We start from the raw sequence: 54,604 nt of genomic DNA, 5'->3' as shown, positions 1-54,604 counted from the left end.
AGCCGCGGATGTCTGTCACGCGCGCACGCACACATGCTTTCGGTTGGCAAGCCGTTTTCTACCAAAGCTGAGCTTGACGTCGGGAATCCATGACCGGCTTAGAGCATCTTCATCCCTCCCTGATCGATTTTATAGGGCGTGTTTCGTATACTGGCCTCCCTGGCTCGCATCGGGCCGCATTTTTTAGGCTATTTGGTTTTATGGGTTACCTCGCGTTGTTGCATAACACGGTTCTTAAAGTATCTCGGGCCAGGTCCGGGAGGAACGTCCGAATCGGCCGTTTCCAGCGAGCCACCCTCGTCTTCGCAAAAAAAAAAAAAAAAAAAAAAAACAATGCCGCGTTCCCGTAGAGCCACCGAGGGGATATGGCAGAGTTTTAGGGGAAGGACGAAAAATCAGCGGGATGAATTCGGTCACCGCCCTTAAAATTTTGCCACCATATATCCATATATAGGGGCGGCTCTCTCACCGCCAATTCCAAATCCCCCATTCCCCCCATTGCGAGTTCATCCACCCTTTAAGATCTAGCGACATGGCCAGCTCGTCCTCACCCGCAAGGTCGGCGAGGCTGGCGGCGGTGACTGGCCACAGCTTGTCATCTTATTCCTCTGTGTCGATCACTGTAGTTGTTGTAAGCTCCTGGAAACTCTGACCTTCTGTTAGAAATTGTAGGTACACAGGGAGATCTGAGAGCCTCCATTGTAGGTCATTCCTTCATCGCCAGTCGTGGTTGGATCTGACTCTAGCACGAGAACGGTTGTCGTGGTTTGATATGACTCTAGCATGGGGACGGTTGTGCTGCATGCTTCTGCGACATGGTCTCCTTCTTCCCCGACCTCGGTGCTGCGTGTGGATCCTCTGACTGTAAGTAGACTCTTTCTTTTCTGGTTGTAGCTTATGGTGGTTTATTGATGTGCAAATGCTTACAGATGTGAATGTGGTAGTTCATTGATGTGCAAATGCTTACGAATGTGAATGTGGTAGTTCATTGGTGTGCCAATGCTTACGAATGTGAATGTGATAGTTCATTGGTGTGCAAATGCTTACGGATGTGAATGTGGCAGTTCATTGATGTGTTAATGCTTAGCTATGTTCGTCTAGTACTTGTCATGTAGGCGATCATACCACTAGGCTTCCCTGATCTTTCTACACCATCTGTCAATACTTATGATCCCCTGTTTGCACACAAACGTGCCATGGTTTGGCAACCAAAGATGTCCTAGTTTGTGCTGAATCGCTTGGTTGAGCTCGTTCATACATGCGTCTACTTTAACCTGGGATTCAAAGAGACACAAATGAAAAAAATAGTTGATGATGTTATTGCATTCAGTGGCACACATCTGAGCACTCTTCAGGTCTACAACCACATCAGAAAGTGGAGGACCAAGTGGAGCGTCATAAGTAAGATCAAATCCGATCACACTCTCTAGTGGAGCGAACATGGTTGTTGCCTCTATCTTGGTGACGAAGAGAGGTTGCAAGAGTACCTAAAGGTAATAAGCTTCATGAAGTTCCTTTCTTGATCTTACACTAGGTCATCGCCATCCGCCCTTACACTTGTTCCTTGTGAACTGCAGCGGTGCCCGAGGCATCATGAGTACATCAACAACCCGATCACGAACTATGGATGAAGACAATCGTCATGCCCCGATTTGTCTGCAAGGACCAGCTGTACCAACCTCACTTGCTGGTCAGGGCACTCAACTTCATTGCAGACAACAAATAAGAGTATGCCGAGTACCTTTAACTGCAGGCATCGGAGAGGACACATAGCTTAGGACCTAGCTACACAAGCAGTTTCTGCTTAGTGCTTCTGCTTCTGCTTCCTTCGTCATCATCCTCTCGATGATGGTCCTGATGTGCTGATTTTTTAGAGGTGCTCTCGTATCCCTTCATTAGCTAGGACTTGCTTCAACCTGATCCCTGGTCTATAATGATGAACTTGTTCGAGATGGTATATACTAACCCCTTATGTGATGAACTTGTGATGCATCACAAAGTATAGTTGCTTTACTCGTGATGCATCGCCCAATAGGGTAACTAGTTGTTGTGTATTACATGCACCTTTTGATGAATTGAATGTTGTCAAATATGTTTTTATTCAGTTAGCACTACTTGATAACCTCACCACTCAAATGGAAGGGATTACCACATCACGCCCATGTCTGGATCCAAACAAGGTATGCGTTGCACCATCAGGGCAGAAAGGCGTCTGTGCAGACACCCAAACAATGGGGGAGTCTTCCCTCTCAGATGCAGAAAATGCCTTCGCGGGCAACCAAACGACACAAATTGTATGGCCCATGGCCCGTTTGCAACACGCAGGGACTCCAATCTCCCTGCGCCAGGCATACCCAAATCGAGCCCAGGTAACCAAACATGCCCACGCTATTGGACTGAAACATGGCCTGTACAGACACGACATCGTAGCCCACATCGTGACTTTCGTTGCGGGGTTCCAATCCAACAAGCGAAGCTCCTATTTAAGGCGGATGCGAGGGTTAGGATTTCTCTCACATCGTGATGAAGCACTGCATGTCGCCTATTTTCATTGATCTTGGGAGGACTATCGAGCTCCGGAAGACTACGCAAGCGTATTCCAAATGGACGCCATGCATGCAGTTTGCCGGAGTGGATGGTGTTTCGGTCGTGCAACCATGTTTTATTCTAACTGTTTGGTTTCAGACGAGGCGTTGTGAAGCTCTGCGTTCTGTTGCCATCATGGTACATGTCTTTGTTCCACGGTAAAGTTGGACACGCACAGTTTCATGATAGCCGAGAACCGAGGATTGGCAATGGAGGTTTGATCATGGTGGTGCGGAGATTTTGGCTTGCTGATTCATAACTTGGAGCAACAGAATTGGCAAGTGGGGGCGACAATACAAGAGGAATTCAATGTCTAAACTTGCATGGTGAAAACCCAAGGTCTTGCCTTAATTGGCTGGGCCTCACAATGACCTTGTTGAAGGCATTGTTTTGTGATGCGGACTTCCTCCGGGGTGAAAACCTATGGTCATTGATCAGGGCGATGATGACACTTGTGCACTGTTTCCTTCTTGAAGGCGTCGCTTTTGTAGTTGATGGATTTCTGGTGCTATTTTGATGGTGTTTGGTCCGCTGTTACAAGGAACTGGTCACTGCAGCGGACTTTCCTTTTATATAATTCTTTTTTGGGATGTAGGCATATGTATTGTTACTAGGGCACTAGTTGTTTCATATGCTGGTTGTAATTGGTATCTTCACGATATTAATATATTTCCTTTATAATAAAAATACCTGATGCGGTCCAACCAAAGGGCCACGAATTCCAAGAATGGATGACGATTACCAAAGGAGATGAAGCCCAAGAACCTGGCGTGTGACACAAAAACTAGCCCATACAAGGGAACCCTAACAAGTAACTGATCCGGAGTCATGCGATCTGGCCTCCTTTATAAGGACCGGGAGGAATCGACGGGAAGGGGGTTACACAATCGAGTGATAGCACCATAGCCATCACGATGACCTTGTAACCCTAATCATCATCAATCAAGAACATACAAGCATCACGTAGGGTTTTTTTCCACCCGGGGCTTGAATCTAGGTAAATCGTGTCCCTTATGTTGTTTGTACATTGAGGAATCCACCAACGCGTCTTCTTCCTAAAACACAAGTCCATAATCCATGGGCATTGCTGTGGTACGCTCACATCACCACCTGTTCCACCTGCGGTATCGATCATGCCGCCCAATTTTGCTCATGGCGGTCGGATTAATTCGGCGAGCAGACGTACCAGCGTGGCGTGCTCCCCGTGTGGAATGGCATTCTTCTGTTTGTGCATGACGGTATGATGAAGCCGTTAGCGGTGGCGTACGTGATCCTACCGGCAGCGCGCATGCCTCCTCCATGCCCGCCGATCGAGCTCAACACAAGCAACGATAAGGAGGAGGACGTCGCCGCGCGGGAGGCGTGCCAGCTCGGCATGGCTTGCCGCAACTCCCTCACGACGATCATCATCGATGTGTGGGAGAAGGTCAAGCGCCGATGTGACGCCGCTGAGGAGGAGGGGCGCAACGTGCGCTTGGCGAAGTGGACGTTGAAAGAACATCTCTCATAATATGTTTTGTGTGTTTGATGTCAATGTATGTGATACACTAATGTTTGATGAAGTGGTACAGGGATTATATAGATACATGTATATGTGTGACGGATGTGCTAAGATGTGTCAAAAAGAAGCTGTAACAGGATCACTAGGCCGGATAATCCGGGCCGGATATTTGCAAAATATTCGGCCCCCATTTTGTGGCTAAGGACTCGAGTCATTGAGGCTCAGTACTTCCCTGGACAGGGGCCAGATTATTGGCCGGACATTTGCCCGGATTTTCCCCAAGGCCGGATAATCCGGGCCGATTATTTCGAAAATATCCCCCCCCCCAAATCGGCTAAGGACCAGTGGCGACGCGGCTCAGTAAGGCTCTAGACATGGGCCGGACATTTGGCCGGATTTTCCCAGGGCCGGATTTTTGGTGGGGGCGGATTATCCGGCCGCAACTTAGGCCGGATTATCCGGCCCCCGAAGACTCCAACGGCTGGATTTTTGGGGGAGGGTATTTATACCCTCCTTCTTCTACCTTGCTCCTTGCTCAATCATTGACTAAAATTCTGCCAAGCCTCACCTCCATTAGAGCCACCTCAAGATCACAAGATTTGCAAGATCTCCTTCCTCCCCCAACCAAAGCTCTTGATCTTTCGAGATTTGAAGGAGAAGACACCGATCTACATCCTCACCGAAGCGATTTACATTTCCCCCTCATTTGTTTGAGGGCCCTTTTGCTAGTGTTCCTCTTTGGTTCCCTAGTTGATTGTTGTTGATGTACTGTTGTTGATTGTTGTATTGTTACAGATTTGGGAGCCTCCAATTCGGTTGTGGATGTGTGCCCCAAGAACCTTGTAAAGGCCCGGTTTCCGCCTCGAGGAAATCCCTTAGTGGAAGTGGGCTAGGCCTTCGTGGCGTTGCTCATAGGAGATCTGAGTGAAGCCTTTGTGGCTGTTGGTTTGGCTTTCGTAGCAACCACACTCCTCCAAAAGTAGATGTACCTTCTTGCAAAGGAAGGGAACTACGGGAATCATCTCCGTGTCATCGCTTGCTCCACTCTCGGTTACCTCTATCCTATTCTATCTCCCATATATTGCGTAGCTTTATCGTGCTTAGTTGTTAGTCTTGTCATATAGGTAAATTCACTTAGTTGCCTATCTAGAGAATTTACCTTTGTGTCAAACCTAAATTGTAAAAGAACTAAAAATTGGTTAGCACCTATTCACCCCCCCCCCTCTAGGTGCGGCATACGATCCTTTCAATTGGTATTAGAGCCTCGGCTCTTATTTCGGGCTTAACCGCCTAAGAGTATGCCGGACGAAGAACCTACGGAAGGGGCCGCTAAGATGGTCTCCATGGATGATTTCAATTCGTTGAGGTCCTCCATGGAAGCTCAAATGGAAAGCATGAGAAAAATGATTTCCGAGCTTTTGACTCCGGCCCCTCCCATGGCTCCCACCATAGAGGTAAAGGACAAGGGTGGGTTAGAAGAGGGAGATGCTTCGGTATTACCCTCCTCTACCAAACCCGTGGATGGTGATAACTTAAACACTATCGAATCTCCCATTGCATCTCCTAGGGGAACTAGTGGAGGTGAGAGCTACAATCGAGTGCCTCCGCCTTTTCTATCTCCCGATATACCGGTTCCCCATCCTCATATAAACATTCGGGGCGACCCACCTAAGTTTTCCGTTAAAGATTTCGATACTTGCCAATTTGAGTTCCGCTCTCATGTTCGCAGTGCCTCCAATGAACTTTGGAGAATCATCGTGGAAGGCTTCAAGCCCTTCAACCCCGACAAGTTGACTAGAAGAGAAGCGGTTGATAGTCAACTCAATAACACTGCCTTGCACATGATTCAAACTAACGTGGGGACAAAGGAATTGTCTCGTGTTCGGAATTTCACCACCGCCAAGGAAGCTTGGGATGGTTTGGCCGCTAGTTGCATTGGAAGTGATAGCATGAGAAGGAACAAGTATAATGCTCTTCGGAATCAAGCCGAAGGGTTCTTGAGGCTTCCGGATGAAGATCATGAAGCCATGTATGGAAGACTCCTCACCGTTGCCGATGCCTTCCGGAATGTGGGTGCCACCCACATCAATGACTCTCGGATCAAGGATAAGTACATCGATTGCATGATGCCGTTTGAACCCATTGATGTCAAGACTCTTGTTGGGAGAGAATGCTTTTCCTCTCTCACTTCTCAACAAGCCGTGCACGAGATGCAAGCTCTAAAGGTGCTTGAGCAAAACTCTCATGATTTTCGCAATCGAGCTCTTGGGATGTCAAAAGGGTCCAACCTTGCCTTGGCGGTCAACTCCGTGGAAGAAGTGATTCCTCAAGAATCTTATAGGGCATCTTGGAGTATGTCCTATCCGGAAGACTTGGAACACCACTACAATGATCACATGGCATTCCATGCAAAAACCTTTTGGGTTGACCCATCCAAGGCCAAGGAAGACAACATCAAGAGAAACAACTCAAGTGGTTTCACAAGCTCGGGGCCAAGAACAAGATCTTGCTACAATTGTGATGACAAGCGCCATTTCATCGCTCAATGCCCTTATGAAAATAGAGAAACTAATGGTGGAAGGCTCATTCCCAAGGACAAGAGCAAATATTCAAAGGGCAAAGTTTCAAAGGCCCCCAACAAGAAATTCTATAACAAGAGCAAGAAGGGCAAGAGGCCCTCAAGGATTGTGCTAGTGACTAAGGAAGAATATTCTTCCGATGAAGTTGAAAGTTCAAGTGATGATGAAGAAGAAGAAAGCTCCAAGGAATTGGCCGCCATTGTCACTACCAACATTCCCTCTTCATCTCTCTTTGAATCCCCCAATGAGAGTCCTCATATCAAGAAATGCACTTTTCACATCCATTTGTTGTAACTAAAAGTTATGATGCGATGCATAAGCAAGAAGGATACAGATGGACTCAAGGCGAGCCACGGGAGCATAGGTTTCTCCAAAGTCAATTCCCTCAACTTGAGAGAACCCTTGAGCCACCAATCTTGCCTTGTTCCTCACAACATTTCCAAACTCATCTTGCTTGACGACGGGCCTCGATCTCCTCCTTGGTTCTTCTTGGCCTTGGAGGTATCACTTGATCAACTTGATCATTTGGGTCCCCATCTTGACCTTCAACTTGAGCTTCCTCAATTTCTTGAGAGTGCTCAACATCATTTACTTGATCTTGGACATTATGAGGTGAATGACACAAATTGAATGGATCCTCATTGGAGCCATCATGAATGCTTGGTTGATCTTGTCCTTGATCTTGCACACAAGAGGGAGGGTCTTGTTCTTGTTCTTGGGTTGGTGCATCATTTGCTTCACTAGATGGGGTTTGTTGATGTTGAGAAGATGAGAGCTCCACCGTGGTAGAGCATAGTCCTTCCCGAGACGGCACACCGTGTCCCTCAATGGGGCGGAAAAATCCCACACCCATTCTTACTATGGCATCTTGAGGTATTTCATCACCTGCACATACATCAATTTGCCCCACTTGGGAGCCATCATTTTCTTCGAACCTCACACTACAAGATTCGATGATAATCCCGGAGGATACATCAAAGACTCTATAAGTGTGAGATTCGGCACCGTAACCAACAAATATACCATCCAAAGCTTTAGGAGCAAATTTAGATAAACGAACTCCTTTGATTTTGTAGAAACACTTACACCCGAACACCTTGAAGTATGGGATATTAGGCTTGTTCCCGGTGAGTGTTTCATATGGAGTCTTGTTCAAGCCCTTGCGGAGATAGAGCCGGTTAGAAGAGTGACAAGCGGTGGAGATGGTTTCGGCCCAAAAGTTATAGCGGGATTTATACTCCGCCATCATAGATCTTGCCATAACCATAAGAGTCCGGTTCTTCCTCTCCGCAACACCATTTTGTTGAGGGGTGTAAGCAGCGGAATATTGATGTCGAATCCCCTCATCACTAAGAAAATCATTGAGTGTATAGTTCTTGAACTCGGAGCCGTTGTCACTTCTTATTTCCATAATGAGGAGGTTGTGTTGGCGTTGTACCTCGGTAGCAAAGTCAATGAATATTTGTTGAGTCTCATCTTTCGTCTTGAGAAAGTAGACCCAAGTGTATCTTGAGTAGTCATCAACAACCACCAAGCAATGTTTCTTCGCACCAAGACTTGCATGAGAGACGGGACCAAAGAGATCCACATGAAGGAGCTCCAAGATCCTCTTAGAAGAGATGATAGTCTTGCTTGGATGCGGAGAGTCATGCATTTTGCCTTCAACACAAGCCCTACAAACACGATCTTTGGCAAAAGACACATTTTCCATTAGTCCCACAATATGTTTCCCCTTGTGAAGACTTTGCAAAGTTCTCATGTTGACATGGGCCAAGCGGCGATGCCACAACCAACCCACATCTGCCTTTCCGAATAGGCACATCGCACTTGTCGTGGTGGTCCCCGAAAAGTCCACCACATACAAGTTGTGTTCGCGATACCCAACGAAAGCGACTTTTAGAGTCTTGCTCCACAAGAGGACCACAATATATTTATCAATAAAGACGGCGAAACCCATCTTGCCAAGGGCGGAAACGGCAAGTAAATTGTAACCAAGGGTTTTGACAAGCATGACATCCACAAGAGTAATGTTGTGTGCAACCACAGCCTTGCCAAAACCCAATACCTCGGATGTAGAATTATCGCCAAAGGAGACGGTGATATTATTTACATTGGGCCTCAACTCCTTGACGAGGTTCTTGTCGCCGGTCATATGACTTGTACATCCACTATCAAGTACCCATTTTGAACCTCCGGCGGCATAGTCCTACATGAGATCAACTCTTGGATTTAGGTACCCATTTCTCAATGGGTCCTCTTTTGTTAGCAACAAGGGTCTTTGGGACCCAAATATACCAAGCAACATAACCATCATATGGACCAACATACTTTGCATAAACATCACCATAATAATCTTTAAATAAAACATAGTGAGGATTATCAATTCCCGCATCATCATTATTAATGACATTGGCCTTAGGGGCTTCATCATTAGTGATAACCTTCTTTTGTGCGGGCTTGGCTTTTGGCTTGTTTGCCTTTTTAGCCTTGGTATTAAAACCAAGTCCCTCCTTCCCATTGTTTGACCTTTGCTTACTCAAAAGATCATCCAAGGAAAGTTTACTTTGGGGAGAGGAGGCCTTAGCAAGTTCATCCTTCAACCTAGCATTTTCCTCAATAATATTTGCATGATCACATGAAGGAGTAGAGGTACTAGGTATGTCATATGAAGCAAGCCTAATTTGAAGTTGCTCATTCGACTTGGAGAGGAGAGAGTATTCACTCTTCAAGGCTTTGTGATCCTTGTCTAGTTCATCTAGATCCTTCACAAGTTTCTCATGATCAACACCAAATTTGGCCTTTTCTTTTAAAAGAACTTTAGACTTAGCTCTAGCAAGATCTCTAGCTTTAGTGAGCTTGTTAATTTTATCTTGAGGTCCTTCAAGAGTTTCTAACCATAGCTTCAAGTGTTCTATTAGGTTCTCTCTACGAGATTTGCATGGTGGTTAGGGCACAAGCATATGCGTTTATCTTTCTTCTATTGCTTGTGTCCTCCTTTATGTCGTTTATTTGAACTTTGTGGCTTGTTGGTTTGTCCGTTCAAAACTACGTGTTATATGTGATTGTGAGACATTGTTAAGGTTTTCGGATTTCTATATGTTGAGATCAAGGTTATTATATTGTGTGTGATGCTATATCTCCGTATTATATATCTCCAGATGGGTATGATTTCTATCACCTTATCTCAACTTCATATATGTCTATGTCTCTTGTTAGAGCTCATGTTGGATACCTCTTGTGTTGAGGCACCTCGCACCTATGTGTTGTGTATTTGTATTCAAATGCAAATTACTTGTATGCACACATGTAGGGGGAGTGCCTCTATGTTTTGCCAACATGCTTGATCTCTATAGTGATTCTCTTGCAAATCCGTATATTGTCATCAAACACCAAAAAGGGGGAGATTAAAAGAACATCTCTCATAATATGTTTTGTGTGTTTGATGTCAATGTATGTGATACACTAATGTTTGATGAAGTGGTACAAGGATTATATAGATACATGTATATGTGTGACGGATGTGGTAAGACGTGTCAAAAAGAAGCTGTAACAGGATCGCCAGGCCGGATAATCCGGGCCGGATATTTGCAAAATATCCGGCCCCCATTTTTTGGCTAAGGACTTGAGGCATTGAGGCTCAGTACTTCCCTGGACAGGGGCCGGATTATTGGTCGGACATTTGCCCAGATTTTCCCCAAGGCTGGATAATCCGGGCCGTATATTTCCAAAATACCCCCCCCCCCCCAAAATCGGCTAAGGACCAGTGGCGACGCGGCTCAGATTGGTCAAGTGATACCTCCAAGGCCAAGAAGAACCAAGGAGGAGATCGAGGCCCGTCGTCAAGCAAGATGAGTTTGGAAATGTTGTGAGGAACAAGGCAAGATTGGTGGCTCAAGGGTTCTCTCAAGTTGAGGGAATTGACTTTGGAGAAACCTATGCTCCCGTGGCTCGCCTTGAGTCCATCCGTATCCTTCTTGCTTATGCATCGCATCATAACTTATAAGGCCGATCTGGTCGTAGACAAGTTTTTGATTGCGATTTCTGCAGATCCGCAGGGCCGGATTATCCGGCCCCCGCGCTAGCCGGATTATCCGGCCGGGCCGGATTATCCGCCCCTCGGGGACACCGGATTATCCGGCCTGGAGCTTCATCGCTGCTGCAGTGTTGATTCAATCTATCATGTCTAGACTTCTACCGACTTATAATATGTTTCTAGATTACATTACTGTATCATACATGACTTATGAGCATTATCTTCTCTTTGCTATCCGTCTTTGCTTCTCACAGGTAGTGTTTCTCGGGGTTCTTGGAGACGCCCAAGGCATGACCGGTCAAGTGATGAATTTGCACCGGATGCTCCTCGCAAGTCCACCGCTACAAGGCAGAAGAACAAGGAAACTAGGCGGAACTACAAGACAATGGACATTGTCTCTTATGCAGCAATGCGGATGAAGAACTGGTATGAAGATCTTGAGAGGGATGATGAGATAGAGGGCAAGTGCTTCTGGTGCTTGGAGCAGGAGTTCATCTACAAGGATATATATGAACCCATGAGGAAAGTGCGACCCATGCAAGCAATCAATGTGGATGATCTGGCTGTCAATAATCATTTTGAGGATGCCATCTGGGTGACTGGTAGGATGGGTTTGCAGGATCTGATGAAGATTCAGTGTGACTACAGTCCGGAGTTGATTAAGCAATTCTTTGCTACTTTGGCCTTCAAGAAAGATGAGGCGCGCACTATGGAATGGATGTCTGGCTTGAACGGACAAACCAACAAGCCACAAAGTTCAAATAAGCGACATAAAGGAGGACACAAGCAATAGAAGAAAGATAAACGCATATGCTTGTGCCCTAACCACCATGCAAATCCCGTAGAGAGAACCTAATAGAACACTTCTCCCCCTTTGGCATCGAGACGCCAAAAAGGAAGAAGCGCGATGCTACTCGCCCCCATGGAGATTACTCGGAGCCCTCTTCGCCCTCGGACTGGAACTCCTCTTCTTCATCTTCAGTGTCAGGGGCAGGAGGAGAGCTGCGAGTGTAGTTGGCCCTCTGAATGCAGTCCTCAAGATCATTCCACGGAACCTGTGAAGAGTGCCACCCACTGTAACCTGGGTGAACTGGAGGCTGAGGTGGAGGACCTTGCTCACCACTGAGCTTATGAAGAATGACCGCCTGAGTATGCTGAATCTCAGAACGCTCCCGGCTGGCCGCAAAGTTCTCCTTATGAATCTCAATATTCATGCACAGAATGTGGCGCTGAAACCAACTAAGCTTCCTCACTTGCTTCTTCATGGCAGGAAGATCAGCATGTCGAGCAGGGGCAAAACCACTAGTGCGAGCATCTCCCATAAAGGAGTCAGGAGCAGGTGCATCATGGGGATCAGGCTTCTTCTTGTACGCCTTCTTGACAGTGTGCTTCTCCTTTGGGAACCGGCTCAAGTCTTCATCCATAGCCACAGAGTTGTTGATGAGGAGCTGGATATATGGTGCATATGGCATGGTGGTCCGGGAGACCACGGCATCATGAATCTCATTAAAGATGAAGTCCATGACATCAAGAGAGAAGTCATGATCCTCATTACCATCACGAGCACACCTAAGGCTGAGGTGCATAAGATCCACAAGAGCTCCACGGAGTGCATCATTGTTTCCACCACTTGGAGCAATGGTGGCTCGAAAGAAATGGAGCAACTGACCGTAGATGGGAAGCAGCCCCTTGGTAGTACCAACCACTCCAGAAGAGTTATAGAGATCATAAAGCACATTTTTATCCGTCTTCTGAGGACCATGGAGGCGAAGGCCTCCTCCTGCAGGAAGACCAAGAATAGAAGCAAACCGGCGCAAGGTTGCCTCACAAAACTACGTGTTATATGTGGTTGTGAGACATTGTTAAGGTTTTCGGATTTCTATATGTTGAGATCAAGGTTATTATATTATGTGTGATGCTATATCTCCGTATTATATATCTCCATATGGGTATGATTTCTATCACCTTATCTCAACTTCATATATGTCTATGTCTCTTGTTAGAGCTCATGTTGGATACCTCTTGTGTTGAGGCACCTCGCACCTATGTGTTGTGTATTTGTATTCAAATGCAAATTACTTGTATGCACACATGTAGGGGGAGTGCCTCTATGTTTTGCCAACATGCTTGATCTCTATAGTGATTCTCTTGCAAATCCGTATATTGTCATCAAACACCAAAAAGGGGGAGATTGAAAGAACATCTCTCATAATATGTTTTGTGTGTTTGATGTCAATGTATGTGATACACTAATGTTTGATGAAGTGGTACAGAGATTATATAGATACATGTATATGTGTGACGGATGTGGTAAGACGTGTCAAAAAGAAGCTGCAACAGGATCACCAGGCCGGATAATCCGGGCCGGATATTTGCAAAATATTCGGCCCCCATTTTTTGGCTAAGGACTCGAGTCATTGAGGCTCAGTACTTCCCTGGACAGGGGCCGGATTATTGGCCGGACATTTGCCCAGATTTTCCCCAAGGCCGGATAATCCGGGCCGGATATTTCCAAAATATCCGCCCCCCCCCCCCCCCCCAAAATCGGGTAAGGACCAGTGGCGACGCGGCTCAGTAAGGCTCTGGACATGGGCCGGACTTTTGGCCGGATTTTCCCTGGGCCGGATTTTTGGTGGGGGGCGGATTATCAGGCCCCAACTTAGGCCGGATTATCCGGCCCCCGAAGACTTCAACGGCTGGATTTTTGGGGGAGGGTATTTATACCCTCCTTCTTCTACCTTGCTCCTTGCTCAATCATTGACTAAAATTCTGCCAAGCCTCACCTCCATTAGAGCCACCTCAAGATCACAAGATTTGCAAGATCTCCTTCCTCCCCCAACCAAAGCTCTTGATCTTTGGAGATTCGAAGGAGAAGACACCGATCTACATCCTCACCGAAGCGATTTACATTTCTCCCTATTTGTTTGAGGGCCCTCTTGCTAGTGTTCCTCTTTGGTTCCCTAGTTGATTGTTGTTGATGTACTGTTGTTGATTGTTGTATTGTTACAGATTTGGGAGCCTCCAATTCGGTTGTGGATGTGTGCCCCAAGAACCTTGTAAAGGCCCGGTTTCCGCCTCGAGGAAATCCCTTAGTGGAAGTGGGCTAGGCCTTCGTGGCGTTGCTCATAGGAGATCTGAGTGAAGCCTTCGTGGCTGTTGGTTTGGCTTTCGTAGCAACCACACTCCTCCAAATGTAGACGTACCTTCTTGCAAAGGAAGGGAACTACGGGAATCATCTCCGTGTCATCGCGTGCTCCACTCTCGGTTACCTCTATCCTATTCTATTCCCATATATTGCGTAGCTTTATCGTGCTTAGTTGTTAATCTTGTCATATAGGTAAATTCACTTAGTTGCATATCTAGAGAATTTACCTTTGTGTCAAACCTAAATTAAAAAAGAACTAAAAATTGGTTAGCACCTATTCACCCCCCCCCCCTCTAGGTGCGGCATACGATCCTTTCAGACGTCCATCCGGTCGGAGATGGTGCGGCGCCTCTTTGTCGTCATCGACTACTCCGACGACGAGACCGACCTCTCTAACGAGGACATCGACGACGAGGACCATAGGTAGAATGTTGGGTTAGGTATGAATAGATGCTAGTAACATTTGATGTTAGAGCATCTCCAGCCGCGTCCCCCAAACCATCCCAAAAACGCGCCGGATTGAGCGTTTGGAGGACGTGTTTCGTTCGTGCCGCGTTTGGGGGACGTCGCTCCCCAGTTGCGTCCCCCAAAATAAAATTTCGGAAATTTTAAACTTAACGAGATTCGATTAGATTCGTCCAAACTTACATAGATTCGAACGAAATTTAACTAAATTTAAACTAAACCTAATCTATAAGTACTTGCGGCGGCCGGAGGCGTCGTAGTACTGGCGAAAGTTGTACATCTCGTCGGTGACGACCTCCTTCTTGACGCGCTCGTCGACGGGCTCGTCCTTCACCAAGCCGCTTGGTCCTGCCTCACCGTTGTCGGTGAGGTCCACGAGCGGCTTGCCAGAGTCACGGATGGACATGGCGATCTCCATGTCGACGTAGCCCCTTCAAGCGTCCTTATCGTTCATGGACGCCAAGAACGCCGCCCACAGCCCTGGGCAGTCCTCGGGGTCGTCGTTGCTGCCGCTCGTACCCCGCCAGCAGCGCCGCCTGCGACGCTTCCTCCGGCTCCTCCTTCACCTCCGGCTTCGGGATGAGGAGGGCGCCGCCGCGCCTCCCTTGCTACCGCCGGCTGCCGCTGCCGCCACGCCTCGTGTTGACGGGCGTTGCCGGCTCCTCCTTCACCTCCCGTTTGGGGACGGTGTAGGGCGCCGAGCGGTACGACGAGGACGGCGTCGATCGCGCCGGTCCTGAGGAAGAAGAGTGCGAGGAGGACGAGTACGCCGTCCTCCTCGGCTGCCATTGCGGTGGTCCTCCTCGAGGAGACGGTGGTGGTGACGACGGCGTCTCCAACCTTGGACGCCATTAACGTCGCTTGACCAAAGGTAGGCGACGGGGTTTTAGCCTTCCGAGCCGCTGACGCGTCAGGCCCGTGTCGGTTCGTCTCGCTTTTCGTTGTGTCCGGCGTGCCCAGCGTGCCCGGAGCGTCCCCTGTGGGACGGGGACGGGCTCGGGGCGCCGGACACCGTATCGGGCCGCGCCGGACAAAAATGGGCTTTGGGGGACGCGGCTAGAACAGATTTTTTGTCCGGCGTACCCCAAATTGCTTTGAGAGACGCTTTGAGGGACGCGACTGGAGATGCTCTTAGGGCTGCTACACGATCCGTGGAGGCTGCTCGGTTTAGTCTTGTGTCCGGGCTAAGTGGACTCTAGCAATCCATCCATTCCCCCGGGCAGAGGAAACGCAGGACGAATCTGCCGCCTGCCGGCAACCAAAAGGAGCTTTGGTGACTTTGGCTTGGATTTCAGCAGGTTCTATCATTTGTCTATGCCGGGATGTGAAAGGAAAAGGGTGCGGTTTTTCTCTCTTTTCTGGGGATGGCGACGTTGTTTAGGTGCGCGCACGTACGTGCTCCCGCTAGGTCAGCCAAGTCGTGATGTTCAGCATAGGATAATAAAGAGCACGTATATGCGCATATCTGTGTCTGCCCGTGTGTGTGTGTGTGTTGTTTCGACGATGCTCTCCCCTTCTTTCCAATGGTTCAGGGCCGTCTTCAGCTTTGCTTTGATGTTGGTTTTGTCAATAATTGTCGATGCTGCTTTCCAGTTTCCACCATCTTTACCCATTATAAAAGGAAAACATCTTTACCGACCTCACCTAGAACTGGAAGCCCATGTCGATGGAACCTGACGGGTTGTTGGTTTGAAGAGATCAGCTGTTACGTCCCACTGACTATATGTTCTCTCTCGGGAGACTCCGTACATTACCAGCTATTCAAGAACGAACGAAAAAGTAACCAGGAGCAATATACGACCGTACAGCCAGCGGTCTTTGGGAATCTTATTCTACGGCATCTTTGGTGTTTAGAGTGTCAAAAGAGCATAACTAGCCGTGGAGCATCGAACAAATACCGGAGAATACATTCAGTTTCCATCTCGACTCGTTCGTGCCCGCCTTTTTTCACCCTTGACAACCTTTTAACCCGCCGTGGAAGGATTCCCAGAGCTATTCGTTGAAGAGATCAACTGGGTATGCTACTAAGTACTCTTTACTTAGCGTGGAACTAGGGACCAGGTGTGTTGCTAGTAACTGATCAGGAAGCAGTGGAAGAAACCAAGAAATAACGCAGCCAGAATTAGTCTCTGGGAATTTGGTTTGTTCTGCAACAGCTTTGGTTAGAGTATGCCTAGTTGGTATCGAACAAATACCAACTTGACCGGCAAAAACACAGACTTCGAAGGTGGATTCATATGCATATTTGACCTGGATTGGTTGGTGGTACACACGGACAAGCTGATGAGCAAAAGCCCGCAAGAATGCAGCAAGAAACCACGAAAAGCAATAGCTTATCAGAACAGACACCAGTGCAAAACAAATCTATCATCAACTAAGAAACTATCTCACGTGTATTCAGCCCAGTAAACGTTCAAAGTCAACACCCAGTGTGTATTACGGAACTGAACTGTCTTGTCTATAAACTGAACTGTCTTGTTATTTATTCACTGCTGAATATAGAGTACACAAGGAAAGATGTTACCGCTTCACTCGAACGGAACAGGTGAGCCCTGCTTCTTGTTGACAATGGCCATGGCCAAGTACCTGGTGCCCATTCCAATGGGCGTCTGGTCATCAGGACCTTCCCAGAATGGGGCTTCTCCGTCTCCAACCAGACGCCAGTAGCCTGTCCTCAGAGACTCGGCCTGCTTCTCGTCGCAGTTTTGCATAAGGGCTTCCACTCGGAAGTTTATACCAAGCGAACCCAACAGCTGGGACTGAGTCATTGGGCCATGGACAGAGATATCATCTGCAGAAATAGAAACAAAAGCCCACTAAGAAATGTGTGCCTTACCATGAAAAGTAGTGCGAGCAAGACAACAAGCAATAAGAGCTCATAATATCTTCGCAAACCTGAAACTTCCTCGGCAGAGTGCTTGATCGCAGTAAAATCAACATAGGCACTCAGATCAGCAGAGCCAGGCTCATCTAATATGTGGACAAACTTGTGTTTGCGGATTGCCTGCACATATTATTGTTTTCTTAGTGCCCAGGCCCTTATTTCAAGAGTATTGCTTACATAAGGGATATCAGTAGAAGAAACGTGAATGAGAAAATTCTTCTATAAGCACATTATGCAGATATTGTACAAAACCAGGAACATAATTAAGATATTATGTGGCCATCAAATACTAGCTAGTTTACTTTTAGATTTGTTTATGTTACAAATGGAAAAAAAAAAAAAAAAAAAAAAAAAAACAGGACTGACTGCAGTCTTGTGCACACTAGACAGTCAACAACCTCTTGGGTTCATCTCAGGTTTAGTAAAGCAATTTTAAAAACTATACCTGAAGACTATCAGAGACTATCCCGTTTTTGCCATAGTCAATGATAAGAGCACCTCCACCATCTGAGCTAATTCTATCTGCGATCTGTTCGGTGATCTCCATTGCTTTCGGGCAGACTTCAATTTGCTCAACCTTCTCAAGTTCTTCAGAACTAGCCCATTGACAACGCTTAGAGAGGAAGATTAAAGAGGCTGTAGGCTGTGGAGATAGAACAAAGCGAAACCTGCTACAAAGTAAGAATTACGCATTTCCTTACGGGGAACAACAATTAACTAAAATTTGTAAAACCTACGATGAGTCTTCTGCAAGATCCACCATCTTTTCGGACCAGCCACGTGATCCTTTCTGCAGGCAAAGATGATTGTTCAGTGTAATGATTAAACACCAGTCAATGAGTGAGTGCAATAAACCTGAAGCCAAATTGCTCACTGACCTGGAATTGATGGATTGGTAAGGCATCAAAGAATTCATGAGCAACAATTATGGTGGGCACTGCAGAGAATAAACTCAAAATAAGGTAAACACAAAAACCTTAATCAAGATGTTCGCAAGAAAACAAATTGAAGATAAACTAAGGCAACTCAGTTTCCGAATAAACCATGGACGAACATTAAAACAATGCAACAAGGAGACCAGAAGCATCAGCAATTCACATTATCAAAAATTTAATGATTCTCCTATTTCATGGTAACTAAACTATCATATACAAAATGGAAGCATAGGTGCTTCGAGATCATCCGGCAACGACGTCGCAAATTGACGACTCACTGTTGCGTCTCCTTCTTATAAGTCAATGGTAGATCCTTATATTCTTGGTCCACGTTACTATATATTTTAGCACATTCCATAAAACAATAGAAGAATCGGACTGCACTATTTTCTCCAATCCCGTAGTACACTTAAAAGATGAATGGCAATGTAAAAAATCATACAAGTGAAAATGATAATAGCTGTTGTTATATGACAGAGGTTAACTACTTAGAAACATGAGATTCATAGGTGAAAAATGACCATACATCCTGAAGGAACCTGTTCGAGGGAGGCATGCCAATAAACAGGGGCTCCGCAAAGCTTGCTGACTGTCCTTTTTTCATCACCATCATGTTCATCTTCACACCTCAGAGTATTGTACTGCACCTTTTGCAATGTAGGGCTACACTCAACCAAGTTAATGTTGAGTGCCTTAGTGAAATTAACAAACTTTGCTGAGCCCTGTTGAAATGTACAAATCCATCAAGAAACATTACAATACAAGTTTGACAGAGGATAGACACGGTAAAAAAAAAAAGGCATACATACACGAAGTAAATCTGCCAGGAGAGTCCCTCGTCCTGGGCCAAGCTCAATCAAATTCACCTTCTCTGGTTGTCCCATTTGTTCCCACAGGCACATCGCCCACACACCAATCAGCTGAAGACAACATTAATTGCTCTTATTATCTCATAATGTATAGCACAAGATCAATCATCCAAGTGCATCAACTACTGGTCATATAAGATTGATTCAACTAAGAAATATAAAACAGTTAATCTGATTCTGAATGTCAAAGTTTCCAATAATACATCAATGTGCAGCAAAAATGATATGCAACAGGTGTGCACCTAGATCAATTATTTCAATGTTTCACCACATTCATAAACATAACATGGTGTGCTGTGGCAGTGTTATACATGAAGCAACAGGAACGTCACTGAAATGTCAATCACAAAATTGCCGAGCACTCACTATGAGACACTGTTTTAACAATGTTGGCAAACCAAGCAACTAGTGAGCACAGTTACCTCTCCAAACATCTGGCTGACCTCCGGCGACGTGATAAAATCCCCAGACTCCCCGAACACATCGCGATTCATATAGTACCCAGATTGCGGGTTTGTAAGCACCTCCTCCATGTACTCGGCTACGCTTATCGGCCCACTCCGGAACTAACCTTGCAATGACAATACACAAACAAAATCACACTTCGACACAGGGACCATTACAGAAATTAAATGAACTAATAGTTGAGGAGGAAAACATCAACACCACCTTTATGATGCTCTTAAGGTGCTTGATAAGCTCAGAGTCCGACGACGGCTCGTGCGAGTGCTCTGAAGCATAAACCAAACCTGCACGGTCAGAGACCCCCTACACACGAACATGCGTGCCCGTATTTGTGTGAATGTGTGCGAGTGAGAGGGGTGCGACCTGGGGGGCTGCAGAGTCCGGAGCGGTCGACGGAGATACTGAGCCTGGCGCCGGAACTTCCGGGTGCTCCCTGGAGCTCGTGGTCCTCCGCCTCGTCATCGCGTTCGCCGGCAGAAGACGACGGTGGCGGGGAGGAGGTGTGCGTGGATGAGAAGCGGGCCAGAACGGAGGGGGCTATGTGAGGAGGGAGGGTCCGACGCGCGGATGAGGCGGAGCCCACTGTGCCGCCGGAGAGGCGAGGGGCCAGGCGGCGGAGCAGAGCGGCGGCTGGGCTCCGGAACATCTCGACGGCGAGACAGAGCGAGGAGAGAGTGAGGGGGAGCTCAGGTGCTGGTGGGTTGGGCCGCAGAGGCAGGATGGCCAGGATCTGCGGGTTTTGGTGTAAAACGCTGTGGGCCTAGCCTAGCACTTTGATGCTTGTCCTCTCGGCGGCCCACCAGATCAAAGGCATCATCAGTGAGTCAGGGCCAATCCTATATACACTAATCAGGTTGGTGCAATGGTGCCTACCAGACACCGAACAGTCTGGTCGGGTATTAGGCCTGGCCTATTTTCGCTTTCTTTTTTCGTTTTCGTTTTCTGTTTCTGTTTTTTTATTTGTTTGTCTGTTTTCTTTTTTGTTTTGTTTTCTTTTTTGTTTATTATTCTTCAAATTTAAAATTGAAAAAATAATTTTAAAAATTAAAAATTGAAAATAATTCAATTTCGATGCTATGAACTGTCTGCGAGTTTTCCTGCAAAACATAGTGGGCCTGGCCTAGCAATTTGATGCCATGAACGGTTGGATAAGCTTGTCCTCTCGGCGGCCCACCAGAACATTCGCTTTCATCCAGTGACTCAGTGAGGCCAGCTTGTCTAAAAAATCATCTGAGGAAAAACAGTTGTTGGAAACAGAGATTTTGTGTTTCATACAAGCGTTTTATATGGCGGCTGCTTTTAGTTCTAGGAGTAAAATGCGATGCCCCAAGTGCTGAATTAGCTATTTGTATCACTTTTATTACATATATCATGTTTAATAACTGAATTATATTGACTTTTCTTGGTAAAATAATTTTAAACACGCTTTGTATTGAAATAATTTTGGAGCGTTTGGTTAGAATTATTTTAGCTTTCGGCTTGCAAGTAAACGAGCGACAAAATGACATCCAAAGAGCGCACAAAAGCATTATTTAAGAGAAGTATTGCCTTCATTGCTTGTAGTAAACGTGACATCCAAACTGTAAATATTAGATAACCTGGTCCATATATAAATATATAAAATTAGAATAGCACCACAAGTCGGTGAATCACGAAGGTACATACGGGTATAAAGAGACAAAACCTTGGTTAAAGAAATCAGGATAAACAATTTTGTGAACAGAAAAAGATATATATTGTGACATGATGAAGAAAAAAGAAGCGAGAAAATACAATTCAATAATTCACACTAAAAAAACCTCTCTCGGTTAAATATACAGCACCACATAAGGAAAGAAAGCGATCAGTTTGCACAAAGTTGCAACTCCAGCAGAGGAATAGTTTAGATTCTTGTGAAGAAGAGAACCAATGTACAAATATGCCGACACTTATTGATAACAACGACGACTCTCTCAGCTTTCTGCTGGAGTCCCTCTTGCAATATGTAAGCCCGTTGCTAACAGCAGGGTTTTTACCGGTTTGTAATGCCAAGTGAAGTTATATAACATTATATAACATGCTTTGTTTATGCAGGTAAAGCAGAAGGAATATAGAGCTTTAGAGGAAAAGCTCTCAAAAACAGAAGTTGCTGCTTGATAGTCTACTTGCCTGGCACTTTTGACATCATCTTCCTTATATATCAGTAAGGGCAACACGCTGTAATGAAAAAATAGGAGATCACTCACAAGATAATCACAAGTAACACTAAGATAGTGGAGAGAGGTATGCAGCATGAGCGGTCGAGCAGCCGTTTATACTCAGATTTTCTTATCCAGCAGCTGCTCAACATGCTGGATTCTGTGTTCTTTTAGGGGATCATGTGTTCTTTTAACTCATTTCTGACAGGTGTTTCTCATGAATGAGTGGCACGCATATCGACTGCATATTGAAATCAAATTGTCAGTATGAATGAGACCAATAAAGTTTGTACAGCGCTTTTGCCCAGATAAAGAGTTAAAACTTTTTGTATGAAAATTTGGTCTCCATTTGTTCAGATAAAAATACCACCAAAATTGTTTGAACATAAAATAACAAAATACAAGACATTCAAGTTATTTCGAATTGGCAGGAGGTCAACCAGAGATGCGGGTGTTCCGAGTGGAGACTTGTGAGGCAACGACGGTGGTGGTGACCAAGGTTTGGTTGCGGCAAGGTCATGTTACTCGGCTCCGTTCCGGCGTGTCCGAACGTCTTCGTGGTGATCTCCTCTTGCTGTGAAGTCGAAGCTGGCCTTGGGCGGTGTACGATGACTTTCGAGGGGCGGTCCGGTGAAGGTCCTATTTGGCGCTTGTCTTGCGCATCTCCTCTCCGAGGCTCGTCTTCAGAATCGAAGCTGCCGGTCTCTTCTCGAAGAGCCATCTGTTTGGCATAGGCCGACTTGAGCTTCTTGTGTAGCTTCTGTGGGTAGCCAGGGTGGCTAGGTGTGCTCCTTGTGGCGGAGTGTGTGTGGTTGTGGGTGTGCTTTGGCACTGTTGTTGTTGGTTTTCGCCCAATTTTCTCCTAAAAACCGGGCACCTTCTGCCTAATAAATGAATGGGGCAAAGCTTTTGCCTCCGTTTCAAAAAAAAAAGTTATTTCGAATTATGGGGTTCCTCCAAAAGTGAGAATCCCTGCGTATGAGTGTACTGCTATTTGCGGCACGCACACGGTATGTAAAAGGCGAAAGAATGAGCGGTGTACCCCTGCTTGTTCACCCTAGCAATTTACAGATTCGTTCAGGCCAGTTTCATGTACTTTGGGATGTTTTGGAACATAAACTGGGTTTGTAGCCACATGTGAAATAATGGCACGTTTTGTGTACTTTGTGTAAGAAGTTACATCAAGTGACCATATCATGTATGAAGATTCTGAGCGACACATAAATTGAGTTTCCAAGTTTTGTCACAAAAGAATGATTTTCCATTTTCGAAGTGTCAATAAATAGGATTTGTTTACCATAAATAAGATACAAAATGGCAACACTTCAATTTTGACTGAAAATGCAACATATGAGTGGCCAAATTTCAGGATATGATGATTTTTCTCGATTTGTAATTACTTTTTCTTATTTAAATGAGTTTTGGGAAGATTTTCTAAAAGTATTTCAAATTTCAACTACGGGTGTGCTAGTAATTTGATCCTAAAAATTGCCAAAACTAATAGCTTCTAGTGACCGTCTTTCTTCTAGGGCCGCCCGTTCAAGTGTCGCCCTTCCTATATGTGTAAAACCTCTTTTCTCCATGATACCCAAGGATTATTGCCGATACAAAAACTATTGGCTTTCACGTAGCATAATGTGCAACTCAAGATAAGAAAAACGAAGTGGCAGCAACAACTTTCTCAACTGGACAAAACTGCATGATATACCACAAAGAGTGGCAATCAACAGGCTCTCCGGCGGCATATATTCAGTAACTGAAACTAAGAAGACAAGATTCAGCATTCGCTACCGATCGATGTCACAAACATGTGATGATTAGGCTTGGACTTCCTCTCTGATCTCTTGCATGAGCTCCTCCTTGTACTCCTCGAAGGTGCCATGGTAGGTGCTCACGGTGCCGTCCTGCACCACCCACACCTCGCTGCGCTCCTCGTCGTCGCACACCCGGGAGATGAGCCTTGAGTCGTGGCTCACCAGCACGACTCCTCCGGCGAACTCGCACAGCGCGTCGGCCAGCGCGTCGATGGTCTGCATGTCCAGGTGGTTCGTGGGCTCGTCCAGCAGCAGCACGTGCGGCTCCTCCAGCGCCATCGACGCCAGCACCACGCGCGCCTTCTGCCCGCCGGAGAGCCTGTTGATCGGCGTCAGGTGGCTCTCGCTCGGCAGCCCGAAGTCGGCAAGCGCGGCGCTGGCCTCAGCCTCGTCGCCGTCCAGGTCCGGGTGCGCCTCGAGGAGGTGCTGCACCGCGGTGTGGTGCAGCTTCAGGGTGTCGACGAAGCGCTGCGAGTAGCGCCCGGTCCGGAGCTTGTGGTGCGTCCTCACCTTGCCTTGGGTCGGGGAGAGCTCGCCGGACAGCAGCTTGAGCAGGGTGGACTTACCTGCCCCATTGGACCCGACGATGGCGGCTCGGGTTCCCATGTACACGTCCACGTCCACGCCTGACAGCGTGAAGTCCGGGTACCTGAACCCTGCCTCCGAAAGCTGGAGGAGCGGCCGGCGTCGGGGGAGCTCGTCGGGCGCCGGGAAGTGGAACTCGACGCTGTAGTCGTCGCACCTGGCCTTGCTGTTGTTGGGCTTCCTCCTCCTGCTCTTCCTGGCCGCCTTCTCGAAATCGTCGAAGTTGCCGCGGTAGGCGTGGAGCTTCTTGTCGTGCAGGTGGATGATCTCGTCGCAGACGGAGTTGAGGAAGTCCTGGTCGTGGGAGACGACGATGACGGTGCTCTTGCACCGCGCGACGAGGTACTCCTCGAGCCACAGCACGGCGCGGAGGTCGAGATGGTTTGTGGGCTCGTCCAGCAGCAGGAGCGTCGGCTGCACGAACAGGGCGCCGGCGAGGGTGATGCGCTTCACCCAGCCGCCGCTGAAGGAGCTAGCGGGCCTGGCCTGCTTGTCCTGGTCGAAGCCAAGCCCCGCCAGGATCTTGGACGCCCGCGCCGTCGCGGAATCCCAGCCCGAAACGGTGAGCTCATCGTACACCTCGGCGAGGCGGGCGGCGTCGCCAGAGCCCTCGAGCTCGGCCCTCTCGGCGCGCAGCCTGGCGAGCTCTTCGTCCGCCGCGAGCACCACCTCGATCACCGGACGCGGGTCGTCGTTCTTGTCCTCCTGCGCCACGAGCGTCGAGCGGATGCCGCGCGGCACCGGGAGCTTCCGCCCCTCCGCGAGCAGCTTCAGCAGCGCGGACTTGCCCTTGCCGTTGGGCCCCACGAGGCCGTAGCGTCGGCCGTGCGAGACACGCAGCGAGGCGCCCACCAACAGCGGCACGCCCTCCACGGACACGTCGAAGTCTTCGAGCACGATGTCCCTGGCCTTGTCGGCGGCGGGTCCTCCCGGGGCGCGGCCGCGGATCGTGACGGCGAACGCGTCGAGGTTGTCCCGGAGCGCATCCCTCTTGTCGGCCTCCGCGCGCGCCGCCGCCTCCGCCTCGCGCCTCTCCTTCCTCAGCGCGTCCTTCTTCGAGAGCGCGGCGGCTTTGAGGTCGACCGTGGCGCGCGACCTCCTCCGCTCGGCGGCCTCGTCATCGTCGTCGTCCGAGTCCGATTCCGACGGAGGCAGATCGACGCCTGCTAGGTAGGGGTTCGAGATAGCGGGCCTTGTCGAAGCGGGCTTGGGCTTGGAGGGCTTCTCGTCCACCGTGAAGACGGACTTGGCGGCGGTGCGGGAGCGGTGGGTGACCTTGTTGTTGTCGGCGTCGTCGCCCCTTGAATCGCGCGTGGTGGAGGTGGAGAGGCGGCCCTTCGTGGGTACCTTGGCGGCGGCGGCGGCGGATGGGAGGGGCTCCGCCGACTCCGCTTTCTCCTCGGCGTTGGACCTCTTCTTCTTCCCGTCGCGCACCATGATGCTGTGAGTTCCGCGCGCGGCTCCCTCCAGTGATGCTATATGATCTCGGCCCAGCGAGATGGGTAACAGATTTATACGGTGGAGTACTCAGTTGTTGGTGTTGGCTCCGGTCACGCAGGAGAGGCAACGGATCGGATGCTCATCCAACATTCCAACGTGCCCCGCACACATGACACATCCTCTGAAAAGAATCCCCCCGCTGGCCCGCTGCACGCCATGGTGATACAGTCAGAAAAACTCATGAACGATTAATGAGAAAATGCTGGGTGATTTATACAAATAAAAATGTTCATAAACATCAGCTCACACGACGAAGACACGAACACAGATGGGCGATGATGCAGCCGATGCCAAGTACACCTATCCACAATCTGAGTGCTGCTTCTGCGGAACCAAGTTCTGAGGCCACCCAGATAATTCTTTAATTGCTCCGAATTTGTCAATGTTACAAAATTTTATCTGTGAATACAGCTATATCTGGACTATTAGCTGCCATAGATTTGCAACAGCAGACTTACAGTTGGCAGCAGAGATTTTGCGCAAGTATACAATTACAGACTGAGTTACATCATCGTGTTCCAGGGGCTTTCTTGCCCGGCGCAGTTGAAAACTCCAAGAATCCTTGTCTTCAGTCATCACTTTCATCACTATCATACTGGCAGAGGGACTGAAGAACATTAGTCTTCTCTTCTGAAGCTCCACTTTTTTCCTCGGTGGCAACAACAGGTGCTTTGCCGTTATCTTGGACAGCTGCAGATTCAGTCTTCTGCTTCTTCAGAGGATTTGCAGCAGTGGGCTTTGGTTTCACTATGAATTTGGGCATCTTAGATGCCACCGTCTTCTTTACTGTAGGGCAAAAGTTTAACAGTAAATAAGCCATTTGTTTTCAAACTGGAATATTATTTATATTTAAACATAATAACAAAGGTAACACTAGAAAGAAATAGTAGCAACATAAACAGGGTTGATGTTTGTAGTCAATGATAATGACAGTCATGGCCAAAGATAAGCTGCCTCAGTGCATGATATGTGGAACACGATCAGGCTCAACTCCTATAAATAAGTGAATTCTCAAATATGGGGCTCTGCATGTGCAGTCATGGACCTTAACAGTACAAATGATACGGTAAAAAAATGATGAGCGCATATGTGCCTACCTTCTTTGTTGGTACTCTCAGGACCATTAGTTGTGGTCAAGACATCTGTTGGATTTAACACTGATTCAGAAGATCCATTGGTCTGCAGAGAAGAAAAAAATACAACTGTGAGCCGACCAAACCAAGGAATTCAAGAGACATCACATTGAAAACGAAAAACACAACTGTCAGCTGACTACAGAAAGGAATTCAAGAGACAGTGAGTTGAAAATGAAATACAAGAATTCATGCCGAAAGCAAACAATGTACTCTTGACTCTGAAGTCTGAACAGAAAAAACTTCTGGAATATCATCAAACATAAATTGCCACAGTGAGGGATACTTCATATTACCATTAGATTTGCGCCAATGTTTGCTATTTGTAAACATATTGCTCAATGACCAGCCTTTATTCTTATCAGTAAATTTTCGGTTCAAAATGGCTTCCTCATTTTTAGCTCCAACAGTTGCTGTATCTAATGCAAACTGAAAACATCCTAGAGAAAAGATAAACACCTCACAGAAGACAACTAGTATTTCAGCATTTGATGTTTGCTTATTAGCTGGCTTACAATTTCAACAAATCTATACAGATTACCCGCAAAAAAACAAATCTATACAGATAAGCTGCATATTTAGAGTTTACACGTCAAGAAGAGGAATTCCGAAATGCTTCAAATAGAACAAGCTTACAAACATGATAAAACGGCATATTTTGAGGTTGTAACTGATAGAGCTTTGTCAGGTCAACTAGTTTCGAAAGATGAAATTGAATTCAAGCTAATGCTCTAAAGTGATTCTACTACAATTGATGATTAAGAACATATAACCCACAAAATGAAATAGAAATAGAAAAGGGAAGGAAGAATACAGTGTGATAAGTACCTTCGCCGTGATACTTGACTGGCCTGGTATACCAAATTCTTCATCATCGTCGTCATCGTCATCGATCCGTTTCACATAGTCTTTCGAGTTCTGCAACAGCCAACAGTTCAAGAGGGTTAGAAAAATCCATGCACAAGTTTGCACCTGCAGGTACAAATGGAAGTTGGCATAGAGGATTACTCGGAAAGTGATTGATTTGATGAGTTCTTCGTCTTCTTCATCTAGTTCTGCTACTGTCTTTTCCTCCTGTAATCACATACAAAATTACAAATGTTAGAGAAAGAGAGATTTTAAGAAAATGATGCCAGAAACACACCATGCAATTAGCAAGCTTGCATGTACAGCTTTTATTAAAAATCAGAGAAAAAAATGGTGAGCACTTGCCTTCAGGTGAGCGGAATGCTTCAAAATTTCGAGCATCTGGTCAACTGATACTCCTGCATGTCTCGACTGCAAACAGAACAAAAAAAAAACAATGTCAGAACTCAGCAAGTTAGCATTTCAAGTGCATATACAAGTACAGTTTAACCTAACTTCAAAGAATGGCCAGAGACCAGATCGTACCTTCATAGACCGCATCTCTTCTAAAGCAGCAAGTATGTCCATGTCCTGCTTTGAGTCGTTCGCTCTGTTCTCCAGTGCTCTCATGGCATCTCCCATCTCCTCCGCTTCTCGTTTTCTCTTCTCTTTGTCCACAACCTGAGAAAAAACCACATCACCATGGTTAAATTCAAGCTCAAACTGATTGAAACATAGAAGCTGTGCCGAATATGCCCCATAAAATTTACCTCGTCCTCTGCACGCCACGGTTCAAAATTCCGACTAGCCCCGGATTCCACCGTGTAGTCTGAATTCTGGGGGTCCGTTTTGAAGGTAATCTCGGCTGAGCACCTTGTACACTTGAAGTAAAACCTAAAAATTTGTATGCCCAAGTATGTCTGCACACAAAAAGGAAAGCACGTTAGCACGGATTTGCATTGCATTGCACCGATATATCAGTAATCAGAATACACATTTTCAATATGGATATATGATTCAACAATTCCAAGCGATGGATAACAAAATAGAAGGTTATGTTTTCCCCATTTACTGATGAACACTGCATGTTGAATATTGGTTGCAAATTTAGGTAGCTTCTTTGACTAGCAAGATCTTTATACGACTGGGATCACTAAGATATACTAGCTTTTTGTCCAGGCCAGAACACGCATCGACAGGCAAACACCACGGCAAAATCGGCACACTGACAGACGCCAATCGAAGCGCGAATCGACTCAATTTTGTGCAATTCGAGACCGCCGCGGTTCTAGGGTTACATAACAAAGCCTAGTATCGCCCAGGGTCAAAAAAAGCCTAGTATCGCGAAAAAGGGGCGGGCGGGGGCGGGGGCGCGTGCGTACCTCGCCGATGCAGTCCTCCTTGCGCGAGTTGAACTTGGTGCCCTTGTAGATGTATGTCCCGCAGGTGCCGCAGCGGATGCTCATGGGGAGCATCATGCGCACCTTGATCTGCTGGTTCTTGGGCTGCTTCCGCCGCGGGATCTTGGCCGGATCGAAGTCCGGCGGGTAGTACTTGTTCAGCACCTTCCGCTCACCCATCGCGCCGCCGCCGGGGTGGTCGCCGGAGCGCTAGGTTGGACGCGCCGGAGAGGGGACGGGCAGGTCGTTTCGCGGGCGGCGCTGGCGGGTCGCAAAGGCGGCAGGGATTTGGGTTGCGCTCGGGTTCGGCTGTTTCGGCGGAGTGATAATTACGGGACGAATAGCAACCCGGCTCGAACCGTCACGGAAAATAAAACAAGCGGGCTTGTGGTCGGTGTCGGGTGAACTAGCGTGGCCGGCTTCCTTTGGGTTAGTGATTTAGCGTGAGGCCTAAACACCTAGTTTGGCTGCAAATTTTTCCAAACCCAAAAAATCTACAAATCCGGGTAACAAATGCCACATTTTTTATCAAGTAAAGTCATTACAATCCCTAAAAAAATTCCGTCAAGTCATTACAAAGTTCTCTCAAAATAGTATCAAAATAAGGCCTTGTTTACTTTTCTCGTATTTTCCTTCCCAATAGGTATGGAATGGAAGGGAATTTGGTGTTTACTCAATCCTCTCAAATACCCTTCCTAAAAAATACACTAGTATGATAGAGAGTTCTCAATTTAGGCAAAAAAAAATGGAGATGAGAGAGGATGGGAGGGGATATCTCGGGATTATTTCCTTCAAAACCGGAGAAGTAAACGGACCAGTGGAGATTTTCCAGGATACAAAATAATTTTCTCTCGTCCTCGTAAATACACTAGAAAGGCCTAATAGCGGAGAGCCTGGCCCCCTAACACCATTGATTTGCACCTTAAGTTTATGAACAGTGCATTTGTATTTTTTTCCTCAAAACAGACCCCTTCAACACTCAGTCTGCCTCCGCCACTAATATGCAATAACACTAACAAAAATATTACAAACTGAGGACTCGGAATTACGAGCCAAAATATGTGCCGCCATATTCAGAAAACGAGCAAGACAAAAACTTCATGTCGCTCACCTTAGTCTGTCGATCAATGATCAATCCCGCACTGGGGATAGAATACGCTGAATCATGGACAAGCAATCTAAGACCGAAAATGATATTGGGGAAACCATGATCTCTAGAATCGCAAGTGCCCGCCTAAGGGCATCTTCAATGTGGGCGCTTGTCTAGGGGCGCCAGGATTTAGAACCCTGCCAATTGGCAGTTATGCTGTATAATCCTAGTCGTTGGCGCCAAACTTTGCGTCAGATGCTTGGCCATCTTTTGGTTTGCGGCAGAAAAGGCGGAGCGAATCTGGTTGAGAATAAGCGTCCAAGTTGATGTGTCATGCGTTGAAGCTCTAAGACAATTACACTGACGCTAGGATTAGTTACCAGACTCTTTTTCGCTCAAGCGCACAGATAAGCGCCGAGCACTGAGCATGCCCTAATGGCTAGACCTTAAGCGAGTTTAGGAGAAGAGAAGCCTTCCAAACCTTCGTTGCATGATAGAAGGAAGTTACCATATTGTGATCACGTACCACGTACCCCTCCCCATTCCATTCGCCGCTCCACTGGAAATAATGCAGCATCGACGTTCACACATATGGTATTAGTGAACCATAGTTTGCTTTTCTTTGTTTTGAGAAAAGAAAATAGGTCTTCCATCTTGACCTCTTTTTTCTATACTATACTAAAAAAAAGCTGCAGCATTGTAATTACTTTGCTATATATAACTGTAGCTTTAGGTAAATCCAAACACCTCAAAGTAGAAAACCATGGTATGGTTTGTTTAGAACCACAGTATTCTTATAGAATACTTCAAAATAAATTTTGCTCCCAAACATCCTACTCAGGTCAAGTCAAAGTTCTCAATACATGACGGGGTTCACGTGTCAATCTTTAGGTTTTGAAAGATCTTGCATGAGTGAGCGTGTACGGTTATGGGCGAGACTTTTCCCTCGAGCTCATTTGGTAGGCATTGTGACGCGTCTCTGGTGTTTCACAAACCATTATTTATTTTGCATTTTTTCTACCTTTAACATTGTTTAAACTAAACGGAATGATTTTAAACCTACAACACTATTGCTATATTTGTCAACCGGATTACATTCAATTTTCAAAACTTGATTTTTTTTCTCCATTGCATGCATGGTAGATCGATTTTGCCACTTGTTTTTTTAGTGTTAACTCATTATTTGGCACAAATTATTATACTCGAGTTATTTTACACTAGTATTTAAATGAAAATTAATAAATTACTAACCATGTAACAATGTCACATGTAGGAATCAGACTTTTGATGAAATAGGAAACAATCGGATGTCATGTGTCATCTTGTGTCCGGAAGAAAAATCGACTTACAAAGAATGAAAAGACGAGTGCCTAGACTCTTCCCGAATCAAATATGTCATACATTTTCTCACATAAAACATGGCAAGCTCAATTTTTTATCGTAATTTTATCTCCCCAAATCAAATATTCCTTTAGAATGATAAAACGTTTAAGGTCTTTTGAAGGTTCACTCGTTTTGTGTATCTAGTCTCTTTTTTTGAACACCAGTTTTGTGTATCTAGTCTATTGTTAGTGTGTAGATTAGTCTTTTTGATTTTATCTAGTTTATTTTAGATATATCTAAAACATCTTACATTAGGGGAGTGCCCCCAATCTTTCTTGTCTTTCTTTTTTATAAACTCTACTCAGATAACCAGTCCAGCACCATGGCGCTAGGCTGAAGTAACTAGGTCCTAGCTACTATGTTAACGACACGCGAGGCGGTGGCAAATTCGCATAGTTACCTAGCCGACGCCGTCCTCTTTGCGTGAGTTGAACTTGGTCTCGGGCCTAATCTGTGGTTTGGGTTGTTCGAGTCGAAGTTGGTGCGGGTCTTTTGGGCTGGTGGTTACTGTGTATATATGCATCACGGGTGTTAAAAATCTTTACTTCCAAACATCACAAAAAGCCATTTTGACTCGTTTTTTTAGGGAATGCCATCTGGCTAGCTTTATTGATTATCAAAGATACTTACATCCTTTGCAAGAGCTGACAAAATAAAACTAGGAGGTCATCGCCCCAGTTACATGAAGAATTTTAATTAACACTAAGCTTTGCCGGTTTATGAGCTACAACATTAGCTTCCCTAGGACAAAATTCAAAAACTATCTTATCAAAACCACTAGCCATGGTTCTGCAATCCACGTAGATGGCCGAAGAAGAAGTTGCTGAAAATCCTCCCTCATTCATTGTTTCAATAACCAGCATACAACCAGATTGCATAATTATGCGGTTACATCCAATAGCAAGAATCAGACCCTCCCTTAAAGCGTTAGCTTCAGCTATGCATGGCTCCTGAACATGATCAACAGTTTGACAAGCTGCAGCAATACAAGACCCTTTACTATCTCTTATAATAATTCCCACACCTCCATTATTATACTCTGAATTGAAAGCACCATCAACATTAATCTTCACTTCATTTTCTGGTGGACATGTCCAACCCATTCGACGAACCAATGGCGCTTTCTTTTTTGCCCCAAATAATTTTTTGCAAGAGTGCGATCGAAATAGCCGAACGAGCACAGGATTGAACTCTTTCCCCTTGTACAATTTGGCGCCTCTCCCACCATATATACCAAGCTCCTGTAAGCACTAGTTCTGCTAGGCCGAGATCACTTAGCAGTTTTGGTCGATCATTAGAAATAATAAGTTGTTGTAGCCCAACCGAACCCGATCTGTCTGTATTTGCTGCACCTTCAATCTCCGTGTCCAAACCAAGATGATGCCAAATTTATTTTGCTCTCCTACACGTGAATATGATATGCCTAATATCTTCACAAGATTCGTTACATATTGGGCATCCACTGAGTTCACCAATATGGCGATTTGCCAATACACCAAGGCAAGGAATAATCCCGTGGAGATCCCGCCATCCAAAAAAATTAATCTTTGCAGGGATATCCAATTTCCAGAGTTTTTCCCACACAGGTACATTAGATCCTTCTACTTCTTCTATTGCTCTTAGTTTATTTCCAAAGTGATGATCCCACTGCAAATGATAAGCAGACCATACTGGAAAAAAAAAACATATCTTGGTATAATGCCATGCCACAAAAATCCTCCGTTCCTTGTGGTACCATGGGAATTTGAAGAATCCGATCTGCATCGACTGGCCAAAATAGCTCTCTGATCATAGTCTCATCCCAACATCTTGTCGTTGGGCCAATTAGCTCACAAACCTTAATCACAAGAGAATTACCCCTAGGCGTCATAATCTTGCGATGGTGACTTGAAGGGATCCATGGATCACCCCATATATTGATTTGTATCCCATCACCAACTCTCCATATGCATCCCCTTTTAAAACATCTCACCCCTGCCAAAACACTTTGCTACGTGAATGAACTTCCACTCTTTTGGGTTGCATTAAGAAGATTTCCATCTGGATAATATTTAGCTCTCATAACTTGGGCACAAAATGAATCTGGTTCAGCCATTAGATGGTGACACTGTTTTGCTAACATTGCTAGATTGAACACATGAAAATCACGGAAACCCATACCACCCTTTTGCTTCGGAACACATAATTTCCACCATGCTTGCCAGTGGATCTTCTTATTGTCATTATCATCGCCCCACCAATAATTTGCAATAGCATCCTTCATTCCTTTACAAAAGCTTTTTGGAATTTGAAATACCATCATTGCAAATACAGGGATAGCTTGTGTGATAGCCTTAAGAAGTGTCTCCTTCCCTCCCATTGATAGCGTCTTCTCTTTCCACCCTAAAATTATCTTCTGAATTTTATCAACCAAATGCAAAAAAAACACGTGGTCTTATCCGCTCCAATCATTGCCGGCAAGCCAAGGCATCTATCATTTAACGATTCAGTGATGATATCTAGTCTCTGGCACATCTCTACCACTTTTTGTACCTCTGTAATCTCACTGAAATATATACTGCATTTTGCCTCACTTACTAGGTGTCCCGAGCTCGAACAATGCACATCAAGTATTCGCTTCGGAGTATCACCATTCTTTTCACTAGCATTCTTTAAAATCAACAAGTCATCAATGAATAGAAGATGTGAAATTGTTGGTGCCTCACGACATACTCTAACCCCCAAAAGATCACCCCTACTTTCAGCCAGTGACAATAAACTCGAGAGACCTTCAACACAAATTAGAAATAAATAGGGTGACAACGGGTCACCTTGCCTTTTTGACTCGTTAATTGCCAACAAATAGGCAGTATCGACAACATTTTGTTCTCTCGGGTATTCTTTGCCGAACACATGGACCACTACTGTGCAGAACGACTACATTGAGTCAAGGCATGTGCGCATGTACTCATATCAATGAGATCATCGGAAACTCCATAAGCAAGCATCATGGTAAGAAGAGAAGACAAATTTACTGATGGCATCTGCCTAGAGTCTGTTACCATAAGCACCTGGAAGCATCACCGAAAAACATTTGCAAGACATAGTACGCTTGGTAAGATGGAAGTGGTTGTTGTAGAGTTGTGCATGGCTGCCTTCTCTGTTACGATTCAACAAAGCCACGCGTCCCTGAAAGATTGAGATGTCGCCTAGAGGGGGGTGAATAGGCAATTAAAAAATCTTACGGATTTATCTTGTAATAATGCGGAATTAAACTATCGTTTAGTTTACAAGCACAACCCCTAAATATGCTAAGCTCAATTAAATGTAACAATAGCAACTAGAGCTAAGCAAGATAGGCACAAGATATATGTAGCACAAGTGATAGCAAGATATATGTACTTCAAGCACGATGGCTATCACAAGGAAAGAGAGCTCGGGTATAGAAATAACCGAGGCACGCGGAGACGAGGATGTATTCCCGTGTTCCCTTCCTTTGCAAGAAGGTACGTCACGTTTGGAGGAGTGGAGGTCCCACGAAGGATTCCCCGCGCCACGAAGGCTCACCCTATTCTCCGAACCACACCCACGAAGGATAATGGCCCTTTCCTTATGGTTAGCTTTTCCTCCGCTCCGGAGATGGCAAGCTCCACAACCACTTCACAAGCTCCATGAAGGAGAAGCCCGGGCCTCTTCACAATCTTCTTGAAGAGATCACCGGAGCACCAACCACCAAGCCAACTAGGAGGTCTCCCTCCAAGAGTAACAAGCTCACGGTCTCTCACTCGAACTAATCGTGGTGGAGAGCTCAACACTATGCAATGATGCAAAGCAAGAACACTATAGGTGTTCAAGTCCTTCACTCTCAAATCCCACCCAAGCAACAAATGCTAAGATGAGATTGGAGAGGAAGAACAATGGGGAAAGTCAACAAAAAGACTCCAAGATCTAGATCCCAAGAGTTTCCCTCACTTAGAGGAGAAAAGGATTGGTGGAAGTGTAGATATAGATCTCCTCTCTTAGATCCCTCAAGAAATAGCAAGAATCATGGGAGGAATCAAAGGGGAGAGCAAGTTCTTCAAATGCAACAATGGAGGAGAGAGAATGGGAAGAACTAACTAGCTCAAGGTGGAAGAAAGGGCTATTTATAGCTAGGAAGCAAATATAGCTGTTGGGGGAAAAAACAGAGGAAACAGCAAGAAAATCGGGCTGAAAACGTGGCCCAGCTGGCCGACCGGAAATGGCGCTGAGGAGGCCGGTGGCCTGTCCGGTCGGGCCGGCCTGCCAGCCGGGCGGGGTGCATGGGCCGCGCGGAGGAGCCAGGCCCAGGCGGGCGATCCGGGGGCGCCGGCCTCGGTGTGGGCCGCGCGGGGGAAGGAGGCCCAGCGTGGCAACCGGCGGGGCCGGGAGGTGCGTCGGGTGGGCCGGTCGGCGGACCAGGCCCGAGGCCGGTTACAGGCGGAAATCCGGTCCGATTGGCGCCCGGTGCGGACCGGGTGGGCCGGCGTGCGGCCCGGCTGACCGGTCGCCCAGCCGGCTGCCCCTCTCTTCTTTTTCTTCTTTTCTCCTTTTTCCTTTTCCTTTAATAACTAGTGCTCCCGAACTCCGATTCGAATGAAACCAATTTTGTTTGGAAGATAACAACAAATGCTATCCTATAGAAAGTGCAAACTCAAGAATCTGTAGAAGGGAATTTTATCATGAATATAAAAGGTAGAACCTTATATCATGAATAACCGGTAAAATCACCCAACCTCGAAAACGCAATAGAAGATGCATGCGAACTCCGTTTTCGATGAACTTGGGCTTGTTGTAAAGCTAGCAACAAGCTCAAGAACCTTACACATAGAAACACCAAGAAGCAATAAGGATATGCAAAGTATGCAAAGGATTGAGCTCCCTAAGAAGATGTGATCAAGTTACCCAACCGAAAGCCCCTCTTAATAGTGCGGCTATCTATCCTATAATCCGGTCTCCCATCAACCACCTTGAGACCGGTAAAAGGAAAACCTATCAAGGTCATACCTTTGCCTTGCGCATCCCGCTTGATCTTGATGATAACTCTTCAAGCTCTACACAAGCCGGAATGCCTCACTTGATCAATGTTGCTTCGTGAAGACTCACAAATACTCCCCCATACACTATGATGGGAAAACTCCATTGATGCACATCTTCACATGTCCATTATCACCAAATGGACGAAAAGCTTCAAGCATGTGATCCATTCAAGATGCTCATCTTGAACTTGCCCAACTCAACCTTGTATCTTCTCATACTCACATAAGATAGAGCATGGCGATGATCTTGATGCCAATACACAAGGTATACCTTTATCTTCATGGCATCCATACTTGAATCCAACACATGGAATACAAGTAGTACCTATGGAATATTCCTTCATATAAACTCAATGAAAACATTAGTCCATAGGGGTTGTCATTGATTACCAAAACCACACATAGGGGCAATATACCCTTACAATCTCCCCCATTTTGGTAATTGATGACAACCACAATAAGAGGGTTTATATAATGAATATTAGAAACAAGTACGCAACTTATCCGAGAATAAGTTGTATACAAGTGGTTGTATTTGATATGGTCAAGTAACACAAAGCTACTAGCCCATATCAAAACCCAGCTCTACTCACACAACTACCACAAATGCACGGGATGTGAGTAGAACTAATATATATAGAGAAAAACTCCCCCACAATGTATGCACATGTGATGAACATGAATTCATTGCATACATTGTCAAGATTAACCTTTGGGACAATTTCCACTATATATATACAACCATGCAAGACATATAAATATGGAATGCATGAGAGGCAAAACACTTAAGCACAAACCAAACTTAAGTATAAAACCATTCCCTTAAACCCTCTAAACTTCTCCCCCATTGGCATCGAGTGCCAAAATGGGTGACAAATTTAGAAAGCAAATATAATGTGAGATCCTCCCCAAAGTGTGCACTTCTCATAATTTGAGTGAAATCAAATGCACATATCCAATGATGAATACTTGAAGGAAGTCAAACTATATTGAGGATCAAAGATTGCATAAGAATAACATGATGGAGAAAGTTTTCACAAATAAAGCAAGCAATCAAAGATCCATTTGGACAAACAAAGATATCATGATAAGAGAGATATAGTTGACAAGGTATCAACTTGTCAATGCCTATGGATTGTAGGCTAGGGTTTAGTTGGAAGTAGAGGGTAAGTAGATCTCGAAGGTTTCAGCCGGAAAGTACTCGACGAATATGAAAACTAGGGTTTGCAGACAATGATTCGATTGATTCTTCGTCCCTCGACTCCCCCTTTATATAGGAGGTGGATCCGAGGGATTCATGCTATACAAGTTTACAGAGTCCGGGACGGTTTCTAACTCATCCCACCAGATTACAAACAACACTTCCTATTACAACTCTATCTTTCCTTAGTAAATCTTGGGCTTCCGAATCTTCTTACTCTTCGGGTATTGGGCCTCCAGTAAACCCCGGGTACCATCTTCGGCAGACCCATTTGGGATGCCTATGTCAGTAGCCCCCGAGATTTTGCTTGAATCGTAGAATCAGGGAAAATCTCCACTGTTTATTTTTATTCGGAAGCTTTAACTTTTTTATACTTCTTCACATAAAATTCTATATTGTACAGGGATAATGGTAGTTGGGGCTAGTTCATCTGACGGATCAGGTACTAGTTAACTGCTCTAGTGGCAATCCGCAAAAACCTACTTCAAAATCACGTCCCTGGACATGATCTCGGGATACTGGTGTAAACTTCGACAGGTGCCGCTTAAGGTCTTACCATTCTGTCGAGTCCCAGTCGATTTTATCGGGTACCTAACGCGTCCGTTAGGATTTTTCTTCGTATCTGTTGATACGGATAAAGGTAGCAGAGCGCAGTCTTTGGCGATGCCACGCCGACGTAACGGATCTGGGGTCTTACCTTCGCAAATTTGCGGCATTCAGAAATTGATCGCAACTTCGGCGTTCTGAGAATATATTGTCGAGTGCTTTTCCGGCTGTTGGAATGGCACATTTTATCGAGTCAAATATGACTTATACTACTCTCCCGATGGGAGTATATGTAGAGTTAATTATAACTCGAAATATACTCTCTTGCTTTTCTATTTTTCCTTTGTTAATTTCATCGGGCACGCGAACAGCGTTCCCGATGGGAGTAGCCCCCGAGGCTACAACCAAGAACTTGTGCTTGGTTGTAGGCTCCCGCAATTTCTATATTGCCATAGTCGAAATTGTACTTTTTGTCGGAGTAGCCCCCGAGCATTTGGGGAAAAACTTGTTTTTGATCAAAGGCTCCCGAAGTATTGAATAATTCTTCCTGTCGGCACTCTTCTTTAACTTTTCTTGTCGACATGCTTCCCTTAACCAAATTTACTTCATCCTTCTCGAATAGTCGTGATTTTTCTGCCCTGTGGGTCCATTGCTTCCACCACGTTGACACGTCGTGCAAGTGGGGGACACACGTCCTCCGCTTTTTCTGGCGCACGTACAGTAACGCCTATCTTAGTAAAAATACCTTTTTACCCTTGTATCTAGAAGATCTATTCTCACCACACGATTTATTCATCCAACGGCACACTGCTTCACCCGATTCTTATATAAACCTTTCTTCAACCTCCGTTCATCCCCTCGCTTGCGCCGCTCACCTGTTCCTCTTCGCAAAACTTCTCCTGCGCCCAATCTTTCTCTATTCTTCCGCACTCACATACATTGCTCTGTCATTGCCGTTGATGCCACCGCGCGCGCGTCTAACTCGCCACAGCACTCCAGAATCCAAGATGGCCGCCGAGGATCTTGAGTGGGAGAGATCCAAAATCTCCAACCAAGACACCAACATGCTGAAGAGGCTTGGCCTCATGAAGAAGGAGGACGCCATCCGCTTCCCTAGCGAAGAAAGCTACCCCAAGCCTCCAATGGAGTATCGGGTTAGTTTTGTTGATCATCTCATCCGCGGCCTCTCGACCCCAATCCACGATTTCCTCCGCGGTCTTCTTTTTGTTTACGGGATTCAATTGCACCAATTGACTCCCAATTCCATCCTTCACATTTCTATTTTCATCACACTTTGCGAATGCTTCCTCGGAATCCCTCCCAATTGGGCTCTGTGGAAACGCATCTTACGCCTCTCCGCCGCAATGGCTCCCACAACGTCACTTATAACATAGGTGGCGTTGTTATCTGTGTTCGCACTGATGTCGACTATTTCGACGTCAAATTTCCTGATTCTGTCCAAGGATGGCGCAAAAAGTGGCTCTACATTCACGAAGAAAGCGCCAACTCCGTTGAGCACAACATAGTTCCTTTCGACGGAAGTGCCAAAATTCAGCGCCGCCGCTCCTGGGATGCCGAAGCTTCCGAGGAAGAGAAAAAGGCGACAGAGGCGCTCATGTCTCGTATTCGCCAGCTTCAAAACACTCGAGGCAAAGAGCTGTCTGGTGTTCAAATCACTGCCTATTTCCTTAGGATTAGAGTGCAGCCTCTTCAGGCTCGCAAAAATCCCCTTTGGACGTATTCTGGTAAAAATGACGCCAACAGAATCTCCGGTGATCTTTCCACCAAGGATTTGGAGAAGTTGATTCGAAGACTTTCTCGCCTTTGAGTAAAGACCCAATTCCTTCCTCTTGTCGCGTGGAACCGTCTGCGCCGCCAATCCACTCCCCGAGGTATTTTGTCTTGCCGAGTTTTTACCTTGTTTTGCACTTTCTCTGCATCTCATTATATTGTCATCTCTTTTAATTTTCCTTCTGGTCACTATTTTTTACAGAACCATCCTACCATGACTTCCCTTCCTCCTCTTCGGAGGGTGGAGAAGTCGAAGAACAGGCCATCGTTGCCGAAGATACTCAAGGTTCTTCTATTCGTGAAAGTGAAGTCGCGGGTTCTCACAAATCTGCGGCTTCTCATGAAAAAGAAGTTGAGTCTGAAGCCAGTGAATCGACGCAATCCCTTCCTCCTGCTGTTTCTCCAAAGAACAAAAGGAAAAGGACTGATGTTGAAGATTCTGGCACCTCTAAGGCTGAAGAAGTTGTTCCTTCTCATCCGAAGGCAGCTTACGATCCTTATATTGAATCCCTCGTCAGCTCGTAAGTCGTCTTTATTTCTCTCTATTTTTGTACTCGAAATATTTATCTTGTCTTGCTTTTTATGCTGCCGATTTTTTGATTAATAGTGATGACGAGGAAGAAGTTCCAACTACTGACGTGGCTCCTCGGACAAGCACGTCACGTACTGTACTTGCCTCAGACACGCTAGTTGAAGGAGAAGAAACCTCGCCTCCTCAACAAAACGTCGTCACCACTACTCCGCCATCAAGCCCCCTTGCTCCTTCACCAAAAAGGGCAAGGGTTGAAAAGATTATTGAACCTGCCCCTCAGTTGGGCAGTTCGTCGACTCTGCTCCTAGATGATGTAAGCTTGTCGACATCTATATTTTCCTTATTTTGTTTTTTTCACACCTTTTCTCTTTTTCATGCCGATGTTTTTCTTTCCGTGTTCACGTTGAACAGCCTATGATCAAGGATCTTCTCCGCATCGGTTCCCAATTTATTGGGTACCGTGAATATGCTAATAGAGCCGAAGGTAACGACTTTTGTACTTGCTGTTTTTCCTTGATTTTTTACTCCTGTTGCTTGTCACGATTTTTGATCTTTCTTCTCTCTTTTTTTCATATCTCGACAGAAACTTGCAGAGGCTAACGAACGCGCCGACGCACTTTCTCGAAAACTTGAGCAAAGTGAGGCGGCTCGCAAGAAAGCGGACCTCGCTGCTAGCAAAGCCAAGACCGAAGCTAATGAAGCCAAGGCGAAAGGCTGCTGGTGTCGAGAGCAGAAAAAGCTTAAGGATGCTACAGCTGCTTTAGATGAGCACAAAGCTGCGCAAGCTTCTCGTGAAGAAGGAATCCTCAAGCGCCTGAAGACTCAGAGTCGCCGTACTTTCGGTAATTTTACTACTCCCTTCTATTTTTAAGAAAATCTTTGTTTCTTGTCTTTTCACTAATACTTTATTTCCTTGACAGTCCAAACAAACCAGGATTTTGACCTGACGAATCCTGTCAATGATCCGGTCCTTGACGCACTTTCCTATCTGGAGCTTCATGGGTCCGAGATTCGTGAAAGGTGTATCGAACGCTAACGCGATGTTGTCGGCATTGTTCCCCTACTTCTTCCCGAAGAAGGAAGAGCCTGCGACTTTCCTCAACCTTGCCAAGATGTTCAATACACCGGAAGACCTTGGACTGAAGATGCGCCGAGAGAATATGAAGGTTGCCGTTGAAAACACTGTCGCCTTGGTTGCTTGACGGTCGACGGACTATCGGCTTGGATGAAAGTTGGCGACACCGAGCAAATAGAACAATCAAGGTGGAAGTCGCTGATCAAGGCAGCCAAGCCCAACACGAAGAAGATCTTGGCCTATCTCGGGATTAAGCCAGCGTCGACTCCTAGCTCGTCAAGGCCGGAGGTCTAGTTGCATGCCTCTATTTTTCTTTGTTTCTTTTGCTTTTGTCGCCAAAGTAGTCGTTTAGCGACACGTATTTCCTTAGCTCCACTGTAATGCCCTTGTAATTATTCCAAGAGATTAATGAAAAATTCTATCTTTGCTTGTCGTTTGATTTTATCCTGTTTATATTTCAGTTGGTATTTGATAACTATACTCCAACTTCCGCTCCTTCCAATGTGTCGCCTTCTTCTTCTCACGCGAGGAGAGCTTTTGTCGATCTGCACCTGTCGACGATACCTTGTCGCGAGAACTGACGAACTTCGACAAGCGGCTTCAGATGCAAAGAAACAAACACTTGTGATGATGGAACAATCTCGCAAGTCATCTGAAGCCGAAAAAGTTGCTCTCCGGCAAGCTCGCGAGGCCGTGGCTGCCAAGGAATTTCTTGCTTCCGAGGCTGAAAAGGCGACTACTCGAGAAAATTTCATGCTCGAATTAATGAATGAAGCCAGTGCAGATATGTCGGGTATGCCTGTTTCATCCTCTGATATCTTTCATCTTCATGCTATTGTCTCTTAAAGGTTTCCACTTCTTTGTTTTGATAGGTGCCTTTACTGATGCTGCTGCCGAGGAAGAGAGAGTAAGTGCTAGGACAAACCTCCTTGTTAATCTTTCCCTGGACCATGGTTCTTTGTTTTGGGCTACCCCGGAGAGGACCCGCCAAATTGTCAGATTTCAAGATCGCACCTCACAAACTCGCGATTTCCTTGACTTCTGTACCAAGACCTTGTCCATGGTTTACAACTCCATGTTTCCTCGGAACGTCCAACCAAAAACTCTTCCTGAATTGATGGAAAGGTTTAAGGATGCTCGCAGTATCCATGATTTTGTCAAAGCTCAACTAGTAGCTGGCGCCAGATTTGCTCTTATCATGCTCCAGATCTGCCACTCGAAACTTGACCTTACCCAGGTTGTCGAGAAGGTTCACCAAAAGGTAAAACGTCGGAGAGTTGGTGTTGACAGGATTAACACGAAGGTTACGCCCATAGCCGAAGAAATGATTGAGGACCTGCTTCGGATGGATGCCGACTTTTTTGCCGATGGCCATTATGCCGATTTTCTTGGTGCTGCTCCTGAGGAAAACAGAGTTACTCTTGATGACATACTGAATCAAGACTAGTTATTTTCTTCTTGTAGATATTTCTTCTTTGTAATCCATGACTATATTGTAAAGCAATCATTATATTTCTCTGTTTGTCTAGCCCCCGAGTGTTTCGGTGACTCTTTACTATATTTGTATATTTGCGAGGTTTTAAACCAAGGCATATATATATTTAAGGTGAATATGAGCCCCCGAGCTTTTTACTGAGTACTATTTTGTATTTTTATTGACTCACGAGGTACTTGAATACCAAGGCAAGGTTTTTCTTTTGTCGATGAACTATATTGAAATTCGTCGGAGCAAAGATTTTGGTCATGTCGATAAAGAAGAAAAGTTATATTGTCACTATCTTTATTATATTGCAGCACCGCGAGCCCGCCTCATTAAAAACCTTCTCCGGCCCCACTCGGTGCCCCGAAAAAGGAAAAGAGTGCGTCTGAAAACTCGCGGGCGTTTCAGTACATTGAAGTTTTACAAGGACTATATTTCGACTCTAGGTGTAGAACCGCCTAAGTTGCGCCACGTTCCAGGGGTTTGGCTCCTCCACCCCTGTCTTCTTGTCCTTTATCCTATATGCTCCTCCTCCGATTACTTCCGTGACGATGTAAGGGCCAAGCCATGGTGACTCGAGTTTTTCATGACTTTTTTGCGTGAGCCGAAGAACTAGGTCGCCCACTTGAAAAGATCTTGGCCGCAAACGTCGACTGTGGTAGTTCTTCAAGTCCTGTTGATATTTGGTTACCCGAGATAATACTTCATCTCGAGCTTCATCCAGTGCGTCGACGTCGTCCTCTAGCGCTCTTCTCGATGTTTCTTCATCATATTCAGCGACACGTGGAGAGTTGTGCTCTATCTCGATTGGTAGTACTGCTTCTGCTCCATGAACCAGAAAAAACGGAGTTTCCTGCGTTCTTTGTGTTTGGTGTTGTTCGGATGCTCCACAACACGCTTGGTAGTTCTTCTGGCCAGGTATGTCGAGCTTTTTCCAGTGGTCCTAACAAGCGCTTCTTGATGCCATTGCAGATGATACCATTGGCTTTCTCGACTTGCCCATTGGTTTGAGGATGTGCAACTGACGCAAAGTTCAGCTTGATACCCACCTCTTCGCAATAATCTTTGAATTCATGGGATGTGAAGTTGCTGCCGTTGTCTGTGACGATGCTATGGGGCACTCCAAATCTAAAGACGAGGCCTTTTACGAATTTTACTGCGGATGCTCCATCTGGTGAATTTATCGGCTTCGCTTCTATCCACTTTGTAAACTTATCGACAGCCACTAGCATGTACTCCTTTCCTCCTGGCCAGGATTTGTGTAACTTACCCACCATATCAAGTCCCCATTGAGCAAAGGGCCATGACAATGGTATTGGTGCTAGCTCTGCTGCTGGAGAGTGAGGCTTTGCGGCAAATCTTTGACATGCGTCGCAAGTTCTTACTATGTCCTTAGCGTCCTCGATTGCTGTCAACCAGTAGAATCCTGCCCGAAAAACCTTGGCTGCGATAGCTCGACTACTTGCGTGGTGGCCACATATTCCTTCATGTACATCCTTCAGAATTATTCTTCCTTCTTCTGGTGTGACGCACCTTTGCAAGACGCCTGAAATACTTCGCTTATACAATTCTCCCTTGACCACCGTGAAAGCTTTGGAGCGTCGAATTACTCGCCTTGCCTCAACTGGATCGTCGGGTATTTCTTTCCTCAGGATGTATGATATGTACGGCTGCATCCACGGTATCTGTATCACCATGACCAGGTCCTGATCTTCTTCTTCGTCCTCTTGCTTTTCCTTGGTAGCCCCCGAGGGTTTCTTCTCCTTCTTTTTTGATTTTGTCGACTTAGTGGATCTCTCTGTTATTTCTTCCCAAAATACACCTGGCGGGACTGCAAGGCATTGCGACCCGATGTTTGCAAGAACATCGGCTTCGTCGTTGCTCAATCTGCTAATATGGTTTACTTCGCATCCATCGAACAACTTCTCGAGTTCGTTGTATACCTCCTTGTATGCCATCATGCTATCATTGACTGCGTCACATTGGTTCATAACTTGCTGTGCCACCAGCTGTGAGTCGCCAAAGATTTTTAGTCGAGTTGCTCCGCAGGCTTTCGCCATCTTCATTCCATGTATGAGAGCCTCATATTCTGCTTCATTATTAGATGCGTTAGGGAACGTCATCCGAAGGATGTACTTCAACTTATCGCCTTCAGGTGATATGAGTACTACTCCTGCGCCAGCTCCTTCCAGTCTTTTGGACCCGTCGAAGTTCATGGTCCAAGTTCTCGATAAATCTGGAGGTCCTGTATTTTGCAACTCCATCCACTCTGCGATGAAGTCCGGCAGTATTTGCGATTTTATTGCTTTTCTTTTTTCATACGTGATGTCCCGAGGGGAAAGTTCTATTCCCCAAAGGGAGACACGACCCGTAGCTTCTGGGTTGTTCAGTATATTTGACAAGGGAGCTTCATTGACCACTATGATCGGATGTGCCGAAAAATAGTGGCGCAATTTTCGTGCTGTCGTGAACACTCCATATGCTATCTTTTGGTACTGCGGATACCTTTGTTTTGATGGCGATAAAACTTCGCTGACGAAGTATACTGGCCTCTGTACGCCATGGAGTTTTCCTTCTTCTTCCCTTTCGACAACTAGCACCGTGCTCACCACTTGTGGCGTGGCTGCGATATATAGCAGGAGAGGTTCCCTTTCTTTTGGTGCCACCAGAATTGGTGGTGTCGAAATTGTGCGCTTCAAATCCTCGAAAGCTCTGTCGGCTTCTTCGTTCCACTGAAATTTATCTCCTTGTTTTATCAAAGCGTAGAACGGCAGTGCTTTTTCTCCCAGCCTAGCGACGAATCTGCTCAGAGCTGCGACTCGCCCCGTTAGCTGTTGTATCTCCTTCAACTTTGTTGGCTTCCTCATTGCTACGATAGCCTGTATTTTGTCGGGATTTGCTTCAATCCCTCTTGCTGAGACTAGAAACCCCAAAAGTTCTCCTGCTGGGACGCCAAAGGAACACTTCGTCGGGTTCAGTTTGAGGCAGAACTTATCAAGGTTGTCGAAGGTTTCCTTGAGATCCTCGATCAGAGTTGCCCCCTTTTTTGATGTTATGACGACATCATCAATGTATACTTGCACGTTCTTCCCAATCTGTGTCGCCAAACACTTCTGCATCATCCTTTGATATGTTGCTCCCGCATTTTTTAGACCAAAGGGCATTGTTCTGTAGCAAAACACGCCGTAAGGTGTAATAAACGCGGTCTTTACTTCATCTTCTTCTTTCAATCTGATCTGGTTATAACCAGAATATGCATCCAGGAAGGAAAGACGTTCACATCCAGCCGTGGAGTCGATAATTTGATCGATCCTCGGGAGGGGAAAGTGATCCTTTGGACAATGTTTATTGACACACGTAAAGTCGACGCACATGCGAAGGACCTTAGTGTTTTTCTTCGGCACCGGCACGGGATTTGCTACCCATGTGGCTTCGTGAATATCTCTTTGATAAAACCAGCTTCTTGTAGTCGATTAATTTCGACGATGGCTTTGCGGTTTGGTTCCGAAAAACGCCGCAAAGGTTGTTTGATTGGTCTCGCTAGTGGATCCAAGTTTAGGTGGTGCTCGGCAAGTTCCTGGTACTCCTGGCATGTCAGCTGGACACCATGCGAAGATTTTCCAGTGCTCACGGAGGAACTCGACGAGCGCGCTTTCCTATGCGATATCCATGTCGTTTGCGATAGATGTCGTCTTTTTTGGGTCTGTCGGGTGAATCTGCACCTCTTTTGAATTTTTCTCGGTACTGAAAGTTGATTCTTTGTTTGGCCTTCCAACGTCCGCGGTGCGTCGTAATCAGTCATGCTTTTTGACGCCAAGTACTCAGCTTGCATCCCGAAGGTTTCGACAACCGGTGGAAATCCTTGTCGCACTTATCGGCTAAGGCAAAGCTTCCTTTAACTGTGATTGGTCCCTTTGGTCCAGGCAACCTCCACAACAAGTATGTATAGTGTGGCACTGCCATAAATCTAGCATATGCTGGTCGTCCCAACAGAGCGTGATATTGCGACGGAAAATCCACGACTTCAAACTCGAGCCTCTCGATTCTATAATTTTCTCGGGTCCCAAACTGAACGTCGAGATTGATCTTTCCCAATGGATAACTTGGTTTCTCCGGTGTGATGCCGTGGAACCTTGTGTCTGTTGGTTTCAAGTTTGCTAAGGATATGTTCATCTTTCTCAATGTATCTGCATACATAAGGTTTAAGCTGCTGCCGCCGTCTATGAACACTCGAGAGACATCAAATCCCGCGATAACTGCTGGCAGAATAAGTGCGACTGCCCGGTCGAGGAACTTGCTGCGGATGATCTGCTATTGTGAAGCCGATATCTTGTCCTGACCAATTAAGGTACTCAACTGTTGGTGGAGGCATTTTCTCTGCCATAAACACTGTCGTGAGATTACTTTACGAGCTCTATTGGACGGCCTTCCCTTCTGAATCATCGACACCTTTGCTCCATTGGAATTAGGATCAACATAAGGTGGTGGTGCAGGTGCTGCCGCTATTCTGAGCTGATGCCGATTGTCGTCTCAGAATCGCGGGAGGCGGCGGCAAGTGAATCTCGCTCTGGGTTCTCGAGGATTTCTCTGTGCTGCCCGCGCATTAGCGTTCTCTCGCATACCGCAACATTGCTTGAAAATTTCGACAATCCTTCTGCAAGTGCCCCGACCGTTTGTCTTTTCCGTTCTTTGTCGAGGAAAAAATGCATCCGGCACGGTCCGTTCATCATCTCTTCAGGGGACACGAAAGGTCTTGGGAACCTAGGCCCGCTATTTTGCCTGTTGCGTGAATCATCCTCGTTATCACCTCGCTGCTCACCGCTTCTCCGGTAATCATCTCTGTTGCGTCCTCCTGTGTTTGTCCGAAAACCTGCCGAAATTTGTCCTGGAGCGTCGTAGTTCTGGTACGTCCGAGGAAATCTTCGCCTCGGTTGATAGTTTCGACCGCGGTCCTCCTCTGGCGACCTGTGTCGTTTGTTGTGGACGGCGTCTTCTCCATCTGCCCATTTATTTGCTATCTCCATTAACGCGGATACTGTCTTTGGATTGGTCCTTCCCAAGTCTTCGACGAAATCTCCACGCTCGACTCCTGCGACAAACGCATCTATTGCTCTCTCGTCGGATATATTTTCTGCTGAGTTTTTAATGATATTCCACCTCTGGATGTACTTCCTCATTGGCTCATCCGCTTTTGTCGACACGCTCTCAACTCCTCTAACGACGCGGGTTTTTTGCACGTGGATCTAAAGTTCTTGACGAACACATCCTCGAAACTTTCCCAGATGTCGATGGATCCTGGAGCGAGTTTCTTTATCCAAGATCGTGCGGCTCCACTCAAATGCACCTGGATACTTTGCATGGCTGTTGCCCTAGTTCCTCCTGTGAGCTTCACCGTCTCCAGATAGTCGACTAGCCAATCCTCACGGATCTTAAAGGCCGTCGAACTTCTTGAAATTATCGGGTAACTTGAATCCCGAGGGGACTCGAGTTTTCCGGACTCTCCTCGTAAAGCATGGCAAGCCACACATATCTTCGTCGGTCAATTCCGGAGATTGCCGATGATCCCTTCGCTTTGCCGCGCTCTGTCGACTCTTGCCTGTCTTTGTGTCTCTTGCTCCACTTGGCCCTTCAGGTGCTGCCGCTGTTGCTGCTGCAGGTCGTGGACTATTTTGCCTTGCCGCTCCTTCGGGAGGCGTTGATACAAACGCTGTCCCCATAGTTCCAACTCCTGCTACCGCCATATTGTACAATGTTTCCCTTGGATCACCTGGAGGTGGTTTAGACGCAAGGATAAAAGCATGTGTCGCCATATACCCAGCCTCTGGTGTCTTAGGGATGATGTTTCCTCTTGTATCTATCGACATGAAGGACATGTCGAGGTTAAGACCAAGTGCTCTCTTCGCTTCGGTATGTGTTGCAGCCTTGATCTTGCTCTGTTCCGCGCCTCCCGATGGCTATCACCCGTAGTTCTAGATTGTCGACTTAAATCTGCCCTTCTCTGCTGGATGCGAAGCTGCCTCCTTTCTCTGTTCAACTCAGTGTCCGTTTTCCCAATTCCCTGGCAGCTCGTGCGAGCCTATATTGATATGCTTGCAGTTCTTCTGGTGTGGCCGTGGTAGCCATTGGTTCTGTGCCGTTCATAGCTCTCGCGGCTCTGTCCCACGCTGCTTGTGAAAGTTGAACTCTATCTCGCGGCTCTGGCCCGACGTATTTGTTGCCCAGGCCTTGTCGCAGATTGGAGGGATCGACGTATGGATTTCCCAGACTGTCGAAAGCCTCGGATGTCTCCTCTTGATCTTCAATGGCGTAAATCTGATGATACTTTGTACTCAGGTCTACGTTGGGTTTGGTGACATCATCGTTGAGATTGATGAAGACATTGCCCACTGTGAGAGATTTGTCGATGAAGTCGTAACTGTCGACATCGCTTGAGCCATCGCTTATATATGAGTCCGCGGATGACTCAAACGACATGTCGTTGAAGATCTTGGCGAGTTTTTCTCTTGTTCTGGTGCTGACGTAACGTGTCGCCGAGGTTTCTTCTTCTCCTGACTCGGTTGACGATGCATAGCTTGAAAAATCTGAATCGATCACCGACGATCCCGACGAAATCGGAATCTCGACACGATACGACCCTTCCTTCTCGACGCGAAAGTGAAACCTTCCGAACGTCATCTCCATGGGCTCCGCCAGATACGCATATGCATCCAAACGGGAGGGTGGGTGAGGAACAAAATCGACAAGACCAGCAGCGATCTGTTTACCTCGATCCATTGTGTTGCTTGCGGTTGACGATGTCGAAGATCTTGAGCGTGCCATCGAGATCAGCTCCTTACGCCTCTAGTTCCCACAGACGGCGCCAATTGACAAGGTATTTACTTGTCAATGCCTATGGATTGTAGGCTAGGGTTTAGTTGGAAGTAGAGGGTAAGTAGATCTCGAAGGTTTCAGCCGGAAAGTACTCGACGAATATGAAAACTAGGGTTTGCAGACAATGATTCGATTGATTCTTCGTCCCTCGACTCCCCCTTTATATAGGAGGTGGAGCCGAGGGATTCATGCTATACAAGTTTACAGAGTCCGGGACGGTTTCTAACTCATCCCACCAGATTACAAACAACACTTCCTATTACAACTCTATCTTTCCTTAGTAAATCTTGGGCTTCCGAATCTTCTTACTCTTCGGGTATTGGGCCTCCAGTAAACCCCGGGTACCATCTTCGGCAGGCCCATTTGGGATGCCTATGTCAATAGTGCTCTTAAATAAAATAAGAAAGCTCCCCAAGGTTCGTGCAAAATTTATAATGTTTGCATTTGAATACAATATGCACAAACATGGAATCCTCACTCCCTATATATCATTTAGAACACAACTAAGATAAAGAGAATATGCTTATCAAGAACAACTTTAGTCCAACAATTACGAGATATGAGTGCATGAAGAAAATAAATAAACCAAGCACTCATAAATCTTCTTTACCAACCTACTAAAAAACAAAGGGGTAAAAGATGGTCGGCAAAGAACAAGGATATCAAGGTGATGGATTAACGCTCTTATGTATATGAGTTTCTAAAGTGGACAAAGTGATCCATAAAGAAACATGCACACACAAGAGATTAACAAAATAGATAAGACAAGATATCCAAGATGAAGTCATAAAATATACCAAAGGATGTTTGCTTAAGAAGCATATATAGCCTATGGCTCCAATTTTCACTTATGGTATATGAATGAACTTCAACCAAGTTAAATCTCAAAAACAACAACTAACAATAAGGGAAGTAAAGCTAGTTGGAGTGTTTTGAGAAAGGCAACAAGTATCACAAATACGAATTTATTTCACAAATTCATCAATATTGCACACAAGAGCTCTTTGAGGAATTGATATGCAATAAATTGCTAGAGGGCATATTTGTGATAGGTGAATCATAAAATATGATATATATATATAACCTATCATATGCATCTTGTCAAATTACTCAAATGTTCAATAAGAAGTTTTACTTTAAAAGGGTTTTTCCAGAACCGCAATATTTTCGAAATAAATAATTTCATGCCAAGATACAACCTACAAGAGGTTGGATGCTATATGAGAGTGCATGAATAAGATACTTGTTACCGAGATGGCAATGGCTTGATGTAGTAAGAGTTCATCGATCATCCTAGCTTGACTCCAATCCTCATATGGTGACAACACCTTCCTTATAAATGAGACAAGCCTCCATTGCATCTCCAATGTACCTAAAACATCATTCAAGTACATCTTGGTCCCCAAACTTATTGGGTCCAATATGGTTAGACTAACCACAATATATAGGGCACACTCCATATGAACATGTGCATATTTAGATGAAATTTGAATTTCATGCACATCTTAGCCATTTAGGATTTGATGGAGTATATCCTACATAATGGATCAAAAGAAAGCAAGCATGCTACAAGTATAAACAAATTACATATAAGCATGCACCAAAACTTTTAAAGATCCAAGAAAGATATACTTTGGACAAAACACCAAAAGAATTAAATAAGGCATAGAGGTGTTACAAAACAAATTTGTTGTCCAAATTATATCAAGGAAGCAAATCACAAAAGATTTGTTCAACAAAGTTCAACAAGTGAACTAAGAAGAAACCATTGAGCATAGAGGATGAAATAAAGAAAACATGCTCAAAGATTTATCTCATTCAAGCTAATAAAATATGTAAGAAGGAATGAGATAGCAAACTCCCCAAAAGAGCAAGGTTCGAACAAATAAACAAAACCCTCACTTTTCACAATGGCACAATGTACCGTAAAGAAAAGGTATGTATTCCAAAACAAACACTTGATATGAATCAAGAGGATTTATCAAAAGATTTTTCAAAGGGACAAGGAAGACATATGGGAGCAACAAAGGTTTCTTGGAAATAAAATAAGAAAGTAAGAAGCAATCCAAGGTGAAGGTGATCCATAAATTCAACCACGTACAACGTTATCAATTGTCAAAGACAATGAGAATATTGGAATTAGCTTCCGGTGGTATATTAACAAGGATAGTATGGATCAATTTCACAATAAAAGGCATAGGATATGTATATAGAATTAAGCACTATGCATGGATGAAGATTCTTGATGGCTTCAATTAGTCAAACGATCACGCACGGCAATGATTAGAATAACTTGAAGCAAATGGTGTCCCAAATAAGATATAGAGATATGTATTTGAGGAAAAACCGCACCAAGAATTTCTTATTCAAACAAGAACCCACAAGATGAGTAATAAAAGATTTTTTTATTAGGAATGGAGCTTGTTTGAGCAAACATGCCACCTAGGAATAAGATAATTAAGAGCATCAACTCTAAGTGGCATAACCTCATATGTTCACATTTTCTAGGCTTGTGATATGTACAAAACATATTACTCCCCCATAATGTGATAAAACATTTCTTCTAAACAAGAGGCAACTAAAATTCAACTAGAGATGATTAATGGATATTTAGACTTTGAATTTCTCATGAGTATGACACACCACATAGTGACTAGATAATCTTGCAATATCAATACTAAGTGGTGGTACCCATGTACACACATTTTAAAGAAAGAGAGATGCACAAAGCATATCACTCCCCCAAAATGGGATGTTCCATTAATCACTTCAAAGAGAGCCAAATAAGATATCATCACGATGCATTAGGCTCAAAACAATACACAAGTATATGATGAGTCAAATAAACATACTTGAATACACAAGATAGGCAAGTAAGACACAACACATACATACACATATTTGGTACAAAACCAAACATGCAAAGGGGCAAGTAACTTACAATAAACATGAAGAGTTGAAGTATAAGTTACCGCAAAGAGGAACATTGGATATAAGATATAGATGATAATCCATACGACTTGGCTTGGTAAAAATATAATATATGAAGATCCCTTAATTCTTCATGAAGTAGCCAAGTCTCCAATGCCCTCCTTGATCAAGTTTGAGCTTGTTGGTCCCCAACCAAGTTGGGTCCTAAGAGGTTAGTCACAATAGGCTTGGCAACCCAAATGGTTCTTTTCTTGAAACCACTTTGAGTTCCAACAAACTTAGCAAACACATTGCCATCCTTATCCTTCCCTAGAGAATAATCATCATCAACAATTATAGGGTTAGATAAGGTACCACCTAAGCAAGAAGAAGCAAAGTGCCCCTTCTCACGACATAAGTAGCAAGTGTTCCCCTTTCTCTTCTTTATTGATTTCTTCTCTTGGGGAACATTATCTTGATTCTTCTTGGGAAGTGGCCTATCTTCAACTTGAGGTCGAGCATGAGCTTGACCTTGACGTTGTGGCCGTTTCCCTTGTTGTTTATCACTCAAGTGCTTCTTCTTCTTCAATGGGCATGATATAACATGATGCCCTTCAACCTTGCACTTGAAGCAAACCAACTTGGCCGGATCCTTGACTTTGTCTTGGCCCTTCTTCTTGTTGCTCTTGCTCTTGGACTTGTTCTTGTTATTGGAGTTGAATCCAAGTCCACTCTTGTCATTGGGGGATTGTTGCACATTTAACATCTTGTCTAGTGCGGATTTCCCTTCATGACGCTTTTCCAAGTCTTTCCTCAAAGAAAGGACTTGGGCCTCAAGCTCTTTTATTTCCTCTACATGGTTAGTAGAAATACAAGTACTAGAGGAAGTAGAAGCTTCATTGTTAGAGCAACAAGGCAAAGTGAGTAATCCAACACAAGGTGTATCACTAGTTTGACTAGATGGATTACAAGAACTAGCACATGGCAATATAGCACTTGTAGTAGAGATTGTGCTAATGTCCACATGAGGCTCACAAGATGTTACCTTAGTGATACTAGCCTCATGAGCTAACTTTAGCCCATCATAGGAAATTAGAAGGTCATTATGAGAGCCCGAGAGCTTTTTATGACTTTCTTCCAATTCCCTATAATTGCTAGTTAGCAACTCAAGTTGAGACCTTAGCTCAACATTCTCCTTTAAGGTAGATGCTTCACAAGAATTAGAGTTAGTAGCACAAGCATCAACAATAGTTTTCTCATTTTCATGCATATAGGATTCAATTTTTTGTGTAAGCATAAAATTAGTATGCTTCTCATCTTTTAGCTCATGCTTGAGGAGAGTGAATCTCATTTCCTCATTTTCAACATGGGACTCCAACTCCACTATGGTTTCCCTATATTTATTCAAGGTATCCATAGAGTGTTCGAGATTAGCACGAGCTTCTTTATTACCATGAAGAGAAGCATATACCATTGCCATATTATGCACCAAGGTATTATATTCTTCATCATTATCATCATCATCATTCTCATCATTAGAGGATGTGTTAGGAGTCAAAGTAGGAGATACCTTTGATCCTTTTGCCATAAGGCACATGTGCAAACCGGAGAATGAAGATGAAGATATTCTTGAATCCTCATTTGAAATCGTGTCTTGATCCATAGAGTGTTCGGTTTCCTCTACATTGTTAGTCAACAACCAACTAGAGGAAATAGAAGCATTTTGATTATGGGAACAAGACAAGGTAAGCATATCATCATGAGATCTATGTA

General features: G+C 45.4%; 3 protein-coding genes across 4 annotated transcripts; all 3 read right to left on the bottom strand.

Annotated features, from left to right (window-relative positions):
* Positions 1 to 16,674: 16,674 nt before the first annotated feature.
* LOC127342779 (uncharacterized) lies at positions 16,675 to 20,171 on the bottom strand. 2 transcript variants are annotated; one of them, XM_051368787.1, is made up of 10 exons: positions 19,826 to 20,171; positions 19,667 to 19,728; positions 19,420 to 19,563; positions 18,938 to 19,048; positions 18,655 to 18,850; positions 18,072 to 18,130; positions 17,931 to 17,983; positions 17,639 to 17,861; positions 17,205 to 17,313; positions 16,675 to 17,100 (listed from the first exon to the last, which is right to left on the bottom strand). In XM_051368787.1, the coding sequence occupies exons 1-10, from the start codon at positions 20,106 to 20,108 to the stop codon at positions 16,838 to 16,840; spliced, it is 1,503 nt and encodes a 500-aa protein (XP_051224747.1). In that variant the 5' UTR covers positions 20,109 to 20,171; the 3' UTR covers positions 16,675 to 16,837. The 2 variants fall into 2 exon arrangements, with proteins under 2 accessions (XP_051224747.1, XP_051224746.1); XM_051368786.1 differs by having other exon boundaries at positions 17,639 to 17,864; positions 19,826 to 20,170.
* A 3,132-nt stretch (positions 20,172 to 23,303) lies between these two features.
* Positions 23,304 to 25,664, bottom strand: LOC127342777 (ABC transporter F family member 4-like). The gene has a single exon (XM_051368784.2). The coding sequence runs from the start codon at positions 25,473 to 25,475 to the stop codon at positions 23,457 to 23,459; it is 2,019 nt and encodes a 672-aa protein (XP_051224744.1). The 5' UTR covers positions 25,476 to 25,664; the 3' UTR covers positions 23,304 to 23,456.
* A 211-nt stretch (positions 25,665 to 25,875) lies between these two features.
* Positions 25,876 to 29,231, bottom strand: LOC127342778 (uncharacterized). The gene is made up of 8 exons (XM_051368785.2): positions 28,900 to 29,231; positions 28,288 to 28,437; positions 28,064 to 28,198; positions 27,884 to 27,949; positions 27,680 to 27,745; positions 27,500 to 27,589; positions 26,636 to 26,717; positions 25,876 to 26,324 (listed from the first exon to the last, which is right to left on the bottom strand). The coding sequence occupies exons 1-8, from the start codon at positions 29,095 to 29,097 to the stop codon at positions 26,107 to 26,109; spliced, it is 1,005 nt and encodes a 334-aa protein (XP_051224745.1). The 5' UTR covers positions 29,098 to 29,231; the 3' UTR covers positions 25,876 to 26,106.
* Positions 29,232 to 54,604: the final 25,373 nt, after the last annotated feature.

This window comes from Lolium perenne, chromosome 3 (genome assembly GCF_019359855.2).
Source record: "Lolium perenne isolate Kyuss_39 chromosome 3, Kyuss_2.0, whole genome shotgun sequence".
Taxonomy (NCBI): domain Eukaryota; kingdom Viridiplantae; phylum Streptophyta; class Magnoliopsida; order Poales; family Poaceae; genus Lolium; species Lolium perenne.
The sequence above is the reverse complement of the archived record's forward strand: the minus strand, read 5'-3'. Positions and strand labels throughout refer to the sequence as shown.

Coding starts and splice junctions, on each gene's coding strand:
- LOC127342778 (XM_051368785.2), bottom strand. CDS start 29,097: ATGGGTGAGCGGAAGGTGCTGAACAAGTACTACCCGCCGGACTTCGAT. Junction 27,950..28,063: donor AAGAGATGCGGTCTATGAAG/GTACGATCTGGT, acceptor TTCTGTTTGCAG/TCGAGACATGCAGGAGTATC. Junction 26,325..26,635: donor TGAGAGTACCAACAAAGAAG/GTAGGCACATAT, acceptor TTTGCCCTACAG/TAAAGAAGACGGTGGCATCT.
- LOC127342779 (XM_051368786.1), bottom strand. CDS start 20,108: ATGTTCCGGAGCCCAGCCGCCGCTCTGCTCCGCCGCCTGGCCCCTCGC. Junction 19,564..19,666: donor ACCTTAAGAGCATCATAAAG/GTGGTGTTGATG, acceptor TTGCAAGGTTAG/TTCCGGAGTGGGCCGATAAG. Junction 18,851..18,937: donor TCCTGGCAGATTTACTTCGT/GTATGTATGCCT, acceptor ACATTTCAACAG/GGCTCAGCAAAGTTTGTTAA.
- LOC127342777 (XM_051368784.2), bottom strand. CDS start 25,475: ATGGTGCGCGACGGGAAGAAGAAGAGGTCCAACGCCGAGGAGAAAGCG.